A 72,089-nucleotide genomic window follows, 5' to 3' on the forward strand; every position below is an offset into this window, starting at 1 on the left:
TCTCTCTCGGCAGATGTCGGGAGTGTTTGACGATCTGTGAGCAGCTGATCTGCAGTTACAGCGAAGGGTACCTGACTTTATCCCCTAATCGTTTTCACAGTGCACTGGCGCAGTGGTGTAATTATGTGGAAGATAACACAGGATGTTGCTATTCTGAGAAGTTTTTATCGTGAGCGATCCCCTTTTTGAAGGAGCCGTGGAGGAGTGCATGAGAGGGGGGGGGGGGGGGGGGGGGAAACGCAGTGGGGGGAGATTAACAAGGCTTAGGCCCCCTGTTAACAATGAGCCGTTGTCTGTCTTCTGGCGGGGCGCCATTGTAGCGTGTAAATCGGCGTCTTATCAATGCGGCCCAGCTCCCTACAGCGCCACGGTGATGTCACTAACCTGTTGTTGGGGAACAGCTTTTATTACAATCACAGCTTCTACTGTTTGACCACCATGAGACCCCTCTCTCTCACACACACACACACACAACTCCGCCTTTCCCACCAGGGTCGGTTTTAAAGGGGGGCTACACGGGAATTCTTTGGGCGCCGCCTATCTGACCTTCCCCAGTAGGCCGAACACTGCAGATGAACATGAAGGGAATAATGCTTCACATATGAATATGAGCAGCCTGATTGGAGAAATGTAATTGGCGTGACAGTTTGTAAAGGAAACTTTTATTTTCACTAACATCCCTTCTGAATTGCTTTCAATTAATCTGTGTGATGGAGAAACCCCCTGAGGAAAACACCATGACAATTATCATTAGAATGAACGTTTGATTGCAGAGATAATCTCCGTTGCTGCCTCATTGACTGAACACTGTGAACTTGACAAGATTATTCCTGTGACTGTGATACCTAAATTTGACTTAATGAGTCTCTCACAGATTGTCATAATCATTTAAAATCAATTAATTAATATTAAAACAGTATTAGCCTGAGTAGCAGCTCAATTCATTACTGTTACTGTGTTTTTTTTCCCTCCAGCCTATCAGGCCAGCCAAGCGTGAGTGATGTCAGAGAAGAACACCGGAGCGGACAAAAGGATAGAATGAACAGAGGAGGCGTAAAGAGAGAGATGAGGATGAAACAAGGAACAAACAAAAAAGTGTTTCTGAGTGCCACTGATCCGCTGCTGTGGTAACCTGCAATTACAGTTAATTATATCCCAGAAATCTTTGCTGTGTGCAATTAGAATTGGTTTGCAGTCTAATTTGAGTTCTGCAATCAGAATCTTGATTAAGCCCGATATAGCTCCGGTACTTACAGTAGACTGCCGCTGACTCTGAATGATAGGAGTTCCAGAATAAACTCTCTCGGCCTCTGTGGATTGTGATCAAGGTGAGGCCCCAGGGGACTCAGCATCCCATGATCCTCGGAGGCAAACACCTTGCTGTGGCGAGTCATACATGTGAAATATTATTCATAATCTTCTCTTCTACTGTATTATATTATGTAAATGGTCAATGGACTGCACTTATATATAGCGCTTTTATCTGAAGCGCTTTACAATGGCCTCTCATTCACCCATTCACACACACATAGACACACCAATGGCAGCAGCTGACATGCAAGGTGCTAGCCTGCTCACTGGGAGCAATTTGGGGTTCAGTGTCTTGCCCAAGGACACTTCATCATGTCGTCAAGAGGAGCCGGGATTCGAACCGCCGACCCTACTGTACGATGATGGGACGACCCGCTCTACCTCCTGAGCCACAGCCACCCCTGTGTTCCACTAAAACACAATGTTACAGTGCTTAAAGGAGTCAACATGCTAAGGGGCTAACCCATCACAGAGGATGATTACATGTGGACCCAGCACAGAGGATGCTACAGGCTTAACTCAACACAGAGGATGCTACAGGTTTAACTCAACACAGATTATGTTAAAGGTTTAACTCAACAACACAGAGGATGCTACAGGTGTAACTCAAAACAGAGGATGGTACAGGCTAGCCCAACACAGAGGATGCTACAGACTAGGGCTGGGCGATATTGACCAAAACATACATTGCAGCAATGCAATTTTTTGCGATATATATTGCAATTTTTTTTTTTTTTTTTTTAACAGAAATAAGCAAACTTGTAAACATACAGGCCTATGTCCTATATGAGGTTAGAACAGTGATCCTCGCATCTAAACAGTGATCCTCGCGTCTGCTTACACCGGTAGCCAAGTGTCTTAACTGCGTTCCAAAACGCCTACTAATAATGCGTCTCTTAGTTTTTGACAGTCATCAAAATTAAAAAGTTGAGCAAAAAGTTTGTAGCATGACATGTTTTGAGTTAACATAGCAGGGGAAAAAAGATAACAACATTGCAGGCCCTTGCAATGTGACTATTGCGCATGTGCACATTGAGATGGCGTTGCATAAACCATATATTGTGCAGCCCTACTACAGACTAGCCCAACACAGAGGATGCTACAGGCTAGCCAAACACAGAGGATGCTACCAGCTAGCCCAGGGGTGGCCAACCCGCGGCTCACGAGCCGCATGCTGCTCTTTGCCCGTCAATGTGTGGCTCCTCCATCCATTCATTAAAAAAAATTGGCTTGTGTCTCTTCCATCCTTTCATTAAAAAAATACATTCATTCATTCCATAAGAATGTTTCTCTCTCTCTCTCTCTTTCTAGTTTCGCTGTGCATTTCTTCCCGCCCATTTTAGTTTATTGAAGATTTGTCATAAAATCATATGATTCGTTTCGCTAGGTCGCGAGGAAGTCGCGTGAGAACCACTTCAAACCAATCATATCAAATCACCTTGGTAACAAAATATTTGTAAACAAAATAATTTGCTTTGCGTGGGTCATTCTGTTTTACGACAAAAGCTAACAGCCTAGGCTACTGTACACAACCAAAGAATGGCTGGAAACGTAATGGTAAGCCATTCTGTCTGATATCATTGGGACATTTCAAAGCCTCAAATCTCCAGCCCAGCCTAGTCCAGCCTAACCCAGCCCAGTCCAGCCTAACCCAGCCCAGTCCAGCCCAGCCTAACCCAGCCAAGCCCAGCCCAGCCTAACCCAGCCCAGCCCAGTCCAGCCCAGCCTAACCCAGCCCAGTCCAGCCCAGCCCAGCCCAGCCCAGCCCAGCCCAGCCCAGCCCAGTCCAGCCTAACCCAGCCCAGCCCAGCCCAGTCCAGTCCAGTCCAGTCCAGTCCAGTCCAGTCCAATCCAGTCCAGCCCAGCCTAACCCAACCCAACCCAACCCAGTCCAGTCCAGTCCAGTCCAGTCCAGCCTAACCCAGCCCAGCCCAGCCCAGTCCAGCCTAACCCAGCCCAGCCCAGTCCAGCCCAACCCAGTCCAGTCCAGTCCAGTCCAGTCCAGTCCAGTCCAGCCTAACCCAGCCCAGTCCAGCCTAATCCAGCCCAGTCCAGCCCAACCCAGCCCAGTCCAGCCCATCTTAACCCAGCCCAGTCCAGTCCAGCCCAGCCCAGCCCAGCCCAGCCCAGCCCAGCCTAACCCAGCCCAGCCCAGCCCAGCCCAGCCCAGTCCAGTCCAGTCCAGTCCAGTCCAGCCCAGCCCAGTCCAGCCTAACCCAGCCTAACCCAGCCCAGCCCAGCCCAGCCCAGTCCAGTCCAGTCCAGTCCAGTCCAGTCCAGTCCAGCCCAGCCCAGTCCAGCCTAACCCAGCCTAACCCAGCCCAGCCCAGCCCAGCCCAGTCCAGTCCAGTCCAGTCCAGTCCAGTCCAGCCCAGCCTAACCCAACCCAACCCAACCCAACCCAACCCAACCCAGTCCAGTCCAGTCCAGTCCAGTCCAGTCCAGTCCAGTCCAGTCCAGTCAAGTCCAGTCCAGCCTAACCCATCCCAGTCCAGCCTAACCCAGCCCAGTCCAGCCCAACCCAGCCCAGCCCAGTCCAGTCCAGTCCAGTCCAGTCCAGTCCAGCCTAACCCAGCCCAGTCCAGTCCAGTCCAGTCCAGTCCAGTCCAGTCCAGTCCAGTCCAGTCCAGTCCAGTTCAGCCTAACCCAGCCCAGTCCAGTCCAGTCTAGTCCAGTCCAGTCCAGTCCAGTCCAGCCCAGCCTAACCCAACCCAGTCCAAAATATATTATGTCAGAAAATATCTTGTTGTATGTATTAATTTTAAATAAATTAACTTTAAATGTATATTTAATGGACAATAACGTTTTTCTTCTTATTTTAGACTGGGGTGCCTTGGGATTTTCAGTACTTATGAAGGGTGCGGCGACTGAAAAAAAGGTTGAGAAACGCTGGTATATTTGGTGTGGCTCTGGGTGGTACCACAGTCATTTTTGTGGCTCTTAGTCTCTGACTGGTTGGCCACCCCTGAGCTAGCCCAACACAGAGGATGTTACAGGGTAGCCCAACACAGAGCTACAGGTTTAACTCAACAAAGAGGATACTATTCTGTAGGTTTAACACAACACAGGATGCTATGTGTTGAGTTAAACCTACAGTATAGCATCCTCTTTGTTGAGTTAAACCTGTAGCATCCTCTGTTTGGCTACTCTAATTATTACTATTGTTATTATTTATTATATGCCTAATTTATTTTTACTGTTCGACTGTAATGTTTAAATAAGAAATTTGTTTGGTTGCAATAAAAGTCTATGTTTTGGATTGATTATTGACAGATAGATCTACTGTATTTCTTTTGATTTTGTTTGAGAAAAATACCAAATCATGTGTAGACCCAGATATCCAATACAGTATATACAGTACAGTATGTCCCATTGAAGAAATAGATATCATGGCATATTTACTATATCATAGATTTACTTTTACTTTAAGTTTAATGTTAGTGAACCACAAACAAACAATCAATAGCCTAACAACTAGCCAATATTCTCTTTCCTCAAGAAAGATTCACAGTTCCATTAGGCCTCTTGTTTCCATGATGGTAGAGTTGCAAAGGGGGAGAGTAGGCTATTCGTTTTGAGGACCTTTGGGAGTGATTTGAGGACCTTTGGGAGTGATCAAGACTTGAAGCAAGTGTTATCCATGTTATGGCTAAGCATCTGGCTCCTGCCCAAAAGGTGATATTTGAATTCCATTCGCTAGAATCAGAATGTTGTTGCATGTTACACACAATTAATTAAAGCGCAACAACAAAGCATTATGTAGTTGTATTTAGGCCTACTCGCTAGAGTCGTTCTGTTTATGGAAAACCATTTGGATGCTTTGAATATCGCTCAAATTTACTTCTTAAGTGGTTAATTCGCTTTAAACTCTTATGGAAAAAGGGATCTAGAAGAACATAGGACCCTTTTTGGGACTGGGGAATACATCCTTTTTCGGGCCGGGGAACATAGGATCCGGGGAACATAGGAACATAGGTACGCTCCCGGCTAGCCCAACATGGATGATACTACAGGCTAGTCCAATACAGAGGATGTTACAGATTTAACTCAACATAGAGGATGCTACAGGCTAACCCCACACAGAGGATGCTACATGCTAGCCCAACAAAGAGGATGCTACTGTCTAGCCCCACACAGAGGATGCTAACAGCCTAGCCCAACACAGAGAGATAGTGCCGGAGTCCTTCATTGACAGTGACGGGCGTGTGCAGAGCAGCTGTTTGGCTGGAGCCAGGCGGCATGGCAAAGCGGAATGATCCCGCTGCCAAAGACAATCATCCTCAGCGCTCAGACAGCTAAATCCCTTCCACTGCAGGCTAAACGAGCCAATCACCTTAGAGAGGCTTCAACTGCTGCGAGACATGCCCACCCAGTGGCTAACAGCTGTGTGTATAGCTCCAGCCCCAGCCAGCCTGGCTGTACCCTTCTGGGGGGAGGGGATGTCGGCGTAGTGGAAGACTAGCCTACCGCTGGGGTGGTGGAGAGGGCAGCTATATCAATACTGCTCCAAGGACAACAGAGGGACATTTAACCTGCGAATACCTGACAAAACATTCGTCCAGAGGCTGCGGTAAGCCCCCGTCTCTGAGACGCAAGACACATCCACAAAACGCCTTCCCTGGCACCAATAGAAAGCTCTGTCTCACTCGAATCCCCTCCTGTAGGGTCCTGTAGGCCTGTCTCTCCAGCGTGCAAATTGCTGGGGGGGATGGGGGGGATTTCCCCCCCTCTGGTTTTGATATCCCCTCCTCTGATCATTTATCGCCGGTGGGGATACGTTTTTATCCCTGCTTCTTGTCAGACTGAATATAGCTACAATTCCTGTGCCCGAAAATAGATGGCGCAATTTAGAAAAACTACACTAACTATTTCAAAAATATGATTTATACAACGGTTAGTTCTGGTTCTTGATTCTGATTGGCTGGAAGCCGTGTTAAAATACTTTGTAACACACACCTGGGACCGCATATCATTCCATTTTCAGTATGAATGCGCCTCCCATTTGATCCAATGCATTGTAGTTGTTGTTGTTGCTTGGCAACCCATTTGTTAGGGGAACTATTTTGCTCCGCGGAATTGAGGGAATGATGCTTCGTTTTGAATAAATGTTAATATTTTACATTGCTGTGTGTCTATTTTACACTAATAGCTGTAGTAACCGTTGTATAAAAGCATTAAACCACTCGAGGCCGTGTGTTATAGTGATTTTATAACAGCTAGGGGGGCTTTAACAACGCCCCCTAGCTGTTATAAAATCACTATAACACACGGCCTCTCGTGGTTTATTGCTTAATTACAACAGCTAGTTCTAACCATGCGTTTGATTGTCATGGCAACTGTCAACCAAGCGCCTACTCTAACTAGCAAGAATTAGCAATGAAGCATTTCGTCATATTTTGCTCCGAGGATTTTGGAGGATGCCTACAACGCCAGAGGATCCGTCAACAAAGCAGAATCTTTGCTAGTGCTAAACATCGGTAAGTGACAGGATGAATATTTTATTATAATACAATTATTGTTGTGGATGATAAGCGGCCAATCGTCAGCATGTATTGCTTTTGTTTTGCTATTCTCATCCTCGATATTAGGCGATAGCCAAGTCAGCGCAGCACATTGTCGCGGCTACCAATTTAGCCTCTTTTCAGGAGACCCATAGGCGATTTTACCCTCTGAGAGTAGGGGGGGCAACATTTTGACGTGAGAAAAAAAAAAAAACAGTTCTGCCGTCTCGTCCCATCTATTTACAAAGAATACCAGCTGTGAACAGTATGCTAATAAGAAATCCGTATGACAATTCAATATGTACAACGCATCAAACTTCATCTAGACACCACGAGCATGTCAATATGACTTTATGACCGAGCACTATAGGCCATACCCAACATCACAACATCAAACTGCAACTGCCTGCTGGTGCTAGCTTCCTCGCCGATGGTGATGTTGCTAGTGCTAGTGCTAGCTCCGATAGCCTCTGGAGCACTTCTGCATTCGATTGCACCTGCTGCGCTGTCATTTCGAGTGGTAGCTTCTTCATTAGCATTGCCAGATTTTATTTTATTTTATGAAGAAGTGGTAAATTGTTTTTATAGCTCTTTTTGCCTGCTCATATATGAGCAGGTTGGCTAGTTGTAGCTTGTTGAGCACTGAGCAGTACAGTCAGATCTAATTTTTTTCGACGGACGAGTTGTGCCAGTAGTGGATTATGAATATATATATTTTTTTAAAGGTAGCCTAGTTTAAGTAATAAATACACTTTTAAAATTAATGATGATCTTTTTTTTTTCTTTTTTTTTAAGAATCTGAGCAGAGTTGGGCTGTCCAATCAGGGGGGGCACTTGCCCCCCCTATAAAATCGCCAATGAGGAGACCAATACCAATTTATATTTTATCTTGTGTTCCAGATTTTCTTTTCAGCCTTGCGGCATGGTCTACCAGTGAAAGTGCGCGTGATTGTGGACCAAGATGGATCCATGCTGAATGTTAGGCTACAGATTTGTCGGGTAGATGGCTGGTGTTCAAATTTGCTTTCAAGGCACAGGCCTACTGTAACAGTGATTTGATGTAGCCTATATGCACCTAGTGCCTACCTTTAACTAGCCTACGCATATCACTTTTTTTTTTAAATGAGGTCTAAAGGTCTATGATGAGGACTGGATAGCTCTACATTCATAGCAGTGTGATCAATAACCTAACATCGTATGGTTTGACCTTTCCTTTAGCACTTTGTTGGGTGTATATATAAGAATACAATAAGAGCATACAGTCGTTTCCTTTGTTCTGATGTTTACATTTGTTCAATTTCTGGACATTAAATTTTATTTGAAAATGTCCCCCCCTCTGGGTTTTTTACAAATCGCACCCTGCGTCTCTCCTCTCTCTGCTCCCCACCGAAGGACACCATATCGATCCGCGGCCGTGTCGGACCAGACTTGTCCGTAATGCCTCAAAACAAGCGTGTGGTTTACAAAAGTCAACACTTTCTTGTAGTTCAGGTGCAACTTTGGGATTTATTTGAGCGAGAGGCCCAGGCATGTACAGAGTAAATCAATTGCACCCTGGGCAGGTTATTAAACGCGGGGAGGAAACCCTCCTGTGATCCCAGACATGATCATTATTCTGCTGCAAAGAAACAATCATTTCTTTCAGGTTCCAGGGTGAAAACCGGCTGTTTCAGCGCCACAGTATAAATGCCTTTGAAACCTAAGGCACATTTTTATTGTAGAGATCAGCCTGCAATTCATATTGTGGCGTTGCCCTTTCCTTCCCATGCCTGGCGGTTATTACACGAAGGCTGTTCCACGTCAGCTGGCAAAATGCTGAGTTTCTTCAGGACCAGATTGGCATATCAGTACACCAGACTGATACAGATATGCTGACTGTTTGTTATATCGATGGGAAATGCAATTGTGTGGCTCAGAGAGAGAAAAAAGACGGTATGTTTTCATACCCATAATCGCATTATCTTCAGGAGCCTCATGGTCTCATATGACGTTGTCTTCTGATGATGCCAGCAGTGGCATCTTAATTCTGTTGACAAAAGAGGGATGTTGGATGATTGGCTTGATCCTAGGGCAGCACCATATGATTAATCACTTTGATATCAGTTGCACCAGTATACACTATTAAAGCTGTTTATTGTTCAAACATTTAGAGGGTTTTCTCAAAGCTTTGACAGTATATATGAGAGTTGTGTGATTAAACAGACTTAACTTTGGCTGAAACAAGACAGACCTTATCTCCTTGTGCTAATTCAGATTTTCAGAGAGCACCACTCTGCCCTTGTTATAAAGGCAAAGAAATCAAAGGGCATAAACAATTCATGGCTCTTCTATACAAGGCAGAGAGCTCAGTTTCTAGATAGTGAAATATTAACGAGGCCTCATGTTTGACACGTTCTCTGCTTGGGTGTCACACTACCCTACTGGCAGCATTACAATGCTGCTAAGCTGCAAACTCCGCCCTGACGAATCGACTCACATTCTGGAGACAAACTCAGTTGCAGATAAGCCCTCGTACTGGAAGGAAGTTAAACCTTAGCCCTATCCAAATATTTATTATCATAGGAGCTCATTTGAACAACCTCATTTTCCAAAGCTCAACGCAGCAAACATTCCAGTTCTCTCGACCTCAATTTTCAGTTGAAGTGCTTTATTAACAATTCATCAACATACTTTTTTTTTTTCTCCCTCTGACCTAAATGTCAAGCGAAACCTCCTCCCAGCAGAATGCATTCATCTGAGAAGAGCTATGTTTTCCTGACTGATACGGTTTGTGACATCACAAGGCCTCCGAATGTGGTTAGTTCTGCTCATAAAAGGCTGTGGCAGACTGATGGATGGCACCCAGGGTCTTGTGGATCACTTTCCTGAGATAAAGCAAAATTATGTCATGAATTATTAACAGCAATTCAATACGGTAGACTTCTAATCTTCCACTGTGTCTGCGCAGCGTGGGGAACAAGGAGAGAGGAAAAAAAACCTCTCCTCAGAAGGAGAATCTCTGATGGATGAATAATCCCGTCGAGGACGCACCATGAATATTCATTTTGACCACGCTGAAAGACCTGCATCTCCACTCTCTGTTGTTCTCGCTGACACTAACTGGTGACAATACCCACAAGGAAACATGGCTTGGAGGACTTAACAAAGTTAAGTATTCCCTGTAAGAACTTGCAGTTAGAGTCCTTGTTCCATCGTTCAGCGCATGCTTCAGTGCTCTCATCACGGTCAGGGGTACGGTAGAGGTTAGGGCCAAGGCAAGGGTCGTGGCTAGTTCCCATAAACACAGAGACCGGTCAAACTTTAACCCCAACCCTAAACCTAGCCCTAATCTTAACCCAACCCTATACCTAACCCTTAACCTTGATCCTAAACAGCCTCTGCATTTATGGAAACTAGCCTTTACCCCAAGGCCAGGGTCATGGCCCAGGGGTCACATGGTTAGGGTTGCTTAGACGGATACAACTGACAGCCTGTCTAGCACGGAGCACTCTACAGGACAGTGTGCTGTACCTTGTTTCTGGTACTGTACATCATCATTTGAGAGCAGGGTAGCTCTACCTCTTTTTCATCTCCTTCTATTCTTCCCCTCTATTTCTCGTCTTCTCTTATCCCCTGTAGTCAATTTCTTATGATAGGGGTGGAAACATACCCAAGCTGCTAAAAATACAGGTTCAGAATGAATACCAACGGGCATATTCTTTCTCCTTCAAATATTGGAAGTGCATTTGTATTCATAATTCATGAGTCTGGAGGTGGTGGCGGGGGGCATGGACATATGGTTGACGCTGCGTGTGGTGAAATATTAAAACGCCATGTCAGCGATCAGGTCTCCGGCACACCAGGTGGGCCAATCTGCTGGACAGGGACAGCTCTGTCACTGCCCCTGCCTCTACTGCTGTCCCTCGACTGTACCGCTGCCTCTCTGCTTCTACCTCTAACTCTAGCTCTACCCCTCTACCTCTCTAAATCTCTACCTCTCTCCCTCTCTACCATTACCTCTCTCCCTCTGTACCATTACCTCTCTACCTCTAATCCTCTCTTCCTCTACCTCTCTATCTCTAATCCTCTGTACCTCTGCCTCTCTACCTCTAACTCTCTACCTCTCAAACTCTACCTCTCGGCCTCTGCCTCTACCTCTCTACCTCTATCTCTCTACCTCTACCTCTCTACCTCTAGCCATGTCTCTATCTGCCTCTAGCTCAATCTGTACTATACCTCTGCCTTTTATTTTATCCTCTGTCTCTCTAGCTCTGCCTCCCTAGGTCTGTCTCTCTAGCTCTTTCTCTCTAGCTCTGCCTCCTAAGTCTGTCTCTCTAGCTCTGTCTCTCTAGCTCTGCCTCCCTAGGTCTGTCTCTCTAGCTCTGTCTCCCTAGGTCTGTCTCTCTAGCTCTGTCTCTCTAGCTCTATCTCTCTAGCTCTGTCTCTCTAGCTCTGCCTCTTTACCTCAGTCTCTCTAGGTCTGCCTCTGTCTCTCTAGTCCTGTCTCTTTAGGTCTGTCTCTCAAGCTCTGTCTCTCTAGCTCTGACTCCTAGATCTGTCTCTCAAGCTCTGTCTCTCAAGCTCTGTCTCTCTAGCTCTGCCTCTCTACCTCAGTCTCTCTAGGTCTGCCTCTGTCTCTCTAGTCCTGTCTCTTTAAGTCTGCCTCTCAAGCTCTGTCTCTCTAGGTCTGTCTCTCTAGCTCTGCCTCTCTAGCTCTGCCTCTCTAGGTCTGTCTCTCTAGGTCTGTCTCTCTAGCTCTGTCTCTCTAGCTCTGCCTCTCTACCTCAGTCTCTCTAGGTCTGCCTCTGTCTCTCTAGTCCTGTCTCTTTAAGTCTGCCTCTCAAGCTCTGTCTCTCTAGGTCTGTCTCTCTAGCTCTGCCTCTCTAGCTCTGCCTCTCTAGGTCTGTCTCTCTAGGTCTGTCTCTCTAGCTCTGCCTCTATAGCTTTGTCTCTCTAGCTCTGCCTCTCTAGGTCTGTCTCTCTAGGTCTGTCTCTCTAGCTCTGCCTCTCTAGGTCTGCCTCTCTAGCTCTGCCTCTCTAGCTCTGCCTCTCTAGGTCTGTCTCTCTAGCTCTGCTACTTTTTGCTGTTGTTTTTATCACTGCACTTTACAAGTCCTGTCATGTACTATCCTGTCCTGTCTTTGCACTTGTGTCAAAAAATCCTATGTATGTAAAGTACAATGGCAATAAACAAATTCTAATTCTGATTCTCTGTCTCTCTCAGTCTGTCTCTCTAGGTCTGTCTCTCGAGGTCTGTCTCTCGAGGTCTGTCTGCCTCCCTAGCTCTGTCTCTCTAGCTCAAAGATTGATAGCCTAATGTTAGCTAAAACCACAATTAAGGGCTTTTTTCTAAAGTTGAAAATATATGCCGCCTAGCCTATGCCTCTTCATCAACATTTTCAACATCTTCATCAACTGCAAGTGTTAGGCTACGACGGTAGGCTATAGCCTATTATTTTTCTTTGTTCCAAGGAACGGGATAACAAGTAGGCTATCATAGGCTAATAGGTCATAAATCAACAACAATAAAGACTTGAAGATGGAATAAAAACAACTGATACCTCTCATGCATGCTCATGGTAATATTTTGCATAATTTTGACATTGATGCCCCAATGGGACCTTTATCAGTGCCAGCCCAGAGAGAAAAGACTACTTTTGGAGTTATCTGATGCAGGTATGTGTATGCAGCAGGCATCGCCTTTGGAGATTGGGCTTTATATGCTGCCGTTGTGCTGTGTCTGTGATCTAGGCTATATTGCATCCATGGTGCTGCTGCTGTGCAGTAGCCTACAGTTTATTGGTGCCATTGTCACAGCGTAGGCCAGCATAGCAGTCATGGCCTTTTTTCAGCAATCGCTGTTCAACTTAGGTTCGCGCAGCTACGCAAATTGATGCATAAAAATTCAACAGAATGCAGGAAACTCCCGTCTGAAATTCAAAATGTGAAAAATCCAGACCCCCGCTTATTAGTGTCCCCGCACTACGTGATTCAATCCGACACGCCTGTCTCTAGCTCTGCCCCTCTGCCTCTGCCCCTTTGCCTCTCTAGCTCTGCGCCCTCTGCCTCTCTAGCTCTGCCTCTCTAGGTCTGTCTCTCTAGCTCTGCCTCTCTAGGTCTGTCTCTCTAGCTCTGCCTCTCTAGGTCTGTCTCTCTAGCTCGGCCCCTCTGTCTCTCTATCTCTGCCCCTCTATGTCTGTCTCTCTGGCTCAGTCTCTCTAACTCTGTCTCTCTGGGTCTCTAGCTGCCTGCATCGTTGATACTGTACGTGGCTACTCATCCTCAGAACCCCTCCTCCCTCTCTCTCTCTCTGTCTCTTTCTCTCTCATGTTTCACCTTGCCTGAGACCTTCAGACTTTCCTCCCCTCTCCAACTTTCCTCTCTGAACACTGATTGGTCAGAAAATGGTACACATGTAACACATATGGAAACCTAGGTTTGATATTGACTGATGCATGGCACATCACAGTTCTCTGTCAATTTGTCTAAATATGCAAGAAAATTATCTGCATGGTCTGCTCTTCTGATCAACAAATTGACCTGCATCAGGGATGTTACTGAGGTGAGATGTAAAAATGTGTATATATATATATATATATATATATATATATATATATATTAGGGTGCATCAAATTGCAATGTTAAAATTAAATCTCAACATATCATTCTGCCTGGGGTGGCATTTTGTTATGACACACATACAAATGATTTGTGCAAAGTTTTGGGAAAATTACTTGAGATTTAGAGGTCCAACGCAGCATGTGAAAAATACCAAAATGGGCGTTTTTGGGTGTTTTCCTGAATAACATCGATGCAATCTCAAAAACGACAAGAAATAGATTTTTAGAACATTTATTTTGAATAGAACAACATAAAATCTAATACTCAAGTAAAGTACAACTCCTCAGTGTCTGTACTTAAGTACAGTATTCAAGTAAATCAAGTTACTGTCCTCGAACATGTCTCAATATAGTGTCCTACTCCTGGTCCAGCTTGCGCTTGCTGCGGCGAAGATTTGGATTTTGTGTGCGGTCATGCTCAACTGCCTGCAGCACATTTTGCAGGTGCTCCTCGCTCCTGGCTGCTGCCACGAAGTCTGACGTCAGTTTGACGCCACGCTCGGCACAGTCATTCACCACATTGATGGCACGTACATTCACTGCACCCGTTTGAAATGCTGCACTGGAAGTCCAATCCTCTACATCCAGTGAAAGAAAAGTTGGATCAATGTGCAGCAGGTGCATGCCGAACCAGCAGTCTGGGTTGGCGAGGTCAGCCAAGCTGGTGGTCGGCGAGAGGGTTGGAAACTTCGGCTTGCCAAAGCCAGTGCCAAAGCGGAGCTGTGGGGCTCGCATGGGTAGATCAGCCGGCTTGTGCTCCAAGATGGCATCTGCAAGTGCGCGCCGCTCACCAACTGGCACCTTGGTGCTGAAGAGTGCCAGGGGCAGCATCTCGCATGTCAGGTACCATAGGTGCCTCTCCAGAGCCTTAATTGCTGATGCAGCGATGCCCTCGTCAACAGCCTTGTATTCACACAGGTGGCAGTAGAGTGTGAGGTCATTCCATCCAGCATCTACGGCCGTGTCACAGGCCATCCACCATGTTGCATAGATGTGCGTAATGAACTTGGCAAACGCCCGAATCTTCAACACCTGCTGTTGTGTTGTGATGGTCCCCTGAGGAAGCAACGCAATGTGCTGCTCCATCAAGGCCAGCTTGAGGGTGTAGAGCAGCTTGGCCATCCACCGTGCCTTGTGCAGTGCTCCCGGTCGTTGCAAGGTTACTGGAGTTTGATCTGCAATGTCTGCACTCAGATACACTAGACATAGCTGCACAAACTCACGATAGTCACCCCTCTTGTAGTTGAGCAGTCCTGCAGCGCAAACATTGAGTTCAGCACGCAACTTGCCAAGAAATGGTGGTTCAGCATCCCCAGGAATGTAGCAGGACAATGTGCCGCCCTTGAGTGGCAACAGGTTCCAGTTGTCCCGCAGACGTGTAAACAATGTCACCTCTGGCGATCGTGACACCTCCACCTTGAGGTGAGTGAAAATGTGGCTGAGGAGCACCTCTCCGATGTGGTGCCGGCAACCGGACCAGAGTAGTGGTCGACCCAGTGAGTTCTGGATGGCAATGCAGGCTGCTGTGAGATGGCCGGTGTTTGAGGCCGTGGTGTCAAATGCCATGTTGACAACCTGATCGGTACAGCACCAGTCCTGCAGCAGCTTGCATGTCAGCCGGGCGATGATCGTTCCACATGCCTCGTTAGTCCCCTTCATGTATGCTGGCACGCCGAGTAGTTTTAGCCGCTCCGCATCTCCGACCACCACCGTCAGACGCTCCTCCAACTGACGCACATTGTTGAGCATTGGTGTCAACTTGCTGTCCCAGTGCAGGGTGCACATGGGAGGGGGTGTCCACTGCTCGTGCTGTTCCTCACTGATGGTCTTCAGCACTTGACGGCGTGATCGGTCTGCTGTCGCGTAGGATGTGGAGACCATTTCTGAATTTCCACCTGACTCCTCGATCAGGCCGCGTGTGAAAGCAGCCTGCTGCGTTGGTGTCATCTTCAATCGTGTAGCCAGTGACACAAGGCTTGGCCGGCTGAGAATGTCAGATGGAATGAATGCTGTGGTGCCTGTCTTCTTGCGTTCACGGATGGGTGTGTTCTCAGCCAGTGGAGCAACTGCTTCATCTGCATTGCCATCCTCATCACTTTCGCTTTCTAATACCACCATGCTGGTAGACATCGCCGTCATCTCCTGCTCCTTGGTGAGGTAGGCCTGCTGCGCTTCTTCACGCTCCTGTCGCCGCTTCACCTTAATAATGATAATAATAATAATAAACTTTATTTGTATAGCACCTTCCATGACATGCAATGCAGCTCAAAGTGCTTTACAGATCAAGCACAAAACATTAAAATAAGAAAATAGAAGCAGAAACATAAAATTACATAAAAATAAAAGCAAACCTTGGATTGCAGCTTGACATCGAATGCTCCAAATGTGGCCACTCTGTCGCCCTTCATGCTGGCTAGAAAAGCAAGGTCCTCTGCATCACGGATCAGCTCCTCTGCGTTTGGAGTCCACAGCGGGAACGTGGCATCCAGCTTGTGCTCCATTGCGTCCACCAGTCGAGCAGTAGCCTCACTGGAGCGCCTTTCCTTTGGTATGCGCCGCAGCTTGTTGTTGGCATCGAGGAGGGCTATCATCTTCTCACATGCTCGCTGATCACTCCCCATTGGGATGTTGGCCTTTCCATAAAATGGACGCACCTGCTCCAAAACAATCTTAGCCGCCTGGAACCGTGACATGGCTCCAGTCAAACCTGGTCGCTTTGCATGCAGTTGTGTGTCGCAGTTATACAGCAAGCACCGCAAGATCTGGTGACCACTTGGCAGCTTGGCGCCAGTGATAATGGCATCTGCATCGGTGATAGTGGCGCCCAGACCAAAAACCAGGGTGCGGCTCCTCTGGCAGGGGCCTAAGGCCATCTTGTGAGAGCTGGATCCTGTGGTGTGTGATGGTGGCGTTGAGGGAATTGACTCAGCAACTGAGCTACACAGGCAGAGCTTTTTATAGGCAAAGCCCCCCCCCCCCATTTTTATGCAGGTGCGTGAAAATAGAATAGTTCCCGCAAAACAGAGGGTAAAATGTGCGGGAATATTGGAACAAACAGGTCTCCGGGCTTGAAATGTAACAATATTGCAACAACACACACACTGTTGTTGAATAACACACACACACACAGAGGTGCGGGAATATAGGAGCAGACAGGTCTCCGTGCTTGAAATATAACAATGTTGCAACCTTGTGCGTGAATAACTCACATTCACACACACACACACACACACACACACACACACACACACACACACACACACACCAGCAGGCCATGTGCGAGCAGGGCAGAGTGAAGGGACACAGTTCCTGTTACCCCCTTATGCCATAAAATCAGACGTACCGTTGCACCTCTAAATCACCTCGTATCGCTTTAATATTTTGTATCTATTGTTTTTGCATGGATGGTAACACTTTTAGCACCCATGCAAATCAATATTCCGGAAATGTGTATTTTGATGCACCCTAATATATATATATATATATATATACACATTTTAACGTTTCACCTCAGTTTCACCTCAATTTATATATACAGTACATATACATATATACATTTTTACGTAACATCCCTGATGCAGGTCAATTTGTTGTTGATCTAGCATCCGTTTATCATTGAGGATGTTAATTCATTCCTTCTCATTTATTCCTTACTGTCACGAGGACTAGACCAGTGTTGAAATAATCACTTTACTGACGCATTAAGATTTGCGGACTGCTGCACTTAACCCAGCACCCAACTTCGATGTGCGTATAACTACCATTTTCCTACTGACATATTAATGCCACTGTCTGAGGTCCTTTTTTAATTTCCTCCAAGTAATTTCAGACTTGCCCTTCTTCAGTCACCCTCTTCTCCTAATCTGTACCCAGGGGAGATTCGGTGCGGGAGATGGGTAATCAACCTGGAGTTCAATCTTTCCATGTGCTTTCCCAGAGTCCTGCCGCAGCAGACACACAGCCAATCAGAGAGGCTCTTGTCCTCTCCCTGGCTCCTGCCTGCCTCGCATCCTCAGTGTATCAACGAAGATTGAAGATGATGGATGCCAGACACACACACACGCACACTCGCACACGCACACACACACACACACACACACACACACACACACACACACACACACACAAGATCACTGTCTTTCATAACACTTATTTTGTCTCCTGGGCAAAGGAAGCTATTTTCTATTGGCTGAGGGCTGGTGTTTACGGGGCAGGGCTTGGGGCAACGTGACGTTGTTTCCTGGCACGGTGGCGAGCTGTCACGGCGAGCGTGGCAAGCCTCCTGGTCCCGACACGACGATTCCAGACCTTCACTGTGAGAGGGCAGAGGGGAGGAACAGGAAATGACATGCACACTACCCAGCCTGTCCCAGCAGGAGCAAGAACCAGAGGGACATGTGGGATGGACAGGAGGTAGGGGGATGGGTTGATAGGGAGAGGAGACATGGGGAGGGAGGGAGCAGAGATAGGGAGGGAAGAGAGGAGGATCAGATTTAAGGAGGGGAGAGATAGGTGGAGGGGGGATCAGAGATAGGGAGGGGAGAGAGGGGGAGGGGTAACTAGAGTCAGAGATGGAGGAGAAGGCTGGGTGGGGGGTAATTAAGAGAGGGGGTCACAGAGACAGGGAGTGAGGCGCAGAGGTAGGAAAATAGCTAGACACGTAGAGGTGGGGAGGTTGCGAGGGTTAACGCGTAGGTCGGAGGTCGAGACCGAGCCTTCAAGAGGGTGACCAGTCAAGTTGTCCCAAGGGCTTGACTAGCCTCGTGAGGACCATCCTGATGTCGCAAGCTCCTGTTGTTACTCGCAAATCAGGCTGGATACTCTCGATCAAATTTTTATTGAGCCCGATAGGAAAACAATCAGCGTTGGTTCTGAGGAATTTGAAATACGAGTGAGTTTATGACAGCGAGGAGTGGTTTAAGTTAGCACGTGATAGACCTTTTCAGATTTTTTTCCAATCACCTGCCAAGTAGATTTGAAAGTGCCCTTTTCCAAACAGTTTCCAACAGAGAGTTCCCAGACGGATGTGCAAAGCGAACAATCTGGTGCGTCCGGCTAGGGCAAGACCCCCTATGCAGACTCCTTCACCTATGCACACGCACTTTGAACTGGTGCACTGGTCTCCCGTTTGGTTATTGATTGGATTGTTTTCTTTGTAATTTTCTGTGATCTCCAAGGGAGCCTCTTGATTTTGTGTGCAGTGCGAACGCAGCAAAGCTTGCATTCCTCCTATTGGTGCACTGAACCTCTATAGATCCTCTTAAGTTTGTTATTTCAGTCATGCGGTGATGATTAAGATTTTCCATGTGACATGGCTCTACACAACCCTGTCAATAGGACCAGTCTACTCAATAAGCAATAACAGCGAGGACTCAAACACACACACATGCACGCACACACACACATGACACACACACAGACGCAAACACACACAAACACACACCATTGCCACTTCCAGACGGGAAAAGGCAGTCTGAGCCTCCCAGGAGATAAGACTCCCTTGAATGCTGCAGCATTTGATATGCAGGCTAACTCTAACAGGCTTTGCCTTCACAGCGCGTCCAAGCAGCTTTGGATGTGCGGCTGTCAGGACACATCACGAGGGTTCCCCAAATTGATCAGCCAGCCAAAGATTACTGAGCAGAAACAGCAATTTCACTCTCCTTGTGAAATCCCACATGCACATCCACCTCCGACTGTGCTGGAATGTCAACCACTGAGAAACAGCGGCATGCACGCACACACGCACGCACACGCTCACACACACACAGACACAGACACACACACACACACACACACGGACGCACACACACACACACACACACACACACACACACACACACACACACACAGTCATCCGGACATCAAATAGCCTGGTTACCAGGGTGCACATCCAGTTTTCCAGTTCTAGTATTTCTGGGAGGGAAAAAACATATTCAAAAATGCATTTCTGGATTGAAACTACACCGTAGTTTACTGCAGCAGGCCTATTACCATTTTAAAAGACTTAGTAGAATCAATTCAGTGGGCAGCACAATATTTTTGGTAGGCAATTCAGCTCTCTAGACTGAGCCCTGGTCTTCTGTAATGTTCGGTGAGGCTAATCTGGTGATATAAAGGTTACTACGACACATTTAAGAATGTCAGTCAGCCTTTTATTTTATAGTAGCAGTAGTAGGTACTTTATTGATCCATGTGGGGAAATTGCTACAGCTCCCTATGAATGCATATCTAGTGTAGGCCTATTAAGCTTCCCCCATCGAGGCTGGAAGACAGGACCACCCTGCCCTGACCCCTAACCCTCACCTTAACCAGTTGCTTTTTGTTGCCTAAACTTGACCGTCACCACAACAGTGACAGTGACATGCGGCCAATGAAATGAGTCCGTAGGCGTGAACATCCCATTGCCATGCTAGGGAAAATAAATCTAGGGACAGGGGAGGACAACCTCCTGCCTGGAGACGACACTGGCAGGAGGACACAGGACGAGAGGACGCGGGGAGAGAGGGCCGGAGAGGCAGAACTGTACCAGGGGTTATACTGCCCTCTTCTGGACAACAGAACTCTGATGCGCTGCTGCTCAAGGTGGGTGTTATGTCAGTTACGTTTCGGTTTGGTCCGGTTCTAGTTATGGTTGGCTTGCAGTTAGGTAACATTAATTTCACGCTTTTTCTACCTGTGCACCATTTTGCCTTTACAACAGTGTTTTGATTGGAATCCAAAGACTGAGTGTCAACAGTCGACTGCAGGCGTCCTGAACACGCCGAGAGAGGTGTAAAGAAAATGATGTGTCAATCCAAATAGATTACGTACATGCTTGTATAGCGCCAATGCCCGCCTACGCACCTCGGGAACAAACCTCTGAGTGTACCTTAGTGGAAGGACAAGGAATGAGACCCGCTATGCAGATGAACACCAACTGCACAAACTCACCAACAACTACGCATATGTCAGCCTTAAGTGCAGAGAGCGCAGATGGAGAGTAGGAGGCACACGTACACCGTACAATATTGTCTGAGATGATTATTACACTTTCTGGCAGTTTTGCTGTTTGTGAGTCATACTGCATGATGTTGCATTTTTTGAATCAAGCTGAATCTCATCGCATATGCTATTCATTTCATAGTTAAAGGGATAGTGTGCTATTTTGGACATTTAGCCCTATTTGTGGTCTGTCTAGCATGAACCTGAAACATAGAGACCATAATTTCACTGATCTTTCCAGTATTGAGCTAGCTGCAGTTTTTATGCAGGTTCTCTCTGGGCTACAATCTATGGGGCATACGTAAATGCGTTGAAAATCTATAATGCATGTGCTTTTCTGAGACGGGAAGCACAGGGTGTAATCTTACCAGTCTCAGTGTACTCTCCTGTAAAATGTATCGCAATCCGAATATTTGTAGGTGTTTGGCATGACTTGCACATAGTCCTCTGAGGGAATAGTGAAAACAAGCGCCAGGGGAATGCTTATGTCCAAGCCATGCCAAACATGTAAAAACTTTTGGATTGTGATATATTTCACAGGAGAGCATACAGAGACGGGTAAGATTACCCCCTGCACTTCCCGTCTCGGAAAACCACTTTATTGTAGTTTTTCCAACGCATTTACATATGCCCCACTGACTTCCATGTAGCCCAGTGAGAGCCTGCATAAAAACTGCAGCTAGCTCAATACTGGAACGATCAGAGAAGTTATGGTCTCTATGTTTCAGGTTCGAGACAGACCACAAATAGGGCTAAATGTCCAAAATAGCACACCCTTTAACATTATATGGTGTAATATCGTATTGTTTTAGCTGCTCCCCAGAGTGGTCCAGCTCAGTCTTCCTGCCTCTTTTTCTTTCTTTCTTTCTTTCTTTCTTTCTTTCTTTCTTTCTTTCTTTCTTTCTTTCTTTCTTTCTTTCTTTCTTTCTTTCTTTCTTTCTGTCTTTTTTTCTTTCTTTCTCTCTCTCTCTCTCTCTCTCTCTCTCTCTAAAAGATGGGTCCCAGTCAGATGTATTTGTCACATACACATCATACAGGTATAATATGCATTGAAATGTAACTGCTAGCTAATGTTTAAAAACAATCAAGTAACAATACAAAATATATAACACAATTACAAAACGAGCTGAAAAGATGTGCACGGAAGAATTAACTGATGGGTTCAATATAAATGGATTTAAAATCTATAATAGTCTACTTTGAAATATTTACAGATTATTTTTCACAGTTCAGTAAAAAAAAAAAAAAGTATATTTTGTGGCAGCCGTGACTGCACCACAGTCAGCACCATGGACAGCGCCAGGTGCTGAAACGTGGAGGTAGTGAGCGGGAGATACACCCCCGTGGCTAGAAGGGCTACAGCTATGGCTTGTGTAGAAGGACGGTAAAGGCTAGTTCCCATAAACGCAGAGGCCATTTAGGGTTAAGTTAAGGTTAGGGGTTAGTTTTAGGGTTAAGGTTAGGCCTAGGTAGAGGGTTGGGTTATGGTTACGGTTAGGTTTAGGGTTGAGGTTAGGGTTTGACCAGTCTGCATTTATGGGAACTAGCCTTCTACACAGGCCGTAGCTGTACCCCATCTAGCCACCACCCCCATTCACCTCAATAGAGGGACTGCACACCTGTGGCCCATTCCCTGATTGCAGCATGAATGTCAACAGGGCCAACAAACAGAACTCACAGGGAGTCAGTGGGAGAACAAAGCCACACCAGGCTATGTGAGTTCCGGTCTCTGGCAACCATCAGTTGTGCTTGAATTAACTCCTGTGATTCCAGGAGAGAGAGCCTGAATACAGAGAACGGGAGAGCATCGGCTAAGGACCACCTCCACAAAGAAATCACTGCCCCTTGGATTATTGATCTGGTTGAATTTTTGTGGGCTAATAAGCGCACCGGTGTGCTTGTGCCGAAGCTCCCCTCATGGTTGCCACACTTTGTATATCTATACCTAACCCTATACAGTAGGCTATGTTTCAGATCAGAGCATGAACAATGAAATTGTATTCACTTTGAACACGTCTAAGAACTTTTGGATCTTCTATCTTGAGGTTCTACAGCCAGAAAGAGGCTAGACTGAAACTGCTATTGCAGTATGTAGCATTAAATCCAGCCACTGTATTTTTCAGAAAATAATTAGCAATGTTGACAAAACGCACACAACCTCACACACACACACACACACAAACACACACACACACACACACAACCGCCACATAGTGTAGTACACCTTGTTATTTCTGATTATCAAACTGGAACTCCACATGAGCGCTTCTGTGTCTATATGGGAGAGAAGTCTTATTGATCTAGACAGATTAATTATTTCCATTGCCCTCCAGTCGAAGATGGTTGGATTTCTCCCTTAGGTCAGCTGGATCTCCCCTGCTTCATCCAACAGAGATGAGAGATGCTCATTTAACATGGACAGAGCAGAATAGTCTCCCTGATTAGACACGCGTGGGTCTTGGCTTTTACCATTCAAGGCCGCTTTATTCTCTCCTGTCATCCAGATGAAGGAGAGCAGAAGCTCTGGCTGATTCAGCTGCCTCCAAGGACCCCCTCTCTAATTCATCACACCAGGAGAGACACTACTGACTGAGTCTCTATTTCCACCACTTGGAAACACCTTTGACAGCACGCTGCTCATTTGGTATGAATCATTTATCACCAGCTCATCTTATAAACTGCAATATGCATATATTTCTTTTTTTAGTTCTTGTCTCAAGCTCTTGAGCAGTGGCGTTTTTATTATGTAAAAACATACCAGGAAAACTACAGTACAGTACAGTAGGCCTACTCTCTCTTGCTACTGTTTTTGTTAACACATCAACAAAGGCCAATAATGTGTGTGTGTGTGTGTGTGTGTGTGTGTGTGTGTGTGTGTGTGTGTGTGCGCGCGTGCGAGAGCGTGCGTGTGCGAGCGTGCGCTTCTGGCAGATGTAATTGGGGGGATGCCAAAATCATTTTGGCTTATATCCACCACCTTTTCAGGCATCCTGACTTATCACAGTTTAGTGTACAACTTGACTACCTCAGAGTTTAGTTAGTGCAGCCTCATCTGATTGTCTAATAATTTATAACAATAAGCCGTATTGAAAGTGGCATATGCCAAGCTTTTACACGTGACACAGTTTATTTTCACCAGGCCACTAGGGGACGACAGAGCACTGACAACACTGAAAGGAGAATAGAAGAGCATTAATAGATTCATCCAGAACTAAAGAATAATAAAAATCTATCTGAAACGAAGGAATTAATTAAAGTAGTTATTAGGTTGTCCTTCATTACCTCATCATTACTTAATCATTAGTTAATCATTAGGATTCAGAGTTAATCATTAACTACACTCATTAACGAATCATTAGTTTCTCAGAAACTATTATAGTAGTCCCTAGTCTATTCTCTAGTAACCCATCATTATCTACTATACAGTCATGAATTGAGTTAATCTGTAACTACTCATTAACTAATCATTGGTTCCTCAGTAACTACTATAGTAGTCCCCGGTCTTTTCTGTAGTAACCCATCATTATCTACTATACAGTCTAGTTAGGCTAATCAGTAACTACTCATTAACTAATCATTCATTCCTCATTAGTTACCGAGTAGCTACTCATATGTTGTGTACCTTATTGTAAAGTGTTACCGAAAGTCCCTTTTGTGATAGCCTACAGTCGGGACATCTAGCTGTCCAGAACGATTGGGGGACAGCCTGGTTTCTTTTCGCTTGGTTTCCGGTCTAGAGCCTGCTGGTATCCTGTCCCAAAAATGCCAAATCGAGCAGCCTAATCTCGCCAGTTGCTACAAATTAGAATTAAACATGGACATACCAAACAAATTAGCCTATTCCAGAAGAAGTTCTTGACGCAACGCATCATAGGTTCATGGGTGAGCCTGTTTTTAGACAGGGGTCCACTATCCGCTTAGACCGGAAACCACAACTGCAAAGCAAATGGGCCCCAGGCTAGTTTTGGCCTGTATTTCATTGTCATGCATAAACTATGGAAACCAATCAGCAGCTGCCTCCCCAATGGGGGCAGAACAACAGTTAAAATGCAGTTCCTGATTGGTTTATTTTGTCGTTTCTGTAAATCGATGTGTAAATCGAAAGAAATAATTTTTCGAAACGATATATTTCACAGAATCGTAATTTGATGGCAGGTACTTAACAATGCTAATGCACTGCTTACTGGCGTCGGCCATGACAGCTGTCCTGAAAATTTCGCTGAACAGTGACATAACATCCGGAATAGCATGCTCTGGACTTTGCTACGTTTTTCGCAGTTTTTTTCAACAATATAGCAGGCGAGAATGGCAGGCGAGAGGTAGCAGGCACATTTTTGAAGTAGCATGCTACTTCTCGCCTACTATATAGCAAGTAGCAGGCATTTCGGATACTGCCTGAAACAGCCTGTAGCCTATGGGTCACATCCAGGACTGCCCACACAACACGCAAATTTCGACTCAGCAGGCGATGGTCATTCGCCTGGCAAATATTACTTTCTCCTATGTGTGACCATACCCATAGTTGTGCTGCGGTCATAGGCACGAGGCACAGCCAAGAATAGTCTACCACAACCCTCTGTTGAGGTATTGCTTCGTTAGAGGGGTATATCATCGGGAAATATTTTGGGATAAATATAGACTATTATGTGTTATAGATCGATTTTATTGAACCGTGCCAAGCAGTCCCTAGTTTGATACCTAACCTTAACCATATCTGAATCGCCTAGTGAAGGGAAATGCATTCCATTAGTAGATGCATTCCTAAGCATCAGCCTGAGGCCTGACATTTTATTTAGTCAAAAAAGCAATGGAAATAGTTTATTGAATTTAATGTAGGCCTATTCACATAGGCATCCACAATTTTGCTGAAATGCTCCATTGGCGTCAGAAGATACTGTAGTACAATTATCATACAGGCTGAGGTTGTGGCCGAGACTGAGACTGGGTATATGGCTGCGGTTGGGGGCTGGCACCGTGGCAGGGGCTAAATGCTCTACATTGACGGTGCTGGATGAAGTATCTGGGGGTTTGAGTTGGGTGAGAGAGGCAGAGGGTGGATGAAGGCTGACAGATTGGAGCCGACAGCCCATCTGAAGCATCGCCTCGGGGGAAATAGAGGACCTGTCACTAGTGGTCTGTTTGATAAAACAGAGGCCTTAAACCCTGGTGCCTGACACCTGGCTATCCCCAACTTTCCGACTTCCATCTCAATAAACATTAGTGAGACCTAATCACTTGACCGATTGCCTGATCACCATGATCAATAGACCAATCACCTGATCACCCATTATCTTCCAGAGGACACTCAAGAGGTCAATCTGGAGGTTGCTGGTGGTTCAATCCCCGGTTCCAACAGGACAGTATTTGAGCTAACAACTGGAGCCTAGCTGGTTTCACATTCCAGAGTGATACCATATCGCACAGCAGTTTCATGCAGAGCCGGCCCACCCTATAAGCAAAGTAAGCTGCCGCTTAGAGCCCCGCCCCCTGCCCGTGGCCCCAGCTCGCTTGCTTTCACTTTCAGTCATTACTCCTGGAACTCACCAGTGCGCCCACTGCTGTGCTTCACTTCAGCTCCCATGTTAACGAATGCTGCTGTTCTCAGCGAGCGGGCGTGCGGAAGGGCCGCAGGCGTGAATCGATTTTTCCGCTCGGGGTGGAATTTTCCGCGCCTCCGCATGCGCAATCTCATAGAAATACATTGGGGATTTTTACAATATATTCATCATATCACTACATATATGTTTTTTTAAGCTACTATTATTATATAATCAAAGCACCAATATCATCTCCACATGCTTGCATCCTACCATCCAGTCAGACGTCACCACACGCTGTCAACATATCCTCTCTCGCCTCCCAGACCTCAGTAGCTAATTACTCTCACCCAGAAGACATGAATGACAGACTGATAATTGAAGTTGAAAAACGAAGAGAGTTATATGATCTAACTACTGAGTTTTACAGAAACAACACACGGCGATAAAGCGCGCTATTGGCTGTGCGCTCTGAACCAGCATCTGGTGATTCGATTCGCTCAAATCAAAATCGAACAGCATCTGTTGTGCTTGCGCGACTGGTGAGTTCGAGGCGTTAGAGACCGCACTGAGCCAGCATGTCCAAACGGATTTATCTGAGAGGCGCTGAAAAAAAGAAAATCGAGGACGGCAAGAGGCAAGCACTAGGTAATGTTCAGTAGTCTGCATTTCTACCAGATGATGGACATTTAGGATTTAGCGACACAAGTGTGTCTTTTAGAGATACATTTGTTAATAGTTGTGGTTGCTCCTACTAGCGTTAGCTAAGCTAGCTAGCTTACTTCTAGCTAATTGTTTTCTTGTTCATTTTGTTTAGGCTACATTTGAATGACTGAATGGTCTAGGATTTGAAGTACATCAGGCTGGTTTGTTTTTGCACTACTGTTCATTGGACAGTTGCACATTGTTGTTGCACAGTTCATTGCATGGCCGTTGGCCAATTATGTTTATTGTTTACTTGTTTTACACTACTCTTACTGCAAGGTTCATTGCATGGCCATTGGCCAATCTAAGTGACCTAAGTGGTTTTGCACTTCATCCATACTTTATCTTGATAGATAATGTGGAAAAATAAATATATAAACATCAAACTACAATCTTCTGTAGAATGCTTTATCTTTATATTACATCAAAAGTAGATGTTTGAATACTGCAGGTTTGGAGCGTCCTAGTGGACAAACAGTTAATGTCAATTTAAAAGTTGCCTATGTTACTGTCTGTTGGAAGTGAAAAACGACTTAAAGGGAGAGCAGGTGGTGAGAAAAGGAGAAAATACTGAATGACATCACAATAGTGTAATCCTAATGTTAATTTAAAATGAGATATTCCTCTAAATCTGGCTAAAAAAACAAATATATATACAGTAGGACCCCACTCATCCGAACCCAACGGGACCGAAGGTCGTTCGTATCTCTGAAATGTCCGGATGACTGAAACCTATGTTAAAACGCACCAAATTCAATAAGTGGTATACTTGTTTCATATAGACTCATAATAGACCAATAAATACCCTTAATTACTTGTGAAAATGCATCAAAATTGCAATCAACTAAAGCAAGCCAACTAAACTCATATAGCCTAGCCTATAATAGACTTACAGTAGCCTATAATAAAATAACCTAATTTCCACTTGAGTGCGTGCTTTGATCAAATACAGTACTTTATTCTCAAATGAGGCGTACGCTGCATCGATAGGCTACTGTATTCGCAGAACAACATGGTTTAGCCTAAAAACAACCCAACATTAGAACAATTAGAGCAAATGATAATCAAGAAATAAATAAATGAAATGACAGACAAGTTGTCTGTCTTAGGCTATTGTAGCCTAAAAGAAAGTCTCTAAAACAACCGATGTAGGCTAACATGGCCTAGGCTGTAGGCTATTATTTAACAAATACAGTAGGTCTAGTAGGCTAATCTACATGCTCACAACACGTCTGTGTTCCTGAAGTCCATTAACTGGGAACGAATAATGACTCGATGCTGCTTCAGGTTGCTGACGCGCTTTCTGGCTACCAAAGAATGCAGCTCTCGCGCAGCAGACTCGTTTGCGTTTTGCGCTCGACATTAGAGTAACAAAGAAATGAAACGTGACAGTAGGCTACAGCCTACAGGCAACATGTAGGTCTACATACAGTTCTGTTTTTATTCACAGTAGGGTACAGTACTGTAATGAAAATCCCACCAGTAACCAGATAGCAGGCAAAAAAAACAAAAAACATTTTTTAAGCCTGTCCGGTAGACCGGGAGGTTCGGATCTCTGAAGTTCGGATGAGTGGGGTCCTACTGTATTATTTTTTTTCTGCGTGGCGTCCAAGGGGCCCCAAACCAATATCCTGCTTAGGGCCTCCAGATGGACAGGGCCGGCACTGGTTTCATGGAAGCTAGAGCAATCGACTTGCTGTCCCTTCATCCACCAAGAAGTGTCGACAAAAGTTTATTCGATGTAAAATAGTGAACTTTGTGGTAATGGGACAGTTCAAATCACTGTGGATAGTCAGTTTAGAACCTTAATGGTCATAGAAGAGGGGTTCCAACAATCAGACCTTTTTACCATAAAGGGTTCCTTTTATTTATGCCTTCAAGAAATGTGTGGTAGTAAAAATGATGCTTTCTGTAAACATAAACAGAATACAAAATATAAATAATGAGGCATAAAGATAATACTGTGGTGGATACACATTTGCATAGTATTGAGACATTCACCAGAGAGTTAGGAATTCAGAACAACAGCTAGTTCAAATGTAGACAAATGTCAGATGTGTTTAGCTTATGCGTTGGATACTTTCTGGGTTGCTAGGCTACGAGAGAGGAGACGTTAGTGGTTACATGGTTTATACTTGCTACTTTGTTGTTACCTCGACTGCGCTGTAACTTTTGTTGTTTTTTATGTGAGAGTAAATAGCTAGACTCGACTCGTCTTACGTCTAACGTCTCCCTGTTATTGTACTCCCACAATTGGTGACCCCGAACATTTTAATGAACGTGTCGACCGGTGACAACAACGTTTCTCCCGCACCGTCCGGTTCTAGCTTTGGCGAAGCTAGCATCTACTCTGCGGCAGTCAAATTGCCCGAGTTCTGGCAGCACAGCCCCCGGCCATGGTTTCAGCACGTCGAAGCCCAGTTCCAACTAAGGGACATAACACAGGACATTACAAAATACTTCCATGTAGTGGCCGCGTTGGATGCATCGACGACGCCCCAGGCTATGGGGCTACTGGAAGCTCCTCCTGCTGCGGGTAAATATGACGCACTCAAAACACCAAACCTTCTGAGACTTTACGAACTGTCAGAAATGGAGAAGGCTGACCCGCTGTTGTCACTTAACGGCCTCGGCGACAGCAAGCCCTCAGACTTGATGGAGAAGATGTTGGCTGTTTTGGGGTCCGCAGATCCCTCCTTCCTCTTTGCGCATCTTTTCCTACGGCAGCTCCCAGCACCTGTGCGCACTGCATTAGCAAGCTCCGCCCTCTCTTCCACCAAGGACTACTGTTCACTGGCTGCTGAAGCCGACAGGATTTTCCTCGCCAACCGACAGCAGTTCGCCCACGCATTGCTTCCTGCTTACACCTCACCCTCACCTCTGGAAGATGCAACAAGCACTGCTGTGGCCGTGGCTGCCCATCGCCAACGTGACAGTGGACAACGTGACAACGGCCAACGTGTTGTGCTATTACCACAGCAGGTATGGAGCCAAGGCCAAGCAGTGTCGCTCATCATGCAATTTTAGTGCCCAGGGAAATGCCAGAGCCGGCGCTCATTAACAGCTGTGAGCGTTGGCGCAGACAGTAAGCTGTTGTTCATCGAGGACACCTTATCGGGCCGGCGGCTGCTGGTCGATTCGGGCGCACAACGTAGTTGTCTGCCTGCATCTACTGTGGACACAATGGCCGGCGGACATGGCCCCCCGATGGACACCGCTAATGGCACGCCCATACGTACCTACGGCACCAGGTATGTAGAGGTGTGTTTTGGCGGGCGGCGTTTTGGCTGGGACTTTGTTATGGCTGCCGTGCCAGTTCCTCTCCTGGGCGCGGACTTCCTCTGTGCTTTCAGCCTGCTAGCGGACATCGCAAACTGCCGTTTGATCGATGCAGTCTCTTTCTCCACATACCCATGCACACTCGGAGGGCCAGGGACACTCGGACTGTCAACATGCTTGCCGCCGGAGACGTGTACCAATGCTTCCTCGCACAGTTTCCTGACCTCACCACACCGACGTTCTAATCAGCAGTGGCTAAGCATGGGGTGGAGCACTACATCACCACCACCGGCCCCCCAGTCCACACGCGTGCTCGGCGTCTCGACTCGGCTAAGCTCGCCATCGCCAGGCAGGAGTTCACAACCATGGAGCGCCTCGGCATCCATGCACATGGTCATGAAGGCAGATGGTGGTCGGCGCCCCTGCGGTGATTTTCGCCGCCTGAACAACGCCACAACCCCTGACCGGTACCCCATTCCGCACATACAAGATTTCTCTGCTTACCTGGCAGGCACCACCATTTTTTCCAAGGTAGATTTGGTGCGCGGCTACCACCAGTTTCTCCGGATGCCATTTGGCCTCAAGGGAGCAGCACAGACATTCCAGCGGCTTATGGACTCTGTGTTGCGCAACATGCCGTTCTTGTTTGTTTATTTAGACGACATCCTCATGGCCAGTGCATCCACGGAGGAGCACATGACACACCTCCAGCAGTTGTTCGAGTGGCTCAGTATGCACGGTCTCATCGTCAACTCAGCCAAGTGCCAGTTCGGCCTCTCATCCATCGATTTCCTCGGGCACCGCGTCTCTCCGCAGGGGGCTGTTCCACTTCCCGCCAGGGTGGACGCTGTCGCCAGTTTCCCTCGCCCCCGTACTGTGAGATCCCTGCAGGAGTTCCTGGGCATGGTGAACTTTTGCAACAGGTTCATTCCCCATGCAGCTCACCTCATGCGGCCCTTGTACAAGGCTCTGAGGGGAAAGGAATTTAAGGATGAGGTGGACTGGCCTCCTGAGATGGACAACGCTTTCAACAACACCAAGGCTGCGCTGGCCAATGCTGCATTACTGGCACACCCATCTCCGACTGCCCCAGTCGCCCACACGACGGATGCCTCAGACTACGCAGTCGGGGCGGTGTGCGAGCAGTGGGTGGGCGGCACCTGGCAACCACTCGCCTTCTTCAGTAAACAGCTTTGGGACAATGAGAGGAAGTACAGCACCTTCGACCGGGAGCTCCTCGGTCTCTTCCTCGCCACCCGCCACTTCAAGTTTCTGTTGGAGGGCCGCCGTTTCACTGCCTTCATCGACCACAAGCCACTGACATTCGCCATGGCCAAGACCTCTGAACTCTGGTCCGGGCGCCAGCAGCGTCAGCTCTCTGGCATCTCAGCTCTCTGGCATCTCAGCGTCATCTCTGAGTTCACCACAGACATCCAGCATGTGGCTGGAAAGGACAATCTGGTGGCTGACTGCCTCTCCCGAGTGGTGGTGGGATCCATGCATTTGGGGATTGACTACACTGCCATGGCCACAGACCAGGCTACGGACTCAGACATTCAGGCCTACCGTACGACCACTACCGGGTTGCGGTTGGAAGACGCTCCTCTGCGACGTATCCACGGGCCAACCCCGCCCCATGGTGTCCACAGACTGGCGGCGCCGCATTTTTTATGCTGTCCTTGGCCTTTCCCATCCTGGTGTGAAGGCGTCTATTTGGCTGGTGGTGGCTAAGTTTGTCTGGCCCGGCCTCATGAAAGACATCAAGACCTGGGCTGGCTCCTGTGTGTCGTGCCAGCGCGCTAAGGTGCACCGCCATACAAAAGCCCCTTTGGCGCCGTTTCTAGTGCCAGAGAGGCGTTTTGACCATGTGAACGTGGACCTGGTGCGCCCCCTGCTCCCCTCCCATGGTTTCACTCACCTTCTCACCATGGTGGACAGGACCACCAGGTGGCCAGAAGTTGTTCCTCTCTCCTCAACTACATCTGCTGAGGTGGCCCGGGCATTCATCGGGTCCTGGGTGGCCCGTTTTGGCCCACCTGCCGACCTCACCTCCGACAGGGGCCCACAGTTCACATCTGAACTCTGGACTGCAGTTGCTGAAGGCCTGGGGGTTAAACTCCACCGCACCACAGCATACAACCCACAAGGCAATGGACTGTGTGAGCGGTTTCATCGCTCAATGAAAGCCGCAGTTCGGGCCAGCCTCACGGACAGCAACTGGGTCGATTGCCTCCCGTGGGTCATGCTCGGCCTACGCTCTGCCCCCAAGGAAGACCTCCAGTCCTCATCTGCCGAGCTGGTTTATGGCCAGCCACTGCGGGTTCCGGGGGAGTTTATTCCAGATGCAGCCACTCCCTGGTCAACCTCTCATCGGACTGGTCCCCAGGAAGGCGCTGGTCCCCACATCTCACCACTGCCTCCCTCAGTCCTACGTTCCCAAGGATCTGATGTCAGCCAGATATGTCTTCATCCGCCACGACAGCCACCGTACCCCTCTGCAGCCTCCCTACGACGGGCCCTTACGCGTCCGGGAGACGGGGCCCAAGAACTTTGTGGTGGACATGGGGGGTAAGCCAGAGCGGGTCGCAGTGGACCGTCTCAAGCCTGCCCATTTGGATCTGGACAAACCAGTTGACCTGGCCCTGCCCCCGCGGTGAGCCCACCTGCTCAGGCCTCCGGCCCAGCGCCTACCTCCACACCCATCCCTGCCCCTGTGCCTGTTAAGCGCAGCCGCTTTGGCCGCCTTATCCGTCCCCCACCATGTTGATTTTCTCCCTATAAACTGTTTGCCTGTTGGCTGTAATATTGCTGTTCTGTATTTTTTTATATGGTGAATTCTGGGGGGGCCTGTGTGGTGGATACACATTTGCATAGTATTGAGACATTCACCAGAGAGTTAGGAATTCAGAACGAGAACTAACAGCTAGTTCAAATGTAGACAAATGTCAGATGTGTTTAGCTTATGTGTTGGATACTTTCTGGGTTGCTAGGCTACAAGAGAGGAGACGTTAGTGGTTACATGGTTTATACTTGCTACTTTGTTGTTACCTCGACTGTGCTGTTACTTTTGTTGTTTTTTATGTGAGAGTAAATAGCTCGACTCGACTCGCCTTACGTCTACCGTCTCCCCGTTATTGTACTCCCACAATACTGTATATATCAAATATACACATCGTAATATCTATAATTAATCTAGAATAATATGAAGTGATACTAGGCTACGGTTAGTACTGCTTTTAGGTGACCTGTTCTACAAACTACTCTCTACCTACAGTAGACAGTGCATAAGACACATGGGCATGAGTGGCCATTACACCTGTGTCCCCCCTCCTCAACCACTCTCCTTCGCCTGCCCCAAAGCTCTCACCAATGCTGTCGCCTACTCCAAAGCTCTCACCAATGCTGTCCGAGAATAGGCTTTTATCAGCAGCTGATTTTGTATAGACCCCCCATCACCCCCCTTCACCTGCTCCACCATGCTATGTAAGTTCTACTATTCATTCATCGAAAGCCTTGACGTTCTCTTTTATTTGCTAGTTCAATGGTTTTTCTGTGAAGGACAAAAATATCTTGAATGGTATTGTACAAGTCTGCTCCAAGATAATCGGAGTTAGGCAGAGGGACTTGGGCTCCCTTTAAGAGAAATAGGTGGCCTAGAAGGCAGAAAAGATAATTAGCTAATCTGACCATGTTTAGGCCAATTAATTCGCTTTAATGCCCTCGGGTCGGCGGTATATAACGCCCCCCAGGAGAACAAACCGCCAAGTCATTCATTCCTTCCGCCATCAGTCTACTAAATGGTTACAGCAGCCACTAATCTGTTTTGAAACTATGTACTACCATACTACTTATGTTGTAGTCATATTATATCACTGCTGCTGCACCGTCCCTGTCTAGCACGATGTGGATCTAATGTCTCTAAACATACAACTGTCTTTCTTTGCTTGTGAATGTTTTTGCTGTTTTTATCTCTGGATGGGTTATGGGCTGCAAATGAATTGCACTTCTGGGACCAATAAAGTTGTCTGAATCTGAAAAGCCCTCACTAACACTGCCACCTGCTCCAAAGTACTCACCACCACTGTCTGTAATAGGCCTTTTCTGGCAAACCCCCTGTATGAGCTTAAACACAACACCCCTCACCACTACACTGCCCACAGAACCTCTAATAACACAGCCAAAATCCAGGTACCTCATATTACTACCAGGACCCTTTGTTCTAGTCTGAAAATACCTGATGTCTGATATTTTGATGGTCAGCCAGATATGATTCCCAGTTGTATCAGCAGTTGGAACCCTCTAAAATGTCAAACACTCGCACCTTTCTTGATCTCAGACTAAAGCAAATCACCAGGCATCATATTTTGCCTAGATCAGGCCTTCGACCAAAAGGCGTAATTTTTAATCTTACCATAGTACATAATATCAACCTGACTCACAAGACTGATGAGACTGTTGTTGTACACATGTTGTTCCCCACCCATTATGCATGTTCCTTTGTGGTAACAAGACCCCTGCCTCTCACTGATTCTGGAACTTCCACTCCCCCCTCCACAATGCCTCCATCTAGTGGGAAAACCAGTCCATGTACCCGTGGTCTTCAGTCCAATATAATGAATGGTGAAGTAAAGACATCTAGGGCTACTAATCACCTCAAGCTCTGCAGAAAGTACATGGTTTCCCAAGTAAATTTGGCTGAGACTATACTGAGACACCAACCATAGTTTTATGTAAACATTTAAATGTACTCATCAATGGAAAGATGCATTGGAAAGGCACCCCTTTTTGGTGGATTCTGGTACTACAGGGGAGACTGACTGACACACTCACAGACTCTCGACATGACACCAGCCAACTTAAAGTCACCCCCTTCAGCTGTTGCTGGGCGTGACACAATGATCTGAACAGCAATAATAATCTCCACTCCCTCAGATTTTAAGTCATGTAAAACAGGATTGGGAGAAATGTGTTAAACAAAATAGACAAAGATGGATTAAGTGCAGCCCACCCCAGACTAGACCCCAGAAAGAAATGAAAGAACTTCCAGCAATTAAACAAGTAATAGAACATACACTTCTTCTTCGTTTGGGTTTCGATGTTGTCCCCCCCCCCCCCCAGGCTCGGGGCCAAGGGGCTATCCTTTTACCAACCCGAACCTGAGTGAGGGGTCACTTGGGCTATGGGGCTATGTGTCTGGGCACACCTCCAGGAGCCATGTCACCGTTTGTCATCCACAACCATCAGGCCATGCATTCCGTTCGGTGTCCGATATATCGGACAGTCCTGGATGACATGGTCTGCAGTTTGTTCCTTGGCGCCACACATCGATGAGCAGAACCATACGACTGCGGTCCGGAGGCGATTAAGCCTCATCCACGCCGGTCTGGGTAAGTCCATCCTGGGAGGGGAAGGACTGGCGGCTGGGATGAAATCACGGAGTCTGGAGGTGTTTGCCTCCCACTCCGCACGCCAGGTGTAGTCTGCCCATCCTGCCTCGCTGATGCTGAGATCTCTGCATTGCTGCAGGAGATCTTGTGCGGCGCAAAAGGGTGTCTCGACTTGAGATGCCGGGGAGGCTCCGCTGTTGCAGTGAGCCTGTCGTGGAGCAGGTGGTTAGGTTAGCTCCACGAGCTGTTAACTTCTTGCGCAGTGTGCCTATTTATCCAGTTGCCAGTACCTTAATGTTTGCATTTAGGCTATATCATTTCACTAGAAACAATTCCCCCACAAAAAATGTTTTGGGCCCCTGAGACCAAACGGCCCCGAGACCAAGGTATGGGCTAACAGGAATATAGTAGTGAAAAAAAGTAACAAAACACATCCTGGACCTGGCTCCTGACCTAGACTGTGTCTCAAACGGCTAAAATGCTGCCTGTTTAGGCAGCAGGAGGCAGGGAGGCATCAAGTCATGTCCCAATCGAATATTTACAAATATCCCTACTAACACAATCAGGTTGCAGCAATGTTGCAGAAACGTGCAATTTAGACTTTTGTATGGTCCACTCAACGTCAAGTTAAACGTGCATGCAACGCAAACGCGGTATCTGCACACAAGTTGCTGCAACGTGCAGGTCCAACGTGTCTGCAACGTGCCTGTAATGTCCACACAACGTTGTGATTTCCGTGATGATTTCGATGTAAATGGCTGCAACGTTGTATACACGTTTATATATTACTTTGTTACGTTGCTGCAACGTGGTCTACACTTCCGTTGGCTACATTTATAATTTGCATTACAAAACAAATCAGCTCCTTGCACAAGCTCCACTACTTCCTGAAACTCTACAGGCATATTTCTTTACCGTCCTATACTATTGGATAGCAATTGCGATGAATCCGGTGTGCAGCACACCTGATCAATCACTTCCATTCACTAGTATAGGACAGGAAAGAAATACGCCTGTAGAGTGTCAGGAAGTAGTGGAGCTTGTGCAAAGAGCCTATTAATGTCATAGTCAATGCAGCAAGCAAAATTATGGTACAAAAGTTATGACAACACCATTAACAGTTAAGAACAATTTATTTTATTAAAAAAGTACACACAATGTCTGGCCTGCAACATGATAAACAAGTTTTAAAAACAAAAAGGATTTTAAAAAAAAACAAAAAAAACAAACAGTTATTTACAAAAAAAATGACAGGCTGTGCTCAGATAGGCTGTGCTCAGATGGGCTGCGGGTGGGTGTCAGATGGGCTGGGGAGCAGCTAGGAAGGGAAGTCTTCCTCATCAGAATGCTGGGGAGTGCTCAGATTGACTGTTCTTGGATGGGCTGTGCTCAGACGGACTTCTGCAGATACCTAAAGACATAATGAAATGGCCGTAAATACACAACGCACATACATGCACAAAAAAGTGGTACACAATCTTTGGAACCATGCAGTGTCACTGGGTAGGAGAAGCCAAAAAAAAAAGACATCACTTACCCGTCTGCATTTAGCAGAGGCATGTTTTAATGTCTCCTGCAGCTGGGCGGCCACCTCCGCCATCGTAGCCTTCGGCATGGAGACCATAACTGCACCGTAACTGCACCTTTAAGTTATCAAGAAAGGTAATGGTTTCAATTCACATCGGTCATGGAACAAAGACGATGTATTAAAAAATATAAAAAATATGAACCATTTCTTACGTGTTAGAACATTGAAGAGTGTCATACTCTTCAGTGGCTTCTTCCCCTTCTTCCCGTGCACACTGTAGGTGCTCCACACCGCATGTGTGGCAACAGCTGACAGCACCCGTCGGACTGTGTCCGCCAAGTCTCTGCCACCAATGGCACCTAGGTATTGTGTCTGCAAAACAAAGACAGTCATTTACTGTATCCTTCCTTGCAAAAATAAGACAAAGTTCTGCCCTGCAGACACTCACCATCTTCCTCTGATGTTCCCGGTCCTTCAACCTGGCCTCAAAGACCTGCAGCTCCTCCTCCGTTTGGGCAGGGTCCAGTACATCCAGCACTTCTCCCTGGGCTCCAGACTCCCCAGGCCGCATGCTCTGGGCCAGTTCCCTCACACTCTGTGCAAGCTCACGGAGTTGCTCCCGCAAGTCTGAGAACTGCTGATGTACAGACCTCTGGAAATCTAGATAAACACAGATGTGGCTTTGAGTACATTGACATAAAACTAAATGAAACTCAAAATATATCCCTGCATGCAACATGAAGTAGTTCCATACCAGCATCTGCAGAGCAGCATCGATTCGGTAGAGGGGTACATGGAGTCAATGGTGCTGGAGCCGTTTTCTTGGGCGACGGCATCACAGACCTAACTGAAAACCAAAAGGGATAAAGGAAAGGGATTAGCAGGAAACTGTATGGTGTTGGCAGCATGCTTTGGCTTCTGGCATTTGAAGGAAAATAAATTAAGACATTAACAGGTAGACATCACAACACCACAGCAGTACATGCCACTCTTACCTGGTCTGGCTGGGGTGCTATACATGAGGCCTGGGCTCATGTGGTTTTTTGCTCACAGGGGATGAGCTCGGAAAATCTGCAAGATGAGTAAAATGGTATTCAATCTAAAAAAGCCAATCACAGAGCTAACTGAAAACCTAAAGGGATTAGCAGGAAACTTTATGGTGTTGGCTTTGGCTTCTGGCATTTGGAGGGAAACTAAATAAAGACATGACAGGTAGACAACACCACAGCAGTACATGCCACTCTTACCTGGTCTGGCTGGGGTGCTATACCTGGGGTCTGGGCCCCGCTCGCTCACATGGGACGAGCTAGGAAAATCTGCAAGATGAGTAAAATGGTATTCAAAATAAATAAATAAAAATAGTCCAACTATCAGTGTGCAAATAGGCATAGACATTTCATTTCAACTCAAACATGCATACCTGGATTGTACAGCACAAGTGGATTGTACTGGACAGCCGGCAGAGGCCTTTCAACTCCGGCACCTGGCATACCGTCTTTGGCCTGCATTGTGGGGACCAAGCTCAGATTACTCGATTTCAAAAGTACTACTCTTTTGGGACTGTTGAATGCACTTTAGTATATTACCTTCGTCACTGGAGTGATAGCGTGTGTTGCGCAGTCTCTTTCGAACATCTTGGCACTCGTCCATTGACGACTGCTGCTCAAAGACTTTTGCCATGAGCCTGGCATTTCAATACATTTCAGCCATCCTTTTTTCCTCAGAATAATGAGTCATGATCTTCCCCCCCCCCCCCCCCCATCAGTATTTTTTAATAGCTTAAAATGCAAACAGTACCAGTTGTGGACTTTGGGAAAACCCGGACTCTGTGGAGCGCCCAGCCAGGGTTAGGTTCCACACAGCTCTTTATCCGTTGGCTGACTCATTCATTGGCCAGGAACACATCTGCAACTGTGAGTGAAACCATTAGTACCCGCTTCCCTGTACAATTGAAAAGTAGCACACCAATCAGAAACATTGTTCACACAAACATGTTCTTACCCCATCCTTTTTGGAGAGCCAGGATACTGGGACAACCGACACAAGTGTCCTCCCCCAGATTCTCCACACTGCAATACAGTCTGCCCAATAAAGAAAAAAATATTAAGTTTATAAACACATAAGGACCCTATGGGAAAGTAGGCAGACGGGAAGAAGCGACTAAAACAACAATTTAACAATTCAATTGATTCTCTGCCGGCCCAGGACAGATGCGGTCAATGGCGGTCAATCATCAGTGTGGGAAACATGAAGCTTGTTTAGGCATTAGCCACTGCAGTGCACAGATTAAATGTATAAGGCCCGTGAATCACGCGTTACTACTCGCAGTTTTAACAGGAATGCCTGTTTTTGACTCGTGAACTCCAACAATACACACCGATACTACTAATGTGGCAAACAAAGCTGCCTCCATCTTTGTTTCGAGCTAACGTTATTGTCCATGGTACCCCTCTTACCTCGTGGGTGGCATCGTTCTCAGTCTCCCACTTTCCAGACAAATGGAAAATATATAAAGCTTTATCTTGGCTTCGCTTTCACCTTTGCCTATGTAAAATTAGCCTAAGATTCGTGATGGCCTTAGAAAGCCTGACACGAGCGAGCTCCCAATGTGAGTCTCAAATTCAGCAGAGTCAAACAAACAAACAATTCACATGTCCAGCGGCCATTTTAGAGTAACGTTAACTAACACAAAACTTAACAGCTCAGACCGTTCGCTTATGTTTCTGCAAATGTTCGCGGCGAACACAAAGCCAGCAGTAACAGAAAAAAGGTTTGCAATAGTTTGTCGGAGTATTTGCAATATTGTCTAAACGTTAGTCAAGTTCGGGCCTCGACTTAGCTAGCTAGCACTAGGTAGCGTGCTAGCTAGCACTAGCTAACGTTAGCTAGCTATCATTAGGCTTCCAATTCCTGAACTTAGTTTAGCGTGCAGGTTATGAGTTACTTCTGTTTACTTAAATTATTACCGGTAAGTAAACAAATAAATAGCTAAACCAACAGTAAAATCAATGTAATTTGATGAGAAAAAAACCCTGAGGTAACTGGTATAACTTACCAGAGATGAAGTGCGCACCACACAAAAAAGTGTTTGTTGGTCCCCAATCTGCTCTCTTTATGGCTTTAAACCACAGCTTTCGGCGGTTCCTCTGAAAAGGGTGACATCTCAAGGGGATGCTGAAGAATCTGAGGCCATCATCTTGTCCTTTTCTGTTTGTACAGTTCACAGCACAGCAGCTTTGAGGCATAATTAGCTACATGAAACGGAGCTCCTGGCTACTGTGGCTAGCGAGTTCGTTTGCCTTTTTACCCAGAGGCTGCGTGCACATCTATAGGGAGGGAAAGTAATCTCATCGCCCCCTAGTGGAAGCGTTCCATAATGCCGAGAGAATGAATGGGATTTCTCGACACGTCTTTTGAAAAATGATATCTTGGTCGACACCGAAAAGTTAGTAGAATTTTTTTTAATTAATGAAAAAGCATTCAATTTATAACAAACAGGGAAATATACAATCAATAACATTTCTAAGATGAGTTATTCACCTCAACATACAGTACAATATGAAGGATATAAGCGAAAATTAAAAATAAATAAAAAATACAGGAGCAGTTTGGCAAAGAATCCTGCCTACTTTAACTGTGAACCAGCAAGCAGTGACGTCACGGGATAGCCCGATTGCTAGCCTAATAGGACTGTAATACAACGTTACTGTCACGTTATGTAATGACGTTGCAGGGACCCATGTTGCCAATGTTTCTGCAACGTTGCAGTAAAGTCTAATTAGACTTAGGAGGGTAAAGTTATTTTCGACCATAAATGGACGTTGTCACAACATCGCCTGATGGTAACGTTGCAACTTACCTAAGTACAACTTATGTGCAACGTTGCTGCAACCCACTGTGTTAGTAGGGATGCTGCCTGCTGAGGTACCTCTGACTGGGCAGATTTTGAAGGCAGCACAGATGTATCCTTCGTTGGTCAAGATATCCCGCAATCCCATCCGCCAGTTATGTAGATGGCGTTGGATGTAGGCTACCCAGCTGGCACACGACCGACCTTCAACATTGAAATATAGTTGGATTAATGTCAGTCATCGTTTCAACCTTGAAACAATATTGAATGCTCAATGGTTGAAAAAGGTTGATAAAATACTTATAAATCAACGTTAAAATTCTGTTGAAGATCTGTACGTTGATGTACATCAACATCAACATGATGTCTTCAACCTGCCTTATAGCCCTTTAACGCACAATATGGGTAAAAAGTGGCCCAACGAAGGTTTTGCTTTATATATCTTTGTAATAAATTAATCTTATTGGTCACAAATCCTTATTTTGCGCTTGCACAAAGAATGAGATTCAAATTTCCGGAAGTAGGAAGGAAATCCGAGGATGTCCTATTATGGACACCGTAGTTTATTTGGCAATGTTGGTGCGGTGTATCGTGTGTAATGTTTGTCTCCATGGATGTATTGTTTGTCTCGCACTAGCTAGACGTATACAAGCTGAGCAATGTGCCAGTCATTCCCTTGTTGTTCAACTTTTGCCGCTACTTGTAGATTGAAAGGTTAATATATTGTTTAGCTTGTTGGTTTTGCTTTCGCGTTTTAACATAGGCTACATCCTGGGTCGTATTGTGCTGCAGATGAGGTTATGTTTAGAAAGCTAAAAGCTGTTACCAGCCGGCAGATTGACTGTGAATGCCTTTTTCTGTAGCATTGCTGTATAGAAGTATGTCACAAAATGTATGTTTGTGTGTGTGCATGCCAGCGCCACAAACACTTATTTTTCACATTATTGTTGGATCGATGTTGTTGCTATTTGCACAGTTGTCAGTGTTGCAACCCCATTCACTGCTGTTGTAGGCCTACATGTGCATCTTGATTCTAATGTAAAATAAAATTGTAAAAAGTTCACGCCTTTCTTCTCCATGTCTACATGATTGAAAAGTAAGAAGTTGAAACAAAGTTTCAGTTTCAACAGTGATGCAAAGTTGATTCAAATACCTTAATTTACCCATGCTGAAAAGTAAGCCGTTGAAACAAAGTTGGGATTTCAAAGTTGATTCACCTTTCAAATTCAACACATATTCAACAGTGATTGTAAGACCTTAATTCACCCATGTTGAAGAGTAAGATGTTGGAACAACGTCGCGATATCAACGTTAATTCACCTTTCAAAATCAAAACCTAATCCAACGTTGATTCACATAGTCACATGACGTTGAATCACCCGTGAATCAACGTTGTAATGCCAGCTGGGTACTTACCCATTTGAGCTATTTGTCAGTAACCTGATGAAGCATGGAATTGTAAAATGTTTGTAGGCTATACTAGTGAGATTTTCCCGCTGTAATGGAGGGGGTCCAGAGATTTGTTGCCGACAACCTTTAAAAGGTGCCAGGTTTGTCGGTTTGTGAGTTAGTTGGTCAGTTATGTAAGGGCTATTGCCTGCTACTGTTTTATTCCACTAAATAAACGCCACCTTGGGCTGCAATGGACCTGGGTCTCCTGCCTCCTCACTGAATCCTCCAACCGCAATATTGGTCATCCAACGACCTCTACATGTTTTTTAAAGAACATGATTGATGTGGCTGTATTGGACAACTAAAGAAAAAACAAGCTTTTAAAAAAATTACAAAAACTGTTTTATTGTTGACAAATTTCATGGGTAGCCTAATCAACAAATTCAACAACAAATTCAGTGGAATGCCCCTTTAATGTACAGTATTGCAGCTTGAACGTAGGCTGGTCTCTCAGAGGCCTGGGAAGAGATAGAACTTCTTCACCAGAGTGTATTTGTCAAGGGACGGCATCTGTCTCTGGAAATCATCAAAGTTTCTCCTAACCTCTGTGGTTAAAACAATAAGAGAGGTTAGTTTGATGTGCTGACGGTGTCATTTACTTATAAAAAACAGATATTCCTTAGAAACATCAAGCTGTCTCCAGATTCACTACTTACCCTCCTGAACAGTTCATCAATATCTTTATCACAGGCATAAGTGTTGAATATCCCCACAATGTTCTGGATCAGTAAGGAGCCCTTCTTTGTATCTCTGTAGGACACGGTATCTGGAGAAGAGGCTTTTAGATAGCTAAGTCTTTGTACCTATGGGGAAAATGCAGCATAAGCTCCACAAGGCATAACATTACAAATACATACGTTCATACAGACTCAGATACACATAAACTCACTAAACATATTAAGATTAAAAAGGGGCCAGTTCCTGCCCTGACCAGCTGGACATCCTATTGACTGTGAAGGAGTGGTCAAGTGCATAGGGGGTATAGGTGCAGTACATCACACATTTATTTATGTGTTTATTTTTTGTAACACTGAGTTATCAAACACTGTGGGTAATATGTATGTTTACTATTCCTTAGTAATCAATTTCCACTAAGACTTAGATGGCTCAAATGGTTTATAGATGGGTTATGTCTGTGTGCTTGTAGGATAGTCAGACCTGGGGTGCAGGACAGTATGGGAGCGAAGTCCTTTTCCCTGTAACGCCTCAAGTCAAGATTTTGACTAGGCCCCAACGCTGCTTCAGAAGCTGAAATTGATTAAAAACAACTTCAGGATGGGATTATTTCTATATCAGGGCCCTGTACTATATGCAAAGCCCCGAAGGAAGAAGAGGAAAATTAGCACTATGAATATTGATATGCAGATCAACCACCTTGCATTGTTTTAAAAAGATGAACACAATGCCAGAAATGAACAGGGACTAATATCAAGACATAGAAGCTCTCTGACTGGCCTCGATTATAACAACCTTGGGCTTGTCCATAGGGCTTTGCATTTCAGGCAAGTGAAGATGTTGTCAATAGGAAACACATTCGATTTAGGGTTGTCCACATCCCAGTTTTTTTCAATAGGCCTAGATAATTTGTATCATAAAATTGAAAGTTGAATGTAGCCCTTTCACAAAACGTTCACATCACCTGCGCGGCTACGTCCGCTCCGGTGTTATGTGGAATTCTGTGACCACCGGATTTTGTGACCGGTCAAAAGATCCGCTGGTCACTGATTTCCACATGTTAATACACCGAAATCTGTGACCACCGAAATGTGTGACCACCGGTCACAAAATCTGATGGTCAAAAATTTCGGTGTATTTAACACACCGAAATGTGTGACCATCGGATTTTGTGACCACTGGTCACAAAATCCGGTGGTCACACATTTCGGTGGTCACACATTTCGGTATATTAATGCACCGAAATGTGTGACCATCGGATTTTGTGACCGGAGGTCACACATTTCGGTGGTCACACATTTCGGTGTATTAACATGCGGAAATCAGTGACCAGCGGATCCGGTGGTCAGAGAATTCCGCATAACACTGGCATTCTTGGATTCAGATTCAGCTGAGAAAGGGTTAACTAAATCATTACATTAGGACATTAGCCTACTAATCATGTTATAACAAAATGAACGGTTGCCTTGTTTAGCACAAATTGTACGTGTGTAAACTTCCGCAAACTAGGTAGCCTAGCAACATAAACAATAACAATAGCTACCGTAAGCGGATTGATCTACACATCTACAACGGTCGCGTCAATACAAGTCAATGGATTTCATAAAATGATCAATAAAACCCTACAGGATTCATACTTTGCAGCGAATTTGATGTCAGAACACCAACGGACACCAATTACCCCCTCGGTGAGCTTCTTGTCTTTGAAATCGAGAGTTTAACATGTTTTTGAAAGATTTTTCAAGGTGCCCATCCACATCCATTGTATGACCAAAACGGTGGTAGAGCAATTATCAGACTTTCTCAAAAGTGCTAGTTTTGTCAACGTTTTGATCTGAACCATTGTATATGATCATAAGTAATCTTAAAACAGGGCTAAACATGCATTTTCCCTTTACTACTCCTTTAAGATATTTCCAATCTCATGTACTGCGTAGATGCAATCGATCGTCTTCAAGACCTCTATTGCCACTTCGAGAGCCCCTGTTTCGGTGAATTTTGACACAAGGACGTTTGCTATGCCCGTTTCATCTCCATCTTCCACATCTGCCAATCGAACACGGGGGTCATTTCTACGGTCGCACAAGTTGTGCTTGAACTTCTTGAAGTCGTTCTTTCCGAAATTTTCGAGCACAATAGTCATTGCTCGCGTCTTGGTTTTTGCTGCCATAATCAATCAAAGTCGCTGTAGTAGCAGAGCATAATTATAATGGGCGGCTATTTATTTTGCCTATGCGTACATTCCTCAGTTGCAGTCTGCTTCCGCGATAGCAGCACTAGAAGGGAAGCCTCGGATACACTAGAAGACTTTCACAATCTTAAAGGAGTAGTAAAGGGGGAAATCATGTTTAGCCCTGTTTTAAGGTTACTTATGATCATATACAATGGTTCAGATCAAAAAGTTGACAAAACTAGCACTTTTGAGAAAGTCTGATAATTGCTCTACCACCGTTTTGGTCATACAATGGCCAGCCCAACTCTGCTCAAATTCTTCTTTTTTTTTCTTTTTTTTTTTTTTACTAATTAACACAATTATTAAATACATACACATCATTCATTTTTAAAGTGTATTTATTACTTAAACTAGGCTACCTTTAAAAATATATATATATATTCATAATCCACCAATGGCACAACTCGAGTTCTCAAAATGAGATCTGACTGTACTGCTCAGGGCTCAACAAGCTACAACTAGCCAACCTGCTCACAATGGCGAAAAGAGCTATAAAAACAACTGACCAAGTCTTCATAAAAAAAAATGAAACTGGCAATGCTAATGAAGAAGCTACCACTCGAAATGACACTGCAGCAGGTGCAATCGAATGCAGAAGTGCTCCAGAGGCTATCCAAGCTAGCACTAGCACTAAAAACATCACCATCGGCAAGGAAGCTAGCAGGCAGTTGCAGTTTGATGTTGTGATGTTGGGTATGGCCTAGTGCTCTGTCATAAAGTCATATTGACATGCTCGTGGAGTCTAGATTAAGTTTGATGCGTTGTGCATATTGAATTGTCATACGGATATCTTATTAGCATACTGTTCACAACTGGCATTCTTTGTAAATAGATGGGACGGGACAGCAGAACTGTTTTTTTTTCTCACGTCAAAATGTTGCCCCCCCTACTTTCAGAGGGTAAAATCGCCTATGGCTAAGGTCAATTAATAAACTAATAGCAAGTAAAAGTGAATATTGAACCATAAAAAAGTTATCTCATTGAGCTTTAAGGGGGCGTAACCATAGGACCTCGTCTCATTGTTGCTTGCGGCTTTAATTTGATTTGTATTACACATTTTATTGCACAAAGTCTCTTAGTCCACAGGCAGAGAATGTTCAGAGACTTTATTCTCAAATGAAATCAGTACAAGCACAAGACATAATAACAAGTAACCCCAAACTGAACAAATCTAATTTTGAGGCCAATGGGGTAGATGTTGATGGTCTAGATGACACTTCTCCACACACCCTGGTCCAGCATACCAGAGTTTAGTTCATCAGCACTGTAGCCAGGGTCCTTCCTCAACATGTCCACGTATGTTGTCTTTCGAGCACCACGTGTGTCTTCACCATGCTTGAGTTCCCAGAGGACAAGGTTTGAAGGGATGAGGTCAGGAGGGTCTTTCCTATGGCTGGCTATCCTCAGTCTCCGCTGATGTATCTTTGTGGTCAGGAGAGGTAGATCAATGTAGAGGTCAACTTTGTTCATGTGTTGCATCCACCAGACATCCTTGACCTGAAGAGGTAGGCATAGACCCTACCCACTTACTCACCCCCCCTACCTACCTACCTACCTACACACCCACCTACCTCCCTACCTACCTGCCCACCCACATACCTCCCTCCCCAGGAGGGAAGTAGGTGGGTAGTCTACACCTACCTCCGTACAGCCGAGGACATCTTGTGGATGGAACACATGAACATTGTTGACCTCTACATTGGTCTACCGCTGATGAACACAAAGATACATCGGTGGAGACTAAGGATAGCTGACCATAGCGAACGCCCTGACCTCATCACTTCAAACCTTGTCCTCTGGGAACCCAAGCATGGTAAAGTCACACGTGGTGCTCTGAAGACAACATACGTGGATATGATGAAGAAGAATCCTGTCTACAGTGCTGATGAACTAAACTCTGGTAATTTGGACCAGGATGTGAGGACAGATGTCATCTCAAGAGCCCGGGTTGCCCCAGTGGCCTCGACATGTGGTTGGTAGGTGGGTGGTTGGGTAGATTGGTGTTGGTCGGTCTGTCATCGTGGGGTTATTTGTTATGTATTGTCTTGAACGTCTTGTGTTTGTTCAGTGGCTAGTGTTGGGGGGAACTGGAGAGATCGTGGAACGTTTGCCACTTCACCAGCACACCACTAGACGCCATAGGGGTGGATAAGTAGCTAGTGGGGCTGACTCCTCTAACGGTCTTGGTCATCGCGAATGGTGGTCTGACAGATGGAGCTGTGATAGAAGGGACTGCGTCAGACAGGGCTGTGTCAGGTGCCCTCTTCATCAGAGAGTCCAAGGTGGAAGAGGTCGCCTCTTGAGAGATTTCTTCCCACTTCTTACGAATGAGCCTCCGACGCTGAGAGAGCTCCAGATCTTGTCTCCAGTGGCACCCTTCCTTCCGGCTTTCGTTCAGAGCAGACGCTTTTGTTGCTTGCTCCTGCTCAGCTATTTTTTCTATCTCCCCTTACTTTGTAGTTCTTCTTTTTTCTGTGGATTTTCGAATCTAAACATGGAATTGATAAGCTGGTCTCTCAACGCAATCAACAAAATCTTTTCAACAAGAAACTCAGGACCGGGGGAACCTATGTGCCCAGACGGGACCTTTGCCGCGGGCTACTCCAGGGACGCGTGGGACAAGTGGCAGGTTCTGTGCCTTGCGCCCCTTTCCATAGAGGACATTGAAGACATTTACCTATTTGCCTTAATGATAACAGGACATCTGCTCTTTGGACTGAGCTTTGCCCTGGTCTATCGAAGAATTGGGAAGACGGCAGTCACTCTAGCCCAAAGGGTGCACGTCATGCTAACGGAGCTGGGCAGAGCAGTGAGTAATCTACCTGTGGTGATTTCTGAACTGAACCGTAAGATCGATACCCTGCAAGGCGACGTGGCAGATTTGAAGATCAGGCTCGATAAAGAGAAGCGTTACAGAGAGGAATGACCATTGGAATCTGTTGTTCTTCTCCCTAACCCAAACATCTAATCTACTTTGGCTCCCACCCGGCCGTCAAGGCCGTTTCGCCCAAACTCCCCTGAAGATTCACAGGCTAAAGAGGCGCTGCACCGTCCCCCCTCCTCCCTGCCCTCCTCCTGTTGACTTTTGGTCTTGAAGATCGAGGACGTCTCCATAGCAACCTGCTGTTATCGCTAAGACATTCCGTCAGAGTCCTCGGCCAGAGGCCTTCAGGCATACACATACACACACACACACACATGGACTGAACTCACGGACTCAGAAACACACACACACAAACCACACCTCACGCACCCACCCCTTCCCCAGCCCTCCCCCACCCCATCCCCTCCTTTCGCACCCTCCCCCCCCCCTCTCTCATTACAGTACAGTGCTGTCAGGTTATTGGCCGCGCCGATTGTATGGCTGCATGTCAAGGCTGGCTGCCTGTATGGTAATTCCCTCCCCCCTCCCCTCCCCTGGTAACTGTAACTGCCTCATACTGTATTTTGTAACTTCCTTGTAATGTATTTTGTATGTCGTAATTGCCTTGTATTTTGTATGTATTGTATTTTGTATGTCGCTCTTTCTTCCCTTTTTATGTGTTATTTGTATTGTAAAGCGCTTTGTGCATTCGTGCTGTGAAAGGCGCTATATAAATAAAACTTACTTACTTACTTACTTACTACTCGGGTGATCGTGGAACATCAGAGTCAGATTGTCCCTTTACCAGCACACCACTAGACGCCATGGGGGTGGATTAGGCGCTAGCGGGGATGTCTCCTCTACTGGTCCTGGTGATCGCGAATGGTGGTTTGACAGATGGAGCTGTGATAGAAGGGACTGGGTCAGATGGACCTGTGACAGACGGAGCTGTGTCAGGTGTCCTCTTCATCAGAGAGTCCGAAGTGGAAGTGTAGGTCCCTTGACAGACTTCTTCCCACTTCTCGCGAAAGAGTCTCTGACTCAGAGAGAGCTCCGGACCTCGCCTCCAGTGGGCCTCGGGCGATCGTGGAACTTCCAGCTCAGATTGTCCCTTTACCACCACACCACTACACACTTTGTTCGTGGATAGGTGGCTAGCGGGGCTGTCTCCTCTACTGGTCCTGGTCATGGAGAGTGTTGGACTGACAGATGGAGCTTAGTGTTGTCAAAAATATCGATTTTTCGATTCATATCGATTCTGAATATTTAAAACAGTTTCAATACTAATTTCCCGCAATATCGATATTTTCCACACTATCGATACCAGCTGGCTTTCTCGCTCTGTCTTCTCTCCTACAGCGAGTTGTTGACACACAGGCACACACACACAGGCACACACACACAGGCACACACACACACACACACACACACACACACACACACACACAGGCGCACACACGCTGCTGCTCTGCACACATGGCCCCGCCCCCTCCCCCTCACAGACCCGTCTTGTCAACAAATCCTCTCACTCGCTCCTAAGATGGCAAGTGCAGAGCCTCCGCGACTCGTGGATAAAGAAAACAGCAGAAGTGCTGTTTGGAAGTACTTCGGGTTTGAAGCAAATGACGAAGGAAAAGCTAAAGATGCCACGAAGCCCATTTGCAAGCGTTGTTGCAGAGTAGTGCCAACGAAAGGTGCAAACACAACAAATTTAGCAAAACACCTCTAGGACCGACACGCGGATCTCTATAAAGAATTTAGAGAGGGTGACAGCTCCACTTTCAACATCACTGAAACATTAAACAAAATGGCCCAGTAAACTATTAACTTTAGTTTAATACATGAACTCTAGTTTAATACATCCATGAGCTTGCTATCGAAACGCCGCATTGACTGTGTGTGTGTGGGGGGGGGGGCGGTAGATAAGATAGCTAACGTGAAGCTAAGCTAGCTAATCCCCCTCAAAGCTATCCAGCAATGGGCCAAAGCAGTCAATGTGGCGTCTGAATAGCTGAGGGGAATTAGCTAGCTAGCTACTAGCTAGCTCATGGATGTAAACTAGAGCTAGTTAGCTTAGCTTCGAGAATGGCTGTTGGGCTAACAGGACAGCACCAGCTATCAAGCCTGAGGAATCTTGAGTTAATGGTCAGTAAATCAACTCAGATGCTGTTATGCTTAACACACAGTACTATTAACTTTACTTAATTTCTAAGATTAGATTAGATAATAGTTATTTTTAAAGGTCGGATCTAAAGAGAAACCAAGGTTTTTAAAAGTGATATTTCTCTTCTCTTATAGTACCAGAGAGAAGCTGAGGAGAATCGAACAGCAACAAAAGCGACACACACACAGCCTACCCTACTAGCTGTATTTGAACAACAAAGAAAGTATGATGCAAAAACAAATGAAACCAAGAAACTGAACAGGGCTGTAGCAGAGTACATATGCATGGATCAGGTCCCCGTGTATACTGTTGAGAAACCTGGGTTCAGACAACTTCTTGGACAGTTAAATAACAAGTATGCTTCACGGAATCATTTCATGTACACTGAAATCCCCGCCCTATACAATGAAACAAAAGATAAAATCATGGAGAGCCTTGGGGGGGGAAACCCTTCTTTTCATGCACCACTGACCTGTGGACCAGCAGGGCCACATTCATGGCAGTAACTCTGCAGTTTATAACAGAATCCTGGGACATGCAGAGCTGGTGTTTGGGCTGTGTTGGGCTGCACTCAGAGCACACAGGGGACAGCTTGAGGGAGGCGTTGGAGGAGATGGTACATGACCACTGATAATGCCTCAAATAACAAAAAAACATTTCAGCAGGACTTCACATGGGTCCCCTGCTTTGGGCACAACCTACACCTAGCCATTAGCAAGGGCCTGGATATAGACCGTGTGTCTGGAGCGCTGTCGAGGCTGAGGAAGACAGTCTGCTTTCAGCAGGTCAAAAAATCGAAAATTTTATGCCCTCAATGTTGTCAATTTCTCCCCGTGGTATCGAAAATGGTATCGAGTATCGATACTTTTCAAGGTATCGTATCGAAGTTAGAAATTCCAGTATCGTGACAACACTAATGGAGCTGTGATAGATGGGGCTATGTCAGACGGGTCTGTGTCAGGTTCCCTCTTCATCAGAGAGTCAGAGGTGGAAGTGGCTGCTCTTTGATGGGCTCTTTCCAACATCTCCTGAAAGCGCCTCTGGTTCAGGGCCGGCAGCTCACGTTCATAGACGGCAAGCCTTCGTTTGAACGCTTGAATAAAGGTGCAACTTGGTCTGACAAGCGGGTCCGGCTCAGATTGTCCCTTTAGCGCCACCCCACTACACGCCATGGGGGTGGATAAGGTACTAGCGGGGCTGTCAACTCTAACGGTCTTGGTCATCGCGAATGGTGGTCTGACAGATGGAGCTGTGATAGAAGGGACTGTGTCAGATGGACCTGTTACAGACGGGGCTGTGTCAGATGGACCTGTGAAAGACGGGGCTGTGTCAGATGGACCTGTTACAGACGGGGCTGTGTCAGATGGACCTGTTACAGACAAGGCTGTGGCAGATGGACCTGTTACAGACAGGGCTGTGTCAGGTGTCCTCTTCATCAGAGAGTCCAAGGTGGAAGATGTCGCCCCTTGAGAGACTTCTTCCCACTTCTTACGAATGAGCCTCCGACGCTGAGAGAGCTCCAGATCTTGTCTCCAGTGGCACTCGGGTGATCGTGGAACATCGGAGTCAGATTGTCCCTTTACCAGCACACCACTAGACGCCATGGGGCTGGATAAGGCGCTAGCGGGGCTGTCTCCTCTACTGGTCCTGGTGATCGCGAATGGTAGTCTGACAGATGGAGCTGTGATAGAAGGGACTGGGTCAGATGGACCTGTGACAGACGGGGCTGTGTCAGGTGTCCTCTTCATCAGAGTCCGAAGTGGAAGTGTTCGTCCCTTGACAGACTTCTTTCCACTTCTCGCGAAAGAGTCTCTGACGCAGAGAGAGCTCCGGACCTCGCCTCCAGTGGGCCTCAGGCGATCGTGGAACGTCCAGCTCAGATTGTCCCTTTACCACCACACCAATACACACCTTGTTCGTGGATAGGTGGCTAGCGGGGCTGTCTCCTCTACTAGTCCTGGAGAGTGGTGGACTGACAGATGGACCTGTTACAGACAGGGCTGTGTCAGGTGCCCTCTTCATCAGACAGTCCAAGGTGGAAGAAGTCGTCCCTTGAGAGACTTCTTCCCACTTCTTACGAATGAGCCTCCGACGCTGAGAGAGCTCCAGATCTTGCCTCCAGTGGCACTCGGGTGATCGTGGAACATCGGAGTCAGATTGTCCCTTTACCAGCACACCACTAGACGCCATGGGGGTGGATAAGGCGCTAGCGGGGATGTCTCCTCTACTGGTCCTGGTGATCGCGAATGGTGGTTTGACAGATGGAGCTGTGATAGAAGGGACTGGGTCAGATGGACCTGTGACAGACGGAGCTGTGTCAGGTGTCCTCTTCATCAGAGAGTCCGAAGTGGAAGTGTGCGTCCCTTGACAGACTTCTTCCCACTTCTCGCGAAAGAGTCTCTGACACAGAGAGAGCTCCGAACCTTGCCTCCAGTGGGCCTCGGGCGATCGTGGAACGTCCAGCTCAGATTGTCCCTTTACCACCACACACCTTGTTCGTGGATAGGTGGCTAGCGGGGCTGTCTCCTCTACTGGTCCTGGTCATGGAGAGCGTTGGACTGACAGATGGAGCTGTGATAGATGGGGCTATGTCAGACGGGTCTGTGTCAGGTTCCCTCTTCATCAGAGAGTCAGAGGTGGAAGTGGCTGCTCTTTGATGGGCTCTTTCCAACATCTCCTGAAAGCGCCTCTGGTTCAGGGCCGGCAGCTCACGTTCATAGACGGCAAGCCTTCGTTTGAACGCTTCAATAAAGGTGCAACTTGGTCTGACAAGCGGGTCCGGCTCAGATTGTCCCTATAGCGCCACCCCACTAGACACCATGGGGGTGGATAAGGTACTAGCGGGGCTGTCTCCTCTAACGGTCTTGGTCATCGCGAATGGTAGTCTGACAGATGGACCTATGACAGACGGGGCTGTGTCAGATGGACCTGTTACAGACGGGGCTGTGTCAGATGGACCTGTTACAGACGGGGCTGTGTCAGATGAACCTGTTACAGACAGGGCTGTGTCAGGTGTCCTCTTCATCAGAGAGTCCAAGGTGGAAGAGGTCGCCCCTTGAGAGACTTCTTCCCACTTCTTACGAATGAGCCTCCGACGCTGAGAGAGCTCCAGATCTTGTCTCCAGTGGCACTCGGGTGATCGTGGAACATCGGAGTCAGATTGTCCCTTTACCAGCACACCACTAGACGCCATGGGGCTGGATAAGGCGCTAGCGGGGCTGTCTCCTCTACTGGTCCTGGTGATCGCGAATGGTAGTCTGACAGATGGAGCTGTGATAGAAGGGACTGGGTCAGATGGACCTGTGACAGACAGGGCTGTGTCAGGTGTCCTCTTCATCAGAGAGTCCGAAGTGGAAGTTTTCGTCCCTTGACAGACTTCTTCCCACTTCTCGCGAAAGAGTCTCTATTGCAGAGAGAGCTCCAGACCTCGCCTCCAGTGGGCCTCAGGCGATCGTGGAACGTCCAGCTCAGATTGTCCCTTTACCACCACACCACTACACACCTTGTTCGTGGATAGGTGGCTAGCGGGGCTGTCTCCTCTACTAGTCCTGGAGAGTGGTTGACTGACAGATGGACCTGTTACAGACAGGGCTGTGTCAGGTGCCCTCTTCATCAGAGAGTCCAAGGTGGAAGAGGTCGCCCCTTGAGAGACTTCTTCCCACTTCTTACGAATGAGCCTCCGACGCTGAGAGAGCTCCAGATCTTGCCTCCAGTGGCACTCGGGTGATCGTGGAACATCGGAGTCAGATTGTCCCTTTACCAGCACACCACTAGACGCCATGGGGGTGGATAAGGCGCTAGCGGGGCTGTCTCCTTCACTGGTCCTGGTGATCGTGAATGGTGGTCTGACAGATGGGGCTGTGTCAGACGGGGCTGTGTCAAATGGACCGGTGACAGACGGGGCTGTGTCAGATGGAGCTGTGACAGACGGGGCTGTGTCAAATGGACCGGTGACAGATGGGGCTGTGTCAAATGGACCGGTGACAGACAGTGCTGTGTCAGATGGAGCTGTGACAGCTGCCCTGTTCACCAGAGAGTCTGAGCTCTTGCAACAGAGCCTCTGACAGCGAGGCTGACTGAAAAAAACATTATCCACTTACCAATCAATGTCTTCAAGGTTTTCATCCTAATTTATAAAGGAAATACCAGATGGATGTTGAGGTCATTAAGGCTTCACAAAGACAGAACAGCTTCTGTAATTGATTGATTAAAGTACAATGAAACTTTGATTACCAACCTTAATGTTTCGGTGGCGATTTCTCCATTGATCTAACAGATCAAGACACGATCAGGATCATAGGGAGAGCGATCAAAACTCCCGTGCAGAGGAATGTCAGATCAAGATCCAGGAACGGGGTTGTCTGAAAGGGCGTCGCCGCAGGACCTTGGTATACATGTCTACACGGCACCCTCTCTCGGGTTCTAAAAACATTAGTTATTCCAGTAGCGAACATATTGGCAAAGTCACATCTTTAGCAACATGTTCTTCTCATCGCACACACCGCACTGAGGCTTGTACACTTGTTACAGCAGGATGTACCTTGCCGCTGTTACGTGTACATGTTACGCCGTAGTGCCCGTGATGTCACAGACCGGATAGAACACTGTGACTTGATGGCTAGTCCAGGCGGCTATAATTGAAATAAATGCAGGGCTAGATTTAAATAGATTTAAGCTATTTTCTTTTTGCTTAAGACCCAACGATACCCCTTATTTAATACACTCCGACAATCAGAATTAAATAGGAGCGCTGGTCGGATAACAACAGATAGCATAGTGTACGTAGTGATGTCACTCAGCGCTGCAGTCGTTAATTGTCCACGTTTTCGATAGAGATGGATAGGCATTATTGGCGATATTAAATAAGGGTAATCGCTCTCTATGAATCATTCATATTCAAGGGCGTTTTGTTATTTTGAAGACTACTCGTAGGCCAGTAGGATTTAAAAGGAGCCCACGATAGTGGCGCGCTGCGCTCCTGACCCCCGAGTGCACAGCCCATTATCCGATGAGAGAGAGCGGTGTCGTGTGGCCGATTAAAGCCCCCCGGGTCCTGTTATTCTATTCATAAAGTAGCCTACTTTGAGACACAACCTCAAAGTGCTGACGAAACGGTTTGGCTACTTGTCTTGTTCCGTTAACATTAGGCCTACCTCAGTCCCTGAACAGCCGCGAACCCAACCAAAACAGGTTTGATGAAGACCGTTTGGAGACCAGTGCTATGGATGTAGGAGCACCCTACTGTATACTATCGAAAATTACCCATTTCTCATTCATGTGATCATTGTTGAAAATGTATGAATTCATTGTTCAGTCATGACAGCCAACAGCTGCAGGAGCAGCCTAGTCTGACCATATCATTCATCATAACACAGATGGGCGCAGTTACAGAATTACTACATTTATTCAACATCACGAAGTTGCATTTGAATCAAACTTAGTTTCTCTCTCTCTCTCTCCCCACCCATCTCCCCTCCAGTAGTACGAGTAGTAGTATGTTTACTACAGTATCTACATTAAATGCAATTATTGTAATAAGTAACTTTGGATAAAAGTGTCTGCTAAATGACTGTAATGCAATGTAACCCATACTGAATATACTGTAACACACAACACATACTGCATCACACAACTATACCTATACCACACATAACACACACTGTATACAACATACAACTATACCTATACGACACATAACACACACTGTATATAACACACAACTATACCTATACCACACACAACACATACTGTATATAACACACAACTATACCTATATCACACACAACACATACTGCATATAAAACACAACTATACCTATATCACACACAACACATACTGTATATAACACATAATTATACCTCTGAAATGTAATTTAATGTAATTTATTGCTCTATAAATGTTCTTAGCCATTAGACAAATATATTCCAGGAGCTTGCTCCAGGTTGCCTGTTTTAATATCTGTGTTGCTTTTATGGCTCTGTGTGCTACTAACCCTGTTTTGCCTTCCCTCTCCCTAGTGCCTCTCTCTCTCCCTCCTATCTTCTAACCAGGTCCAGTGGATGCCCCACTGTCACCAGCAGACCTCCCGGAGTCCGATAGATACCCCTGTGTCTGATGTGGATGTCGTAGCATTTAGTTAACACACACACACGTACACACATACATACACCAGCCCACTTCCGGCTTTAGGCCTGGGCCATAGCAAACACACACCAGTATTTGCCATGTCTCTCCTATGATGCTTTTTTAGCCTCTCTTACTCTGAAATGGAATTTAATGTAATGTACTGCTTTATAAATGTTCTTAGCCGGTAGACAAACATACTCCAGGAGCTTGCTCGATCGCCTTGTTGAGAGGGGTGAGGGAAGAATTTTTACAGCTCACTTATCTGGCCCTCGGGTGATTACTGTTTTTTTGCTTCCCTCTGGAATATGTAGAGGTGGGTCGTATGCCCACCTCCCTTGTTCTCTTGTGTTGCCTCTGGGTATGAAATGCACTATACAAATAAAGCTTTGATTGATTGACTGATTGACAACACATACTGTATATAACACACAACTATATCACACACAACACATACTGTATATAGCACTAAACTATACCTATATCACACACAACACATACTGTATATAACACACAACTATACCTATATCACACACAACATACTGTATAAAACACAACTATACCACACACAACACACACTGTACTGTATAATAACACACAACTATACCTATATCACACACAACAATACTGTATATAACATACAACTATACCTATATCACACACAACACATACTGTATATAAGACACAACTATACCTTTATCACACACAACACATACTGTACTGTGTAATAACACACAACCCATGCTGTATGTCACACTAGCCAGGGGACATTGTATTCAAGCCAGGTCGAATATTTCAAATGAGTATGTGTGTTATGTTGTAGTGACCGGATATGCCCACTTGGGGGCAGCTCTGGGCGGGTCAACTTCACAGCGGTGTACTGCACATCCTCTTCCTGTTTCTTGGGCCCCAGTGATTGGATGATGGAGTAGAGGGGGACATCCTCCTGGGTCTTGGAGTGAGGGAAGTGGGCTCTGGCTTGGTGGACGCCTTTCTGCTGGACTGTGTGTGTGTCTGAGTGTGTGTGTGTCTGTGTGTGTGAGTGTGTGTGTGTGTGTGTCTGAGTGTGTGTGTCTGTGTGGCAGGGTCAGAGCTCAGCTGAAACGTTGTCATTCACATGACTAGAGTCCCCCTAGAGGAGAGATAGAGGAACAACAGGAAACAGATACACTAACGTAACCAGGTACAAACACGCACGCACACACACACACACACACACACACCTGTCCATTATCTGCTTGGTGCCTGGGATCTTCCTATTAACAAATGGATGGATGAATCAATCAATCAATCAGACAAACAATACTACGATAGTGTTTTAATAGAGTGATGCATAATTTCTCACAATTTGACATTTTGCCTTGATCGGTTACAAGCCTTCTGTTTATAACTTGACAAAACAGGGATGAATCCATGACTCACCTGTAGTAGAGGGAGACAGAGAGGAGGTTGACGGCCAGGAGAACAACAACTGTGGTTCCTACTGCTGCAGCATAGACAGGTCTGTGGTGGAATAAATAGCTGCATTTAGCACAGATTTAACTATGTAAATGAAAAATAAATAAATGTACACACATCTACAACTGTCGCATTATACAAGTCAATGGATTTCATAAAATGATCAATAAAACCCTACAGGATTCATACTTTGCGGCGAATTTGATGTCAGAACACCAACGGACACCAATTACCCCCTCAGTGAACTTCTTGTCTTTGAAATCGAGAGTTTAACATGTTTTGGAATTATTCATGGTGCCCAACCACATCCATTGTAGCCTATTACCTAAACGGTGATAAAGCAATTATTAACTTTCTGAAAAGTGCTAGTTTTGTCAACTTTTTGATCTGAACCATTGTATATGATCATAAGTAATCTTAAAACAGGGCTAAACATGATTTTTCCCTTTACTACTCCTTTAACAGATTAAATGACTGGGAGTATAGGCTATAGGCTACTTATGATCATATACAATGGTTCAGATCAAAACGTTGACAAAACTAGCACTTTTGAGAACGTCTGATAATTGCTCTACCACCGTTTTGCTCGTTTTGGTCATACAATGGATGTGGGTGGGCACCATGAAAAATCATTCAAAAAACATTTTAAACTTGTGCTTACATAGAGCGTAGGCCTGTGGTGGTTTTCACATGCCATGATCTTTAGAAACGTCTTTCGAAACGAAATAGCTTCCTCACTTGCTCCAGCACGCATTCGCACAGCGCGCAATTGTTGCTCCAGCACGCTGTGCGCATGCGTGCTGGAGCAAGTGAGGAAGATATTTCGTGTCTAAAGACGTTTCTCAAGATCATATTACAGAGGCATGTGAAAAACAACACAACAGGCCTATGCTCTATGTAAGCACAACTTACACAAGACAGATTGATGAAAACAGCTGTTTCGCGGCAGAAAATAGATTTTTAGAAACTGAGTGCCCCGACCACCGCCATTACATGGATATACTGGCTCGCGCTGGATTTTAAATTTCTTCTACATGGCTCCGAACTACACCAAAGTGATCTCGGTGTGTCAAACGTCTTATAATATGTCGTAAATAAGGTCCAGGTTGTCAAAAACGAGCATTGTCCTTTAAGATAGGTCTTGTCGCCTGGACACATCAGGTCCAATGCTTCCAATGCTAATCCAGCACAATAAGAGCGGGATAGCCAGTTAGCTCATGAGCTCACAACAACTAGCAGCAGCTTCCATAACATCAGGGCTGGACTGACATTATATTCTACCGGCTAGGTGGCCGGTGGGCAGGGTTGCCAGATTGGTGTGATGTTTTCCAGCCCAATGAGTGCTCAAAATCCGCCCAATGTGATAAAAAACCGCCCAAATATTATAGTAGGCTATATAATATATAGCAGTGCATGCTAAGAAAAATGCCTTTCAGTTGAAATACCGAAAATAATAACTCGTGGTAAACTGCAACACGATTGTTGACATAAACCCATTCTTACGTCTCGTCATATTCAAGTCTCGTCATAATATGGGAGCTATAACGTGCGGGAATGGATGAAGGACTTAAAACAAATTGATAATAAGGACTGTATATTGGAACATTTTGACAGAATTAGATGATTGAATAGAGAATATTATTTAAAACAGAAAAGGGCAGGAGTTCTGCGGAGCCTATACCCACGCCCTAGCGGCATATCTCAATAAAGACTTTTTAACTTTTGGCAGTTGCTTTATTTTGAACGAGAGAATATTATTATAATATTAACGCCAAATCCAGGATACTCGTGAAGGCGCTTGGTTGTTATGAACGGAACGCTGCTAGAATCGGCTGCTAGAATAAGTCAGCTAATTTATGGCCATAACAAAGTCTTTATTGAGATATGCCGCTGTGCGCGTGGGTGGGCTCCCCAGCTCAGTCTTGTTGTTCCGACCACGGTTTAATTTGCAATAGCACCTTCATCACACCTGTCTGAAAGTGCCAATCAAGTGATTTACAGTGATTTTAGAAAGTTGGTGGTTTTGTCAAAAGAGCCTTGCAAACCGTGACGTCACAGAGCGCCCTGTGGGCCGTGACGTCACCGAGCGCCCTTGTGACGTCACCGAGTGCCGAGTTGGTGGTTTTGTCAAAAGAGCCTTGCAAACCGTGACGTCACAGAGCGCCCTTGTGACGTGGGCCGTGACTCTGTGACCGAGCGCCCTTGTGACGTCACCGAGCGCCCTTGTGACGTCACCGAGCGCCCTTGTGACGTGGGCCAGGAGGTGTATAAAAGCCAGAGAGCGACAGAGGAACAGCAGCCAGAGAGAGACAGAGGGGGACATCTCCTTCTCTCTTCCTGACTCTCTCTCGTGGGCTAGAGAGAGAGAGAGAGGAGAAGGAGGTACCATCTCGACATCTCCTCCTCCCCCTTCTCTGGTTCATTGAGAGAGATTCAGTGAAATTGTCCTCTCTTTCGCTGAGTCTCTCTCAGTGAGCTAGAGAGGGGGGGGGGAGATGTCAAGATGGTATCTCCTTCTCCTCTCTCTCTCTCTCTGGACCACTGAGAGTCAGGGCGAGAGAGGGACATGTCCTCTTCCCTCTCTCTCCTCTTCCCTGGCTCGGAGGAGGAGGTGGTGGTCGTGGCAAATTATAAAACTAAATAAAAACCGATTTTAATCAAAAAAACTGATTCTGATTCTCATTGTAAGCTATAGTGTTGTTATTAAGATATCCATGTTAGCATATAGGAGTACTGTTACTATAGTTACTGTTAGCACTTCAGACTTAGGGGCTGGGCAGCCTCAGACTTCCACCTCTGACCAGACCTCCACCTCTGACCAGACCTCCCCCTCTGACCAGACCTCCACCTCTGACCAGACCTCCACCTCTGACCAGCCCTCCACCTCTGACCAGACCTCCATCTCTGACATCCACCTCTGACCAGACCTCCCCCTCTGACCAGACCTCCACCTCTGACCAGACCTCCACCTCTGACCAACCCTCCACCTCTGACCAGCCCTCCACCTCTGACCAGACCTCCACCTCCATTTCTGACCTCCACCTCTGACCAGCCTTCCACCTCTGACCAGACCTCCACCTCCATCTCTGACCTCCACCTCTGACCAGCCCTCCACCTCTGACTAGCCCTCCACCTCTGACCAGACCTCCACCTCTGACCAGCCCTCCACCTCTGACCAGCCCTCCACCTCTGACCTACACCTCTGACCAGCCCTCCACCTCTCACCTCCACCTCTGCACGCTCTCGCTGATTTGCTGTTCGTCGCCAGATCGTAGCCAAATGTTAACGGTGCAGTGGAGCTCCTTGAGTGTGATCTTTACTAGCCTGCTTTGTCTTGTCAAAACCAGCCTTACCCCGTTTGTGTCTTCCCCAGGATGTTGTTCCCACGGACCCTCTCCCTCTCTCAGCTCCTCTTGTGTTTAATTTTAGTTAACTTGCTGTGGTAACGGTGGTAGAGCAATTATCAGACTTTCTCAAAAGTGCTAGTTTTGTCAACGTTTTGATCTTTTGATATGTCTCTCTTGTTTGCACCATCTCATGTCCATTTGTCTCTGTTGTCTGTCTGTCTGTCTGTCTGTCTGTCTGTGTCTGTGTCTGTGTCTGTGTCTGTCTGTCTGTCTGTCTGTCTGTCTGTCTGTCTGTCTGTCTGTCTGTCTGTCTGTCTGTGTCTGTCTGTCTGTCTGTCTGTCTGTCTCTGTTGGCTGAGTTGTCTGTCTCGGCATTGGAGTCTTTTGCACATACAGCTAAAACGGACCAACAGCATTGAATTGAATACAGTTATTTTAATTGAATATACAGTTCTTTTATTTTGGGGTGTGTGTCGTGGCCCAGCAGGGATTCCTGTACGAATCCTGTAGGGTTTTATTGATCATTTTATGAAATCCTTTGACTTGTATTGACGCGACCGTTGTAGATTTGTAGATCAATCCGCAGAGGGGATTCAGGAAGCGGAACTACTTACGGTAGCTATTGTTATTTTTTATGTTGCTAGGCTACCCTACTAACACAGTACGTAAAACTGACGGGACACATTGGTGTAAATGTGGTAACTTTGCGACGGTACCAGCAGCGGACCTAGCTGACACCTAGCTGACACTTGCCTTTTCAGTCGCAAAATAACCAAAATAGCCGTCCTCAAGTACACTGTAAGGGAACGTAGCCGCCACTGCTGCTTAAATCCGTAACTACGATGTAATTAAATAACGTGACAATGTGGTTAGATCACAGTCCCAATCTGACTTTATTGGAAATGTGTCACAGTGGGTCAGAACATTTGTAAATTACTTAGGTTTTAAAATAAATTTTGAAGTCATACAGTTACAGAATTGTAATAATGAGGAGAAATCCTGCATGTCTGTTTTGTGTGTAATTTCTCATTTACAGTTAATATTAACACTAAAGATTTGCAGTCTAGGCCTAATAAAAATAATGATAAAAAATATGCCTATGAATAAAGTCCTAATTGTGCAACCTAAATGTGAGCAATGAACGCTGAGCAGTGAAGGTAGAATGCAAGGCATTGGGCTACTTTCTTAGGTGACACAATTGAAGAACTAGACAAACAAGTTACACACTCTGGTACAGTAGGTGGCTGTATGCACATCCGCCACTAAACCCAGCGAAGAAGAAGAAGAACGAGGACGGGTTAAACTTCCGGTCCGTTCGAAACAGAAGCGATTGAGAAAGGCCAACACGCTGTCTTTGTCCCCGCGACAACACAGATCCTGTAAGTATCTCAATTTCAATGTATACATTAGTATGTATACATACATACTATGTATTTTGGTATCGTCCCAGATAAAACACCAACGTTATGTGCAAGCTACCCTTTTGTAATGATTATCTATATGCAGATGCTCTCTTTCCAATGTTAGCTAACTAGCTAGCCAGCTAACGTGATTAGCCTTTTTCTGTACATCATGGCTAGCTAAGTAGCCTACGTAAAATTACTCTGTCGCAATTATTGTTATAACTAGCTTTTGTGTAATTGTAGCTTAAATTATAATGTTGGCTTGGCAACTTGAGAATATTTCAGTTGTGTACACTATAACTTTTATGAAGTGTTGTCGTGGGCCATTGTTTCCTAATTACGGGCAATGGTGGAGTCTTCTCAAGTCTAGCAGGCTCGCGCGAGCTCCTGCACGTTCGTACTGTTTCATCGCTTGGAATAAAATGCGATAATTAGCTTACTCATTGATTTCGCATTAACCCACGACACCGTTAGTATGTGTTTGTTTTTAGGCATTCATTTTTCCGAAGTTAACGTTAACAGAATACTAGAAGCCCCAACAACGGAGCTAGGCTAGCTGGCAGGATTTGTTACAGCAGCCATCTTGGCTCATTTGGTTACAGCAGCCATCTTGGTGGATTTCATGTTACTCTTAACTGTTGAAATGGTTGCTCATTCTGTCAAACGGGTAAAGAATTGTGTACTACGTTTTCACTCACATACAAATCCAAATTTTGCATAATAGGTACTCATGATGTGGACTACTAATATAGTGTCTTGCAAAATCTATTTAATTACTGAGTGTGAAGGGTGGTAGACATGTTGCCCTGTTCCTCTAAACGTGTCAGAAATCACGTGGTCCTGTGGAGTGGGCATGTCAGCCTACGAGAGGGTCACCCACCCACTCTCTCTCTCTCTCTCTCTCTCCCCTCCCATGCTCTCAGTTGCCAACCTCCCAGTTCTTGTTTGAACTGAGCAAGAAGCAGGTGAGCGGGACAGGAAGAGGCGCTAAGACGGGGACAGGCGTGGCCAGGGGCAGTCCTGGGACAGCACCACAGGCTCTGTGAGTCTTGTTCAGTTGAATGCACTCATGAGTATTAACAAAGGGGCACCATATACATATGCACACATACACTCTAACATGTCGCTCTCTCCTCAGCTCAGCCCAATGGTCTCTGATGGTTCTGTCTGGCCAGCCCTTAGGTGGAGAAACACCTGATCATCAATAAAGGCAGGCACACGTAAGTACAAGCACATACGTTTCCATAGACGGGATAAACAAATGGGGATATTGATATTGAGTTAATGTTAGCGGTAGACATGTGAGATTCATAAGACGCATCACTGACGCCAGTGACGCCACAATATCAGGGAAATTGAGCAATTGCTTCCCTGTAGTGCAAACTTGCAAGATTCGCTCAGTTATTAACCCTTCTTGCCTTTTTTGTTGTTGGTTTTCTCTCTCCTCCTTCCTCTCTGTGCAGTTCTCCTGTGTGCTGAGCCGCTATCCCATGTATTGCCACTGCTGACAGGGTAAAGCTCAGCCCCATGCAGAAGTGAGTGATGAGGAGAGGGAAGATCATTTTCCCGTTTTTTTTCCCTCCAGTTTTAGGAACCGTCTCAAGAATGTGTTCCCCACTTTTATGCCTTTAAATCAGGGTTGGAGTATTCCAGGTGTGTGGCCATGGCCATGAACACCAGTAGAGGAGGGAACCAAGTGTCTCATTCTCTCTCCACAGTTGTGTGGTTGTAACCCCCCACTAGCTACATATTCATTCAATCTTTATTTAACCTTGTGAATCAATTGAGAGTAAGCTCTCATTTACAATGACGTATAATCACTCTATATTTGAACTTGTACTACAGGTGAGATAATCCTTTTTAATGGTCTCTCTCATTCACTCTCCTAGCTGTGATGTTAGAGTTGTGCAAGACTTGGGTGTTCTCCTGCTCTGAGTGCCCATTCTCCTATACCTCCCAGATCTACCTCCACAAGCACATCAAGAGGAGCCATGACAACCTCTGTCTCTGCTGAGGAACACACAGAGCATTATGAAGTAGCCAGTGCCTTGGCGAAGGTGTTTGAGCAGCAGTCATCAATGGATTAACTCCCAAGACACAAGGAAGAGACAGCGCAACACGCACTATGACTCCAGTGACGAAGGTAATATAATAAAGTGCATTCAACAGTCCCAAAAGAGTACTACTTGAGTTGACTAATCTGAGCTAATTTACCTCTACTATATGTTCCAGTGCCCAGGCAGCCGGTCGGCAGAACTCAGACCAGACCAGCTATGCCAGGTGCCAGAGCCGGAAGGCCTGCTCTGCCAGTTATCAATGCAGGTATCCATGCATGTTTGTGTTGGTGAAATGTCTATGCATATTTGCACACTTACAGTTAACTCAGGACTTTCTGAAGACTCATGTACTCAGTTCACTAATTCGCTCATCTCACATCTCACTACTCGGCAGTAGATGTTCATCGCCCGGGTCCTTTGAGCCAGGGCGCTGTGAGCCCAGGCCCTTCAGCCCTTCAGACGTCCAGGCACGAGCAGCATGCATCAGCGATTAGCACCCCGGCCAGACCAGGTCAGGATCTGACATGTCTCATGTCGAGTTGATTCTTCCCCTTATGCCAGAATCACTACGCCGCCAGCACCATAGTTTCCTGCTCATCCCTTTATCCTCTGGTTTTCAGGTAGTTCTCTGATGCCATCGCCTGTGAGACCAACAGCTCCAGCAGTGTTGCCATCAAGCTCTGCAGATGCTGGTATGCTGAATTTTGTGAACTACTTCATGCTGCATGTAGGGATATACTTTGAGTTGAATATCCATTATGGGACCGTACAATTACTTATAGCCACATCTGTGTTTAATATCCAGACTTCCAGAGGATGATGTGTCAGCAGTTCTCCAGCGTCATGCAGAGTCTGAGGGAGATGGCACAGACAATGATGAGGCTGGAGCAGAGACTGTCCGGCGAGTCTGCAGACAGCTATCGAGGAGCAGTACTGGATGACCTGCACCCTGCTAAAACGGAGGAGGAGCTGCTGGTCTTGGAGGAGCAGCTGAAGGACAAGGATCATCAAAGGAAGATGGTGAGTAACTTCAGGGCAGAACTTTGTTCCTTATTTTTGCAGGGAAGTGTTAAGGAAATGTAAAAGTAAATGATTGTCTTTATGTTTTGCAGACACGATATCTGAGTTCCATTGGCGGCAAAGATCTGCCAGATGTGGTCCGGCGGGTGCTGTCAGCCATTGCCATACACAGAGTGTGGTGTGTCTACAGCGTCCATGGGAAGAGGGGGAAGAAGCCTCTGAAGAATATGACCCTCTACAATGTCATATTACGTAAGGGATTGTTCATATTTTCGCAAAATAATACATTGTCTTTGCTTCATGCCATGTGCATTGAAACCATTCCCTTTTTGGTTAAAAGGTGCAGTTATGGCCTGTAAGCCAAGCACCACTGTGACGGAGGTGTCTGCCCAGTTGCAGGAGATGCTGAAACATGCCCCTGCTCGATTCAAAAAGGTATGTGATGTCAGGCAGTTCATTTTCTCGTATCCAGTGACATGGCACGCTTCCAATGAACGTATGCGACTTGCTTTTACAGCCATTTCATTATGTCCTTAGGCATCTGCTCCAGCCCAGCTGACCTCCCCAGCCCAGCCCCTGACCGCAGCTCCAGCCCTGACCACAGTGGAGTATTCAGATGAGGATGACCTCTTCTGCCCAGACCCTCGATTCAGATGTGGTTGACCCCCAGCCCGTCTCCCTAAACCTGCCTTTCCAGCCTGCCAGGATGGATGCCTTTTTTGTAAATAGTTTTTGTAAATTTTAACCTTTTTTTTTGTGGGATACAACGGTCTGTTCCCGGTCTGCCTGCCACAGAATGCGCACTGTTTCATTTTTGTTTTTAGAACTTTTGCAATTGTCAGATAATGGGTTGCTAGCCAGAGCTTGTACATGCTTTTTTTTGCTTTTCTGGCTATGCGTAATGTGACAGACCGTAAACCTCATCCTTGTAAATATGTATACTTTTAATTTGTAATGTACTTTGTGTAATAAAATGTTCTAAACTGTTAATGGTGTTCAGTCTTATATTGGTTTGTATCATAATGCTTGCTGCTATATCCCCATATAGCATTAATTCGTTTTTGTACTGGTAAATGCTAAATATAGCCAGTGGTACTGCAAATGCTAAATATAGCCAGTGGTACTGCAAATGCTAAATATAGCCAGTGGTCAGTAAGTGACCATATTTGCACCGTGCGAAAAAGACGTGCAGACCACGTCATATAAATACCTGTTAATCTAGTGTCAGCCAAGTGAGTTTATTACGGAAGTTCCTGCCCACGTTTTTTGCACGCGGCCGCACCATATTTGCACCGTGCGAAAAAGACGTGCAGACCAAGTCATATAAATACCTGTTAATCTAGTGTCAGCCAAGTGAGTTTATAACGGAGGTTCCTGCCCACGTGATCACGTGCATTCTTTGCACGCGGCCGCAACTTCTGAATGACGTGTCGTTCTAACGTAGCGTCTACTAATCGGCAGATCTCTATGGAACGCCAAATGGGTCATAATTCGCCTTGATTTTTCGCCGTCACCAGGCGTGTTTTCGTTGAAAAACGGCGTATTGGACGGCGCAAATCCTCGCAATGCGCCGTTTAATAAGCGCCTGGCGCCGCCAGGCGTCGGTTATGGTTAAATACGCCTGTCGCCGTCAGGCGTTTATTAAACGCCGCCAGGCGTCTCATAAGCAAATTTTTGAAAGGTACCGCCCACTGGCCTCTACGGTGACTCAGGTAGTACAATTTATCTCTTTCCTCCAGGCTTGTGATGTCTCTGTTCCAATCAGGCCATTATGGTCGTGAGTGTCATGTGACGATATGCTACTGTACACGTATTGACCAAGAAAGATGGCATGAAATAACTTTCTGCTTCACTGCAAAAGAACATTAAACGACTGCACACGTCTTCTACTTTCGGACAATATCCAAGCTGACAAAATCACTGTTTATGAATTTGCATACATAAATCTAGGTACGTTGGTCAACTGATAGTAGTGGCTAGTTAGTATTATGACATATTATGACAGAATAGTTATGGCATTATTCATGTTTTTTTAATTACTGTATGGGGGACATTTTAATAACCATTTATGTAAGATTTTGGGGACCTATTTCGATCGACCAATAGGCCTATATCAAATAATGTTCCCACTACAAAGTAGGCTAATTGTATTTCACCATTAGGCTAGGCTACTGTAAGAATATGGGGAGCATATATTTTACTCTAGACTCAAGATATGTTTATTGGCTGTCTATTAAGACTTCAGGGGTAGCATCTATCGGCCAATATCCTCTAACACTTTTTACCATCGATTTGATCGAGTAGAAGTACACTGATTACCTATGTTAAATGCAATTATAAGTCGTTTTGGATAAAAACATCTGCTAGATGATTGTAATGTAATATAATAAAAACAGCAAGGTCATTCCATTACTGATCTATAGCATGTTCTTAAATGTCAGCAGTAGCCTACTTTTACAGCTCCTTTTGTGAGCAATACTCTCCATGGGCATTTCAAGTAATGGTCCTCTATATTGTCTTTAGTAAGCATACTTTTGTCTGTGATTTCAGAAAAGGAATCATATCCTCTAACACTGTTACAGTGTTAGTCTTCGCATCGGGGGCTTCAGCAGTACCGCGTCTGTGCTTCCCAGTGGAACCACACCTGGAGTTCCTGCATGTTCAGGGGGCGGAGCTAAAGCGCATCTTCCCAGAGGCCAACACCTGTATTATAACACTGAGACTGCCTATCCACACCTCGTATGAAGTGTGGAGAGAGTACATGGAGAGTGGCATCTTACAATCCCCTCTCTTTGGCACAACACAGTTTGCCTTTTCTACTCTTCTTTTACCTTCCAGCCTTCCTCCTCCTGGGCAGGGCTCTATTAGTGTGTAAACATGTTAAAGCTGAGGCGTAGGTTATGTGTAATGTACCTGACCACAAGTTATGATGAACTGAGCTATGAAATGCTTAAAAAAAATACTACTAACAAGGTTTATGTGTTCAAGTTGAGGTGAGGTTTATTTTATCAATTAATCTTAATAAAGCAGTGTCAAAGATTTGAACAATTTTGGGGGATTTAATCAGAAAAGGTCCTCCTGCAATCTCCCCTCCAGGTAGAACCTGGTGGCGGACTGGATAAGGTTATCTCTTTCCTCCAGGCTGGCGATGTCTCTGGTCCAATCTGGCCATTAGCACCCACCAGATCTCTTGACTCTATCATATCATAGTAAATTAAACCATTAAGATGTTACAAGAAATCAGTCTCAGATCAACAGCTGTATTTATGGAATTACTGCTAGTACACAAAGTACTAAGTAACATATTATAAAAAAACAGAGTGAATAATTTTTCTAAAATATAGCATAAAACATAACATAAAATATAGCTCTTCCTTGATGTGGACCACCTTGTCCCAGGCCCACTCCAGGACACAGCGCAGGGTCACTACACCCTGCCTGATCTAGAGGCATACACACACACACAACACATACAAAGCTAATTTTAGTGACAGTGACTGGTTGGCGGTGTGTCGGTGGTTTGTGTGCAGCCTCACCGTCAATAGTTTACGTAAGAAATAACACACGAGGGGGAGTGTGTGGTTATTGGCACGGCAGTGCTGCGGTCAGAAGCCCTCAAATGTGTTATTGCTTTTATGCAACAGCACTGCAGTCGTTACATTTTTTTTGTTGAAAAAGATGGGTTTATAGTGTTTGACCATGCAGAGCTCTAAAAGTGATGACAAGTACCTTAAACTGGGTCCTAAAACTGATGGGGAGCCAGTGTAAGGAGTCCAGGATTAGAGTAATGTGACAGGACGTTCTGGACCTAGTCAGTAGCCTTGCAGCAGGGTTTTGGACCATTTATGTGTGTGGAGGGGCATATATGTGCACATGTGTGTGTGAGAGTGTGCACAAAGTTGTATGTGGTGGGGCAGTATAACTGTTCAGGTGTGCAGGGCAGGTGTAGGCCAGTCCTCTGCCCAGGCTGCGGTCAGGGGGCCATCATCTCCACCACGCCGTCCAGGGACTCACCCGCTCTGGAATAAATCTCCCGCTCTGGAACATACAAGAAACACACACACACACACACACACACCACAATGGATAAATCTAAGGATAAATCTGAGACTGTCTTCAGACATCCTTGACAGTTTACTTTAATTTGTGTACTGCTATTATGCACTGGCTGTACATGTTTTTTATTCTCCAATAAAGTCTATTAATCAGTCAAACAACGCTGGCCTTCACTACTAGCCCTGTAGAGTAGCAGAGCAGTTATATACAGGAGATAGAACTGGTCCGTCCGTTTCAAATACCTGAGAGCCAGGCATCTGGGCGTGGTACCAGCGGTTGATGTCAAAGACCCCAATGTAGGTGGAGGGTTTTCTCTGGCCATAGGCCTTCACCTGCCAGCTGCAACACCCAATAAAAAACAACCAATAAACAAAATACCACAACATCTGATAAACAACCCCCTTCAACGCTCTAACTTCCTCCCTTTCCCTCATAATAGGCATCACAGCGTATTTTTAGACTGAGACAATATATTGCATTGTATGTTTTGCTTTCTGAAGTCTCTGCAAATAATGAGGTGGTGATGATTAATTGCAAACTACCAAGAGACACAGAAGCACCAACTGTAACTTAACTTTAATATGTTTGTAATTGTTAAATGTAGACTATTGCTAGCTAATGGCAATCTGCCGGTAGGTTAAGTTTAGGCAAACATTGTATTAGCTATAGGCCTACTGTCTGTAGCCATCATTAGCTGACTAGTGTTCTAAATCTGTAGCGAGCTAGCTGGCAATCAAAGCTGTCTTTGCTAAATGCTTTTATTGAATCTATTTTCTATTAATTATTTTATCTTTTTTTTATTAAATGCTTTCGGTACTTAATGAGTAAAATAGTTCAAAGCTGGTGTAATATAATAGCTAGATAACACTGTAATATGTTATTAAAAGTAGCCTAGTGCACTTACCGTGTTCTGGACAATTGTACTACCTGAGTCACCGTAGAGGCCAGTGGGCGGTACCTTTCAAAAATTTGCTTATGAGACGCCTGGCGGCGTTTAATAAACGCCTGACGGCGACAGGCGTATTTAATCATAACCGACGCCTGGCGGCACCAGGCGCTTATTAAACGGCGCATTGCGAGGATTTGCGCCGTCCAATACGCCGTTTTTCAACGAAATCACGCCTGGTGACGGCGAAAAATCAAGGCGAATTATGACCCATTTGGCGTTCCATAGATCTCGCGTTTCCGTAAATGGCCGCGTAATTTCCGCACGCGGCGCAGATGAATCGTCACCTATAGCGGCCCTATGTAGAACGTTTGCGCAACCTGCGTGTGTTAGTAGGGTCAGTCCAGGAAAAGAGCAGCAAACAAAACCGGAATCTGGAGGGGTGGAGAGTAGAATGAGTAAAGGGAAAAAAAACAACTATAACAACTACTATAACGGGAACTTCATATTACCAAAAAGGAAGCTATGCCTCCGAAAGCTCATCTGCTAATGTATTTAAGAGTCAAAGCGAGACCTCGTGATAGTCACAATTCATACATCAAATTACATTACATCAAATAAAATATCCAAGAAAGAGCATGGATCGGCTCGGGACATATAAGCCCCGTCGAGGATGTCTTGAAAGGCCAGGAAAAAATACTTTTATGATGATAGGCAATGATGATAGCAAAATGACCACTGATTTAGTTATCATACAAACAAAGGTATAATGCCCATATAAATTGCCCCTGTGGCAGTAGCATTCCCACGTTAGAATTCGCGCGGATACGATGACTAATTGAATCTATCAGGCACCGGTGTGGACGCATGTGGCCTATAAAAAAAACAAGGGTAACTGCACATATTGAGCGACATGGCAGATATGAAGAGGAAGCGTGTGATAGCGTTCACCAAAGAATAACTAGTGATCATGCTGGACGAGGTGGAGCAACCGAAGGCCGTCCTGTTTGGCGGCTACCAGTAGGGCCTATGCACAACTCCAGTAGGCTACTTCCTGAAATTAGACATGCTTCTCTATTTCCTGTCCTACACTTTGGATGACATGATTATTCAGGAATTCCTGAAAATCATTTCATCCAATAGTGTAAGACAGGAAATAAAGAAGCATGTCTAATTTCAGGAAGTAGCCTACTAGAGTTGTGCATATAGCCCATTGAAGAAGACTCCTGGGCCACCCAGGGAGTGGACAGTCGTCAGCAAGAAATGGCAGGACTTCCCCAGTCAGGCCAAAAGCCGGGGGGCGGCAGTGCACCGAGAGGCAGAGCACCGTGCCTCCCCTCACCCCGGAGGAGGAGAAGGCCCTATCGATCATCGGCCTCACAGCCTTCCAAGGCATCACTGGTGGCCTTGATTTGGAGTCTGGAGAGGGCCCCTCCAACATCCAGCCCTCAGCTGAATCACCCCAAGCCTCCCAGCCCTCAGCTGAATCACCCCAAGCCTCCCAGCCCTCAGCTGAATCACCCCAAGCCTCCCAGTCCTCAGCTGAATCACCCCAAGCCTCCCAGTCCTCAGCCGAATCACCCCAAGCCTCCCAGTCCTCAGCTGAATCACCCCAAGCCTCCCAGTCCTCTGGAGAGGAGACCCCAGCGCAGTCAGACTGCTCCACCCCGT

This window comes from Borostomias antarcticus (genome assembly GCF_949987555.1).
Source record: "Borostomias antarcticus genome assembly, chromosome: 9".
NCBI lineage: Eukaryota > Metazoa > Chordata > Actinopteri > Stomiiformes > Stomiidae > Borostomias > Borostomias antarcticus.